This window comes from Pelodiscus sinensis, chromosome 7 (assembly GCF_052426305.1).
Source record: "Pelodiscus sinensis isolate ZL-2025 chromosome 7, ASM5242630v1, whole genome shotgun sequence".
NCBI lineage: Eukaryota > Metazoa > Chordata > Testudines > Trionychidae > Pelodiscus > Pelodiscus sinensis.
Window position 1 is genome coordinate 4,089,881 of NC_143058.1, and position 60,948 is coordinate 4,150,828.

At 54.1% G+C, this 60,948-nt stretch overlaps 1 protein-coding gene across 1 annotated transcript; it reads left to right on the plus strand.

Annotated features, from left to right (window-relative positions):
* Positions 1-19,750: 19,750 nt before the first annotated feature.
* On the plus strand, positions 19,751-55,850 carry IGFBP5 (insulin like growth factor binding protein 5). Its single transcript, XM_075933016.2, has 4 exons — positions 19,751-20,614; positions 47,486-47,712; positions 50,092-50,211; positions 51,068-55,850. Exons 1-4 carry the CDS (start codon positions 20,278-20,280, stop codon positions 51,197-51,199), a joined length of 816 nt encoding a protein of 271 aa, XP_075789131.1. The 5' UTR covers positions 19,751-20,277; the 3' UTR covers positions 51,200-55,850.
* The last annotated feature ends 5,098 nt before the right edge of the window (positions 55,851-60,948 follow it).

Genomic DNA, 60,948 nt, shown 5'->3' on the forward strand with positions numbered 1-60,948 from the left:
GTTGGGTGGAGGTTTTTTTTTTTTTTTTCAACTAAACATTGTTCCATCAAAAATGCTGCTTTGTCAAACTGAATCTTTTTGCAGGAAAGGGTGCTTTGGGCCGATTTCTCATTTGGAAAACCCTTTGGAGAAAAAAGCCAAAATTGTTGAAACAAGATGTTCCATTTCTCCATTTCATGTGGCTTTATGTTTCAAATTTTAATGCATTGGGGGTTTTTTTTTTCAATTGTAAGAGATCGAAAATAAAACATTTCAAAATTAAACAAAATGTGGGGGGGGGGGTTGAATTTTTAATTTACTAAATATTTTCAGATTTTGACTTTTTGTCCCAATTTAAGACTGGAACATTTTTTTTTGAAATCTTGAAAATTTTCCCAAGACAGAAAACCCCATTTCTTTGCCTGTTCTATTCCTGAGTCTCCCATTAGAGAGAAATGATACATAATTGAACAAGTCTAAAACATTTCATTCGGTAGAGGCACACGTTCCCATAAAGGCCTGGAGGAACTCAGGCGTCATCCAGTGATGGAAAGTATCAGAGGGGTAGCCGTGTTAGTCTGAATCTGCAAAAGCGACGAGGAGTCCTGTGGCACCTTATAGACTAACTGAAGTGTAGGAGCATAAGCTTTCGTGGGCAAAGACCCACTTCGTCAGATGCAAGCATAAGCTTTCGTGGGCAAAGACCCACTTCGTCAGATGCATCGCATAAGCTTTCGTGGGCAAAGACCCACTTCGTCAGATGCATCTGACGAAGTGGGTCTTTGCCCACGAAAGCTTATGCTCCTACACTTCTGTTAGTCTATAAGGTGCCACAGGACTCCTCGTCGCTTTTCCAGTGATGGAATGAGCAGATGACAAATGCAGATATATACTGGTCTGTGATTTAATTAGTTTGAGAGGAAAGATCCTAGGTCAGTAGCATGTGATGAAAGAAACAATCTCAATCCAGCAACGCTGCCCAGGGAAAGAAAATGGGTCTGGTAGTGAAGAAATCACATAGCTGAGTGCAAACCTTCAGTAAAATTATGTAAGCATGGTACCAGGTTATGTTGGAAGAAATGCTGAATTCAGAACAAAAAATCAGATTCATATAACTGAAGGAATCTCAAGAGCTCTTCTAGTCCGGTTCCCTGCTCTCATGGCAGGACCAAGCATCATCTAAACCATGCCTGACGAGTGTCTGTCCAACCTGCTCTTAAACATCTCCAATGATGGAGATTCCATCACATGTGGGATACAATTTATTCCAGTGTTTCACCACCCTGACAGACAGGAAGTTTTTCCTAATGTCCAACCTCAACCTCCCTTGCTGAAGTTTAAGCCCTTTGCTTCTTGTCCCGTCCTCAGAGGACAGAGAGAACCATTTTTCCCCCTCCTCCTTGTAACATTCTTTTAGATACCTGAAAAAGGTTATCATGTCGTCTCTCAGTCTTTTCTTTTCCAAACTAAACAAGCCCAGTTCTTTCAGCCTTCCCTCATGGCTCATGTTTTCTAGACCGTAAATCATTTGTGTGGCTCTTCTCTGGACCTTGTCCAATTTTGTCCACATCTTTCCTGAAATGTGGTGCCCAGAACTGGACATAATACTTGAGTTGAGGCCTAATCAGCGCAGAGTAGTGTGAAAGAATTACCTCTTGTGTCTTGCTTAAAACACTCCTGTAACTACACCCCAGAATGATGTTTGCTTTTTTTTGCAACGGTTGACACTTATTTAGCTTGTGGTCTACGATGACCCCTAGATCCCTTTCTGTAGGACTCCTTCCTTTTATTCTGAAGTTATTTCCCATTTTATACATGTGACGCTGATTGTTCCTCCCTAAAAGGAGCACTTTGCATTTGTCCTTATTGAATTTCATCCTATTTACCTCAGACCATTTCTCTGGTTTGTCCAGGTGATCCTGAATTATAATCCGATCTTCCAAATCAGTTGCAACCCCTCCCAGCTTGATCTGATCAGCAAACGTTATAAGAGTACTATCTATGCCAATATCTAAATTGTACATTATTATATTAAACAGAACCGGTCTCAAAACTGATCCTTGCAGAAACCTGCTTGTTGTGCCCTTCCAGCATGACTGTGAACCATTGATAACTACTCTCTGAGAACAGTTATCCAACCAGTTACATGCCCACCTGATAGTATTCCCATCTAATTTGTATTTTCCAAGTTCATTAATGAATAGGTCTTGCGAGATTGTATCAAATGCTTTACTAAAGTCTAGGTGTAGCACATCTACCACTTCCCCCATCCACAAGGCTTGCTGTCCTATCAAAGAAAGCTATCAGTTTGGTTTGATGTGATTTGTTCTTGACAAATCCATGCTGACCAATACTTCCCACTTTATTATCTTCTAGATGTTTGCAAATGGATTCCTTAATTATTTGCTCCATTATCTTTCCTAGCACAGAAGTTAAGCTGACTGGTTTGTAGTTTCCTGGGGTGTCCTTGTTTCCCTTTTTATAGACTACTAGATCTGCAGTCTTCTGAACTCTCTCCCATCTTCCATGAATTTTCTAAGATAATAGCTGATGGTTAAGATAGTTCCTCAATCGGCTCCTTGAGTATTTCATCAGATGAGATGTTGACCCTGTATGGACTTCTGTATGCAGGGCAGGGCACCGTTCCACAGGAAGGAAGTTAGTGATTTATAAAAGGTTCACTGGCAATCAAAACACACAATGCTAGGTGTGAAGAATCTACGTTTTGTGATGTTCAATCAACCACAGACTCATGGGACAGGAAGGGACCATGAGAGGCCATCCATGTTGCAAGACCAAGTATGAGACCGGTCAAGAAGCTTTGCTTGTTGCTCGAGAACATAAGATTTTTCAGATGAAGGCAAAAAACGGAATAAATCAATAGAAGTGTTGTTATCATTGAGGAGACCACATATAAGGAGGCATCACTTAAAAACGGAGACACTAGCAATCCGTGGAAATGTGCGTAGAATTGCGTAACAGGGAGTACTGGCAGGAACCAGTTACTTTGGAGGCCAGTTGCATCCGAATATAAATTAGATCGAGATGCATGAACATGCTGTTTGCCTAAAACTGTGTACGGGCAATGATCAGGAAGAAAGTTTCCTTCTCATGTCTATAAGCCACGGGAAGGCAGCATAATCCTGAAGACCTCCTGGGGCACTTGCTCAGCCTGTAACGTCCCCAGAGCGCAGTTTCACTACAGAGAAAGGGTTTCTCCAGCTTTGTCGTTCTACCAGCCATTTTGTGAGAAAGGGATCCCCTCGTGAACATGCTTCCCCTTCCCAATATCAAAATCTTTCCATACGTGGTTCTCAGCGTGTCTCATTCTGAGGACTCCTGGAGACCCCTGGGTCAGTGTAAGAGTCCTCGGAATGAAAAGCCTTCTGAAAATTCCTTTCCTGGAGAAAGGTGTAATGAATGTTGTATAAACCCTCATCATTCCTCTCTCACCCACCAGATCGGTCAAAGAGACACCTCCAGAGACACGGGGCCCCCTTACCAGTTGAGGAAACTGAAACCTACCATTCATTTTTTTCTAAAAATGCCGTGACTCATAAATCAGGGATAGCCACCTGCTTGGATCTTCTTAGGACGGGACTCACTTTTCACGGGTGAATTGTGAATTCTGCTCGGCTATTTTGCGGGGCATAAAAACAAACCTTGAGTTTGCTTTGCATAGGGCAGAAGAGAGCTCTGCTTTCTTCCCAGCACTGTTGTATGGCATCGCGATGGCTTCTGTGTTGCGGCATTGCTGCTGTTATGTGCTGCAGGCCGTAGCAGGCCTCATAAACCTATTCAGTCAGCGGAAGTGAGAACTCCATTTTTGTCAGATCTTTTGGGGTCCCTTAGCCATTTATATGTATATTAGAGATGTGTGTGTGTCTGTCTGTCTGTCTGTCTGTTCGTCCAAGAGTTCTTCCTAAACGGTCAGATCTAAGACCACTAAGTTCGGGAGGCAGCTTCCTCTTACCCTAACTTAAAGCAAGGTCGGGGTTTGGCTGTGCCAGGAAAATGGGATGTGCCTGGAATTCGATTGTTTTCCATAACATGGAAAGCGAGGGGGCGGAGCGGAGGGATGCGATACTCACAGTCGCCACTGGGGGCAGCCACACCATGAAGAGAGTGGCCAGCTGGGGATGGGACCCGCCATCTTGCCTGCCACTGGCCCAGGTAAGTGACCGCCATGCTCCAAATCCCTCCCTCCTGGCGCCACTGCCCCCCTTCCTGGTGCACCACCAGGGCCAAGCAGAAGCCACACACTGCCCTCCCCCAGCACCGCTGGGCCCCCCAGTGCAGCCAGCTGGCCGGTGTGGCCCTTTCTTTATCCCCCCCCCCCCAGGCTGGGCCAGGGAAGCACTGGCGGGAAACCTATGCAGCCTCCCCTGTCCACAAGCCAAACTTAACAATAATTTAAAAGGCCAAATAAGCGTTCTAGTAACAATATAATAATACATCTTGCATAGCAGTTGTCTTGAGCAGATGTTAAAGCACTTTCCAAAGGAAGGCAATAGCATTAGCCCTGTTTTGCACATAGGGAAACTGAGGCACAGATCGGAGACATGGCACCCAGCAGGTGAATGCACCGGAGGGGGTGGCTTTTAAAAAAACCCAGGACTCCTGAGTTCCATTCCAGTACTCTACCCTTTAGGCAACACCCCCACCTTGAGAAAAACGCACACTGGGAACCGTCCCCTGAAAATAAAGACATCGCCTGTATCGAAGCGCTCTGCCTGTCCGTCACCCTGCAGGACTAGCTTGTAGGAAAGTAAAGAACCCAGACTTACATCCAGACATTGGTACATTGCGTCACGACATGCAGAGTGCTGCGACGGGACCTAGTGCCTGGACTGCCATGCAAATGCACAACGCTGACAGCCCCGATGGAAAACATCACGGGCTCCCTTCACCCCACCTGCAGCTCCAGCAACGTCAGTGCTGTTAACACCAGGCATCAACCCTCTCCTCTCCCCTCCCTGAATTCCTCTCTCGGGGCCCGTCATGGCTCTGACAGCAAAGAGGAAAAGTTGAGAGAGAGAGAGAGAGAGAGAGAGAGAAAGAGAGAGCAATGCGCCTGCCCCCAAGTTGTGAAACTGTTTTCTCCTGGGTCTAGGAGAGAAAAAAAACCACGGCTTGGACCCATTTCAGGCCTTTGATGTGCTCTCTGAGTCTTGGCAGCTAAGAGACGATTGTGTGTTTAATGCCCCACTGTTTCTGTGCTTGGCACAGGCTCCTTCTTCCCGCACTGCCTCTTGGATTGACTTTCAGTCCAATCCTTCCTGGAGGAGCCAGAGGGGTTGGTTCGGTTTGATTTGTCTGAGATATTTTAGGGGCCAGTCTTAATTTTTTTTTCAGACAGGGGTTGCATGGATCGGGGGCGGAGGGTGTACTCTCACAAGCTGGCGCACAGAGGAATAATACAATCTGCAGCAGTGTACGGGGATACCACACTTCACACACACCCACCATAAACAGCTTCACAGAAGAACAGGGCAGCACGCTACAGAGGGAAGCAAGGTTTCTGGGGAGGAGGCAGAGAATTCTAGATACACACAGAAGTAATAATGACTCATGCGGCTCCATGCATGTCCTGCCTCCTTTACCCCACTCCTTACACACACTGGGTACGTCTAAACTACATGGCTCCGTCGACTGAGCCATGTAGATTTGTTTTTTTGGCAAAGGGAAATGAAGCCGCGATTTAAATAATCGCGGTTTCATTTAAATTTACATGGCTACCACGCTGAGCCGACAAACAACTGATCAGCTGTTTGTCGGCTCAGCATGCTAGTCTGGACGCTCCCCTGTCGACATGAAAGCCTTTTATCGACCTCCCCGGTAAACCTCATCCCACGAGGCATAACGGGGAGGTCGATAAAGGGCTTTCAGGTTGGCACGAAAGCGTTCAGACTAGCGCGCTGAGCCGACAAACAGCTGATCAGCTGTTTGTCGGCTCAGCGTGGCAGCCATTTAAATTTAAATGAAGCTGCGATTATTTAAATCGCGGCTTCATTTCCCTTTGCCGATCAGCCTAATCTACATGGCTCCATCGATGGAGCCATGTAGTTTAGACACACCCACTTAGGCTACGTCTAGACTGCAAGCCTCTTTCGAAAAAGAACGTCTAGACTACAACCAGTACTTTCGAAAAAGCAAGCTGCTTTTCGAAAGAGAGCGCCCGGTCATTCTGGATGCTCTTTTTCAAAAAAGCGCAGTTTGCATTACATAGCGCCTTTTTTCGAAAGAGCCTTGCAAAAAAAGGCGTTCTTCCTCGTAAAAAGAGGTTTTCTACGGTCGAAAAAACTGCCGCGTTCTTTCAATGTTCTTTCGAAAGAACGTGGCAGCAGTCTAGACGCAGGGGACGTTTTTTCGAAAAAAGGCGACCCTAAGGGTATGTCTACACTACCACCCTAGTTCGAACTAGGGTGGTTAATGTAGGCAACCGAAGTTGCAAATGAAGCCCGGGATTTGAATTTCCCGGGTGCCGCCATCTTGCCGGGTGCCGCCATTTTTAAATGCCAGCTAGTTCGGACTTCGTGCCCGCGGCTATACGCGGCACGAACTAGGTAGTTCGGATTAGGCTTCCTATTCCGAACTACTGTTACTCCTCGTAACGGCAAGACTTTGGCCGTAGGTATTAATTTGCAGAACAATCCAGTTGTGGCACAAGCTTTGTTAGATGTCTGTCTAACCTCTCATGAGGACTCCACCATTCGATCAGGGATGGTCTAGATGGTGCTTGGTCCTGCCGTGAGGGCAGGGGACTGGACTTGATGACCTCTCGAGGTCCCTTCCACTTCTAGGCTGTGTCTAGACTGGCCAGTTTTTCCGGAAAATCAGCCACTTTTCCGGCAAAACTTGCCAACTGTCTACACTAGCCGCTTGAATTTCCGCAAAAGTACTGACTTCCTACTGTCTGAAATCAGTGCTTCTTGCGGAAATACGATGCTGCTCCTGTTCGGGCAAAAGTCCCTTTTGTGCAAAAGGGCCAGTGTAGACAGCTCAGATTTGTTTTGCGCAAAAAAGCCCCGATGGTGAAAATGGCGATCGGGGCTTTTTTGCGCAAAAGCGCGTCTAGATTGGCCACGGACGCTTTTCCACAAAAAGTGCTTTTGCAGAAAAGCGTCCGTGCCAATCTAGATGCTCTTTTCCGCAAATACTTTTAACGGAAAACTTTTCCGTTAAAAGCATTTCCGGAAAATCATGCCAGTCTAGAAGTAGCCCTAGTGTTCTATGAGAGGCTTACAGGAGAGAAAAACTGGCTGCAAAAGATTGTGCAAGAGGTTGATATGATAAATGTCAGGCTCCCTTATTTAATCTTCCCAAGGCCTATATGAAACTACAGTGTAGTGCAAAGTCACACCAAGCAAGCACAGCATACAAATCAAATCCTGAACCTGCCGTGGGCTCACACCGATCCTTCCGAAGTCTCTGGCGGTGCGACGGCTTGTAACTAAGTTTGTAGCTAGTTGGCAACTCTAAAGTTACCTTGAGCCTATATACAACACGGTTAATACTCACCATGGAAGCCAGAAGAACAAGTTGTCATAGAAATCATCGAATCCCAGGGCTGACAGAGACCTCAAGAGTCATCAAGTCCGGCCCCTGCCCAAAGGAAGGCCAATCCCAATTTAAACATCCCAGCCAGGGCTTGGTGAAACTGGGACTTGAAAATCTCTAGGGATGGAGATTCCACCCTGTCCCTAGGGATCCCATCCCAGTGGCACTAAAGCAATGGGTCTCAAACTTTTTGGCCCCTAGACCACCTGGCTCAATGTAAACCTTTCTGCGGTCTACCAGTTGCTAATGGAAACTCACCGTTAATTACATAATTACGCCCGCGCCCTTTTGCTAGTGCTGCAGCAAGGGAGAATGGTTTAGGATAGTGCAGTCGTCCCTGTGAGCTATGTGCTTGTGCGGCCAATCAGGAGAGATTCCGATGCAACCCAGCCAATTAGCAGAGCTCCCACAGTTAGGTTTTGTTTCTACTGGTGGTGCACATTCGCACATGCCTCGATGCTCATAAAAAATTATTCTGCACATGAAGGGAAAAGATTAGAGGGAAGAGTGGGTAGCAGCTCAGAACACACGATTATAACTATAGTCAAGCAGTGTGGAAGTTGCAGACACACACAAGTGGTCATATAAGGGGAAAAAACGCTGCTGCACATTAATGCAGTTAATAGTGTTTGTTGTAACTAGGTCTGGTGCAGATGTTGTGAACTGGTCCATAAAATGTGGCAGCGCGTGTGACAGACGGGAAAAAGAAAAGGCATGGTTTAGAGTATATGGCTAGGGCCTATTTGGACTTTCTAGTCATGATGCAGATGGCTTGTTAACATTATCCCACCTAGGACGTGTGCATTATCGAGTCCAGCAGGGCTGCGGAAGTCGATGGAGACATGGTCGCAACTCCTCCAAATGTTGAGTCAACTATGCGGTCTGAGATTTTAATCTATGAAACAAAGAATAAGCAGAGATGCAAAGGCAGTTTTCTAGGCACGGATGAACCCTCCAACTTGTCCATGTCCCAGCTGGCTGGAAAACTGTGCCTATTATAAAGGTAATTAATAGTAATCTTGGAAAATTATAACTTTTTTTTTTTGGATTTAGCTTTTTTGGCAACCAAAAAAGGCAGCACAGTAAAAACACTGGCCAGGAATTCAACAGAGCTTAAAATGTTTCAAGTGAGGAGCGGGGGAAAGGGGTGAGGAGTCATTGTTTACCAACTGCACTTGGAAGAAGTCTACAGTCCGATTTTCATTCCTCGCGGGAGGAGGGAAACAAGAAAGAAAGGGACAGGATTGTTGTTCAAAAATAATTGATCTGAATTGTAGAGGTGTGGAGGGCTCTGGAAATGTGTTACGGGACTCACAGCCAGCCCGGGCGAGTATGGGCTGAAAGGAGTAGCTATCTGATCATTTCTCCATGTCCCGTTCAGAATGAGTCGGTAAGTCTCAGTCTAGTTCCAAATGGGCATGAGTTTGTATCATAGGCGCCAACATTCCAGTTGGTGCTAACTGGACCTTTGGTGACCGGGTCAGCAGGCTGGCCAAGATCTGATTGGGCTAGCTGGCTGCCAATGTTGTACTTGAGAGACAAAATGGGTTAGGTAATTTTATTTTATTGGACCAAATTTTGTTAGTAAAATAGACGAGCTTTTGAAATGATACTGAACCTTTCTTAGGACATCCCGGTCTGTGTAGTTCAAACCTCGTCTCTTTCGCCCACAGAAGATGGTCCAATAAAAAATATTATCTCGCCCACTACAATCCCGGGATCAGCCCGGCTAGAACACTGCAGACATGTTGTACCCTGTGGGGCTTGTCCCTGTGGGGCTTTCACACCGTGTAATTCACCAGGACAAACTGCTCTACAAATAAGTAAGCCTCACAAGCTGTCTTTTGAGGCAGGGAAATATTATCCCCACTTTAGAGACAGGAAAACTGAGGTTCTCAAAGGGCATGTCTACACTCAGAAACTAGTCTGAAATACCTAAAACTGATTTAATAACTCCCAAAATAAGAAAATCAAAATGGCGCGTCCTCACTACTGAGAAGCCTCGAAATGAGTCCGAGGCAGGCTCTGTTAATGTGGATGTGCTACTTCGACTTTACTCCCCAGTGCTTCCTGGGGCTCTATTAGTTCAAATACCTCTGGGGAGTCGTTATTTCGAAATAGCAGCACCGGAGCAGCCACACGACCGCTATTTCGAAATACTATTTTGGAACAAGCGTTATTCCTTGAGGAAAGCAGGAGCCCAGATTTTGAAATAAGGCCTGTTGTTTCAAAATAACAGCTTGATCGTATGGAGGCTCCTCTTATTAATTCAACCTAAGGGGGGTTATTTCGAAATAAAGCCCTACTGTCGACCAGAGCAAAGTGGCTCCATGACATAGTACAGAACAGAACACTGGTTTCCCGATTTCCACTGATGTATTTTAACCACTAGACAACATGCTCATCTTTTACATCTTTTAGGACAAGGAGCAAGGCGTAAACTGCAGCAAGGGAGGTTTAGGTTGGACATTAGGAAAAACTTCCTAACTGCAAGGGTGGTGAAACACTGGAATAAGTTGCCTGGGGGGGTTGTGGAATCTCCATCTCTGGAGATATTTAAGAGTAGTTTAGATAGACATCTAGCAGGGATGGTCTACCAGTGGTTCCCAAACTTTTCGGTGTCATGCCCCCTTTTTGATGTTTGAGAAACCCTCATACCCTCCCCCCAAAAATAGTATCAAAACTTGTTAAGCAAAAAAAAAAGAGGGGGTGCCCTTTTAAGGAGGCCATGTTGAAGTCTGCCCAGGATGCCTTGCACCCCCCTGGAATTATTTCATGCCCCCCAGTTTGGAAACCTATGGTCTACACGGTACTGGGTCCTGCCATGAAGGCAGGGGACTGGACTCTATGACCTCTCGAGTTCTAGTGGTCTATGATTCTGTGATACACTTTGTAAAGGAAGGATGAAGGGATGCTGTGAAGCAGCTCCTAGATCCGATGTACTAGAGAAACTTCTAGGAGACGGAGATTAAATCGAGCAATCAATTGGAAAGACAGGAAAGAAGCACATTTGCTTGCAGGACAAAATTGTAACCTAACTTAATGTTTCCTGTGATGGACATTTTTATTTTAAAAAGTCAAATCCACCGTCATGCTGTTGCATGAATATTTCAAAGCCGACTGAGTGCTGATTACCTGCAGTATTTAGGCATTGGTACTGCACTGCTAGGCAGGGGGCTATCAAAGGACACACAACATAATTAGCGAAGTCTGATCCCAAAACTATGCTGACAACACTGAGAACCTCAACAGCCCTGCGGAAGAACTGACTGGCTGAGTTTCAAGCAAAGAGGATCTTTTGCAGTGACATACCTCAATGGCCATGCCTTCTACCTCAATGCAAGATGCATGGTTCTCGTCAGTGCCCACAGATACCTACCCACCTTTCTGCTGTAAGGAAGTAGCTACTCTCGGTGACCAGAATTTCTGCTCCTATATGGTCCAGGGAGTGGAGGCTGGTGGTGGAGTTGCTATTTCGAAGTTGTGCCCAGACAGGTCTTTGAGACGACCAATTGGAATGCTCTCCCCACCCCACCCGCACAACGTCAGTCCACTCCAGTCATGATAGGAGCAAGGAGGAAGTAAGAAAGGCAGAGCCATATCAGCTGATGTGCCATGATAACCCAGCATGGGAGAGGAAGGATCCATGTTTGTTAAATGGTAAACGCCCAAATCAGGAAGGGAAGAGATGCTATCTCTAGACTTATCAGGGCAGCGTTTCTTAAATTTTTAAGACCGAGGAACACCGCACAATTTCTTTTTATAAGGAACACCAAGGATTTTTTGTTGAGAAAAAAAAGGTCAGGGGAAAAACGGGTCGGGAGGAAAGTTATTGAGAAAAAAAGGGTTGAGGGAAAGTTTTGTTTGTTTGTTTTTTTCTCAATAAAAGGTAGCCTGCTCCTTTAAGAGTGGCCATTTTGAATACTGTTGTTCTCCACAGCACACCTCCGACTGCCACAGTTTAAGAAACGCTGTCTCAGGGTTTACAGAATGACACTGCACAGCAGGCTTGGCTTATGGGATGATATGTAAATTCCCGGCCAAAATCAGCAATGGACATAAAAGGCATCCCTCACTTAGAAGGAGTTGGTGGTGTAACTCACATACCTACTGGGTGTGGTGCATTGTGCCCCGGCATCGCACTTAAACCACTTCCAGAGAGAGAGAATGAGTTTGCTCGACAGTCTTAGCTGAGCGCCAGCTGGCTTTTTTGCTGAAGCAGTAGAGGCTCATGCACTAACCTCCGGAGGTCCTTGGTTCAGTTCTGCCTGTCGGCTATTTCAAAATAACATCCTAGTGTAGCTATGGCCTGAGTGAGTGAGATCAACACTCTTTTTCTCTCGTGACTCCTGATGTGCCCTCTCTTGCTTGTGTAACCACCACCAGGCAGATTTAAACTTGAGCCCTCTGAAGTGGAGTATAGATGCCTCTACCTTCTGAGCTGAAAATCAGCTGGCTCCCAGCCCATGCTGTAGAGGTCTCTTGGTCTTAACTGTTGCTGTGGTCTAGGTACCACTTGCATTGCTCAGTAACCACACTAGGGCTGTGTCTACACTGGCATGATTTTGCACAAATACTTTTAATGGAAAAGTTTTTCCCTTAAAAGTATTTGTGCAAGAGAGTGTCTATACTGGCATGTGCCTTTGCGCAAAAGATTTGCTTTTGCACAAAAGCATCCGTGCCAGTGTAGACGCTCTCTTGCGCAAGAAAGCTCCGATGGTCATTTTAGCCATGAGGCTTTCTTGCGCAAGAAATTAACGCTGCTGTCTACACTGGCCCTCTTGAGCAAGAATTCTTGCACAAGAGGGCTTATCCCTGAGCGGGAGTGTCAGAGTATTTGCACAAGAACCACTGATTTTGTACATTACAAAGTCAGTGTTCTTGCGCAAATACTCATGGCCAGTGTAGCCAGGCGGCAAGATTTTGCGCAAAAGCAGCTGCTTTTGCGCAAAATCTTGCCAATGTGGACACAGCCTAGGTGTGTCAGTTACACCTGCATTACCAGCAGGTCTCAGAATCTGTAAGAATGTAAAGGAGTGGCAAGGAAAACTCAGAAGCCACCAAGATCCTTTAAGGAAGTTTCCGTCTCCAGAAGCTGCTCTCTGACTTCACCTACTGTAATGATCCGGCATAGTTTTGCGGCACCTCTCACCATGGTATCTAGCCACTCCGCAAAGCTGCAAAAGCGCCATGCTTTGTAACAGTCGGTACGACAAGCCCTCTGTATTTTATTGCACCACAAGGTAAATAATTGCGTAACACCTCTAGAGCGCAGCAGGCTGGGGCATCTGTTCCCGTTTCCCGGAGACGGCTTGAATGTCTAACTCCTCCTTTTATTTGTACTCATTGCTGGATATTGATGCTGTTTCTCTTTGTTTTTATTAGATGCAGGTGTTTTCTGCACGTCAGCTGGGAGCGCTTTCGCTTTGCAGCCGATGCCGGCGTTAGTTCGGTATCGCATTCAAAAGGTGACCGAGACACAAAGACTGCGACTGGTATTTTTTTAATTGTTTGCTGCCTCACTAGATGTGTGCAAGACCCACCTTTTCACCATTCAACGGTTAACGAGATAACGTGTGTGCCTCTGATTGGGGCCAGAGAGGCATTATCTGATTCTAAAATCAACTGCCATGAAAAGCGAGGCTGCAGGAAAAGAGACGGAAAAAGAGAGAGAATCCAAACTTATTTTAAACTCGCCCTGGGAGGCACAGTGGGCACTTTCGAAGAGCGTGATTCGTTCAGCCTCACGCCTCCCTCTGACGTGGGTCAGTCTCATTAGCCCCGTTTTACAGATCAGGAAACTGACCTGCACAGCAGAGAGGTGGCTGGCCCACAGATGTACAGTGAGAGCAGGTACCTGGGGACGTTGGTTCTCCACCCTGTGACTCCCATTCAAGTCTCACGTCCTACCAAGGGAGAACTGAGTCCTGCTTCCCAGTCCCACGACCTAAGCAAAGGAAAGAAAAATCTCTGTCGCCCTTTAAATTGCGAAATACCTCATTATCCTGTCAATCCAGGAAACTCGGACTAAGTTCTTGATCACTGATCAACTTAGATTGTGGAATGGTGCCTCATAGCAGTTTCTGCCCATGGAAGTGAAGCCAACTTGTTCGACTTAAATTTGGACAAGATTGCCAAGTGGTTAGTGATTTTGTATGTCTCAGGTTTTCCCAGGCTCCATTAGGGACTCCTTACAGAGGCCTGGTTTTCAAAGGCTGGGCACTTGGCATTTTCTGAACAATCATTCCTCTTTAAAGGTGTTTCAGCATGAACATATTAAAACCGCAGCATCCAGAACCACCAGCCACAAAACCTGGGCCAGAGATATTATTACATAATACAAAACTCGGGGTGTGTAGCACCTCTTAGCATTGGAGGACGTTCAGAAGTTTGGAATGGGTCCCATAGGAAGAGAGATTAAAAAGAATGGGACTTTTCCACTTAGAAAAGAGGAGACTAAGAGGGGGATGTGATAGAGGTCTGTAAAATCATGACTGATGTGGAAAAAGTGAATCAGGAAAAGTTATTTAGTTGTTCCCATAAGAACTAGGGGTCACCAAATGAAACTAATAGGTAGCAGGTTTAAAACAAACAAAAGGAAGTACTTCTTCACGCAACACACGGTCAACCTGTGGAACTCCTTGCCAGAGGATGTTGTGAAGGCCAGGTTTTTAACAGGGTTAAAAAAATAGCTAGATAAATATATGGAGAATAGATCCATCCTTCAGGACTAACTGAAGTGTAGGAGCATAAGCTTTCGTGGGCAAAGACCCACTTTGTCAGATGCATGTCATGCATCTGACGAAGTGGGTCTTTGCCCACGAAAGCTTATGCTCCTACACTTCAGTTAGTCTATAAGGTGCCACAGGGCTCCTCGCCGCTTTTGCAGATTCAGACTAACACAGCTACCCCTCTGATACTTGAGATCCATCCTTGGTTATTAGCAGGGCTCGACAAATATGCTTATCTACTTGCCCATGGCAAGTAGATTTCAGCCAGTCGCCCTATTCACCGGCAATCCATGCATGCACAGTGCGGGTCTCGCACATGCGTGGTGTGAGGCTGGCAAGTGGCTTTTGCCGCGATCGTTGAGCCCTGGTTATTAGCCAGGAGGGTGGGAATGGTATCGGAAGCCTCTGTCAGAAGTTGGGTACAGGCAACAGGGGTAGGATCACTTGATTGTTCTATTCTTTCCTTCCGGGGCACCTGTCACTGGCCACTGTTGGAAGACAGGATACTGAGCTAGATGGACCTTTGGTTTTAACCAATATGGCTGTTCTTATGTTCTTCTGCAAATGCCTTGAGGAGGTGTGATTTTAAAATATGCACAAGAATCATGTTTGGAACCAAAACACTGATGCTGTCTTTACTTGAATACTCAGATGGAGGATTGTGTCCAGTTCCGGGCACCACATTTCAAGAAAGATGTGGAGAAATTGGAGGGTCCAGAGAAGAGCAACAAGAATGATTAAAGGTCTAGAAAACATGAGCTATGAGGGAAGGCTGAAAGAATTGGGTTTGTTTAGTTTAGAAAAGAGAAGACTGAGGGGGGACATGAGAGCCGTTTTCAGGTATCTAAAAGGGTGTCATAAGGAGGAGGGAGAAAGCTTGTTCATCTTGAGGATAGAACAAGAAGCAATGGGCTTAAACTGCAGCAAGGATGGTTTAGATTGGACATTAGGAAAAAGTTCCTAACTGTCCGGGTAGTCAAACACTGGAATAAATTGCCCAGGGAGGTTGTGGAATCTCCGTCTCTGGAGATATTTAAGAGCAGGTTGGATAAATGTCTATCAGGGATGGTCTAGACAGTATTTGGTCCTGCCATGAGGGCAGGGGACTGGACTCGATGACCTCTCGAGGTCCCTTCCAGTCCTAGTGTTCTATGATTCTATGAAGCATTGATGTGTTTGGGAGAGGTGGGTTTTTTAATAATGCAGAGAACTGCCTGCAAAGTGATAATTTCATTCACCATTGCCCAGACAGTGTGTGAAAGGATGTCTTCGGAAGTAAACGTCCAATGTATCCACGGTGCCACCTAGCCCTCACCACCGCTACTACACTCGTGGCTCCAAAAACGTTTGGCCATCCCGTTTTGTATATTTCTCTATAGCTGTGCTTAGTCCATGCACAAAACTGCAGCGGTTTCTTAAAGTATTGTTATGCTTACACATCAGGATGCTGTTTAAAGGGACACTGTCAAGAGAAAAGCAATGTACTTGGAAGGGGGAAAGAATGTTTTAAAGAAGATACCAAAAAATACCCTTATAGTAAATGGGAGAATAACTTAGAAATCAAAATCCCCTTTTTTATTACTTGTGCGGGGGGTGCATTTCTCTCTGATTGGCCGTGTCATTTTCACTTCTGTAATTGATCAGTTTTCTGTCTCTGGTTTCAATGCCCTAGCACACCAGAGCATACAGGGGCTCTGGCTAGTAGATTTTGTGTGTTCCAGCCTCACTGGGAGACCCCACGTGTTCCCCAATGCTGAGGGTGAGTCCTGAGTCTGGGGGGGCTGGATCCAGGTAAGCCAGGGGCTACATCTGCCCCCCCCCCCCCCGGAGCCTTAAATTCCCCACCTTAGCACCATGGTTCAATGTCGTGGTCTCTAACCCTGCGAAGGGATGTTGCAATTCCAAAATAGCTGTTGTAACTGGTTTTTCGTGGGTTGCATGAGAACACTTCTCTTCGTGTTTATAAAACCTTACTCGCCTTAACACAGCCTCGATTTTTGGACTGAAACTAATTTGACAGTGTTCCTTGAGGGAAAGAAAAACTCATCCATATTTGTGCGTCAACTCTGAACTCGCTGGATGTTCCAAGTGGCACCAAAGTACACCGAGGAGGCCAGGAGAAAGCATACGCTCCGTCTCTTTTATCACATCCTTGAAAGCCAGCGCTTTTACACATTGCAGAGAGGAGCATAATGAAGTGTAACATAGCTGAGAAGTAAAGAACGGTAACTGTTTCCCGAAGAGAGCTTTGGTAACAAAGAGCCGTGTCTAAACCATGCAGTATATAGAATGGAAGTATATTAGAAAGAGGTTAACAGAAACAGAGATTTCATCTGAATGCTTTCCATTCACTACCCAAATAAGAAACAGTGTTATATAAATTTAAAATATTATCCTGCTAGTCCCTGGAAATGCACAGGAACGGAGAAATCTGATCTTGGCTAGTTACAGATTCTCTTACAGCTGAAAAACAGCCGCATGTAGCTAACTGGCTGCTTTCTTTTCCCCCACTCTTTTAAAGTGAAATGGTTTCTTTAGTGCTGGTGAAAGAGACCAGATTGACAGCCCAGACTCCATGCCCCAATCATTCTGTGGCAACTCCATTAAGATGACAGAAAGGGGGCTGTATAAATACCTTCTGTTGCACTGCAGTGTGCAGTACAGAGGTTGCTCTTATTATTTTGGAGAGTCCTTAGTCAAGAGGGTAAAGACAGGACCAGCTTCTGGCTAAAGGTTTAAGGCCTATTAGCTTATGCCTTAATGCTGCCTCTTGCCATGGGGTTAGAGGACACAACTGAGAGTAAGGAAAGTCCGTGCTGGGCCTTGGGGATGCGAGCACAGCATAGAATTTGCAGCCCAGTACGGAGGAAGCGAGGGTGTCTTTCAGACGGCTTTGCTCCTGCATGGCCTGCAACAGAACTTAAGTCTAGGGTGCTGTCTAAAAAAGTACAGCCTCTCCAGGGCTCTGAACAGTGTTGCTGGAAATCTCCACCCTTGTACACCCTGCCCATCCCACCCCCAAGCCAGCTCCCGCACTGCTATGCGGAGGAACACCTGTCTTCCACAATGTTGAGTCCTTCCATGAGGGGAACTGCAGCTTTATGGGCCACTCTGGCTTTTTTTATGCATTGTGCCGTGGCCAGTGTGGAGCTGAAATCTTACCCCTGTATTGCATTGCTGTTTCTGCCCCTGTCTTGCTGTATGCAGGCCACTTAGCTTCTGCATGCCTCAGCTTCCCTGGCTTTCACAATGAGTGGGGAGGGCCGCTCACCCACCTTCGCTACTCTTGCGAAGTACATGGCGATCTTCCAGTGATAAGTGCTATGGAACGGCACAGCGCTGCAAAATGCCCTCTGACCTCAATGGGAGAGTGTCACAAAAATCCAAGGCAGGATATTTGCCGGGTTGCTGTAGCCATGTGGGTCCCAGGACATTACAGAGACAAAGTGGGTGAGGTGACCTGAAGAAAAGCTGTGTGGAGCGCCACAGTTTGTCTCTCTCGCCAACAGAAGTTGATCCAAGAAAAGATATTCCCTCCCCCACCTTATCTCTCTAAAGCCAGGATATGACTAATATTCCAGAAAACTTATCAGTGTCCAGTGTAGAATTTATATTTAAAAGTCTTTCTACCTCTATCTATCTATCCCCACACACCCTATCTATCTATCTATCTATCTATCTATCTATCTATCTATCTATCTATCTATCTATCTATCTATCTATCTATCTATCTATCTATCTATCGATCGTAATAGGGACAGCCACTTAGAAATAGCTAAGCATGATCTAAACAAATACTTTACACGAAAACCTATGACAACCCTGCTTGTCGAAAAACAGCTTTCAACATTTGCAAACTTGGGCATCTTTGTTAGAAAAGAATCTCACACTGAATGCAGAATCCATGCATATGGTGAAAATATGAACAATGCATTAGAATAATGAACCCCCGAGATGACCAGCAAAGGTTTAAGGCTAGTCAATGTTGGCAGAAAAAGAGTTAACCTTTTTAAGTCAAGGGATCCGACTTCTTATCATAGATAAGGGTGCATTCTAGTGGCAAAATCCATGCAATGCAGGCAGCCACATTCATGCAGGAACGGAGAAGAAACAAGGAATATGGAACTAGGAAAAGGTGCAAGGGGAGCTCTGGTATTTCATTTAAGTGGCTGCACCCCTTCAATTTTTCCCTTTGTCTGAAGGCAGCACCACAGCTGACATATTTGAGAATACACCACCACGACCCTAAACCCGGGTTTTGCTGCTGCTCCTGTTACTCAAGGTGTGTTGTGTCTGCTAACAGCTGTTTTAGAGCGTCAGGGGATTGGGCGATGTATTAGTGGAGATTTTGCACTACCAAAGTTAATCTTTGCAAATCATTAATAAGCGCAAAAGGCTTTGTTGCATGGTGGTGTGAAGGGTTGTGCCCGGAACATCTGTGCTTAGGAAGGCCATTTGAGATCCCGGTGACACCTCCGCTGGCGTCCTGGCTCTTTTCACACAAGAGGGATTTATGGGGCAGAACCGGATTGAGATAAAATGTCCACACTGTGCTTCGCGTGGCCAAATTCCCCTGGTCGCCCGGTGGCCTGCAAGACACGGCTCACTTTTCCAGGATGGAATCCAACACAGGTCTTGTAGCCGGCCTACCCCTGCTCAGCCTTCAGTTGTATTAACTCTGTGTTTTCCAGGCAAGGAGCTCGTGTGGTAGCACAGGCGTGCACGCAAAGGAGAACAGACTTGTATCAGGTGTACACCAATGCCAGGGGACACATTTTTCTCTGCTCCCCGACAGGCCTGAATGAGCCACCCTGTGAACAGGTGGGCCATCCTTGTTGTGTTGTAACTGATAGCCTCCCATGATTAGCTCCCTGCTCCAAGCAGGGCCTGATCCTGGGGGTTCGTGACCTCTTAGGGATAAGAAGCACGCTGCCACAGCGGTGAAAGTAACTTACGATGTCGTAGGGGTAGTGTCCTCTTTGCAACCCGGGTCCCTGCCAGCTCTTGTAAATAGCTCCCTGCTGGCAAAGCCAGCTCTTGGCGGAGCTGCGCACCAGGGCAAACCCGCTTCCTATCCCTTCTGCCTGAGAGCCGCTGTATGCGGGATTGGGCCTGGCCGTGATAAAAAAAAAGTCACTGCCAGTCCCGTGGGAACTCCAAAAGAGCTCCAGGATCTCCTCCAGCGTCCCAGCCAAATCCTCTCCCTGTGTCTCTCTCCAACCCAGGCTAGGAGGAGGGGGGCAGACAGGCCAGTATTTTGTAGGGACCCTGCCTCCTTCTCCACCCCACCCTCCTTGATCGCTGCCGGGGGTTGCAAACCTAGAAGTCACAAGCTGCAAGCAGCCCCCGCCCGTGTGTGCACTGACAATGCCCTGGCTCTGGCACCCGCTCCAGCTGAGGTGTCACCGGGATCTCAAATTGCAGCGAAGGGCTGGCAGGCAGCCAGGCCAGGCTATTTAAAAGCCAGGCAGCTCCACAAGTCATTCAGTCTCTTTAGCAACTTCTCCGGGGGGAAAGTGTTGGGAGAGCTACCAAGTGGATTTTTTTTCCCTTTTTTTCTTTTTTCTTTTTTAACTCCCCTTCTCTGCAGCCTTTGCCCCCCCACAAACATTTCCAAACTTTTGCAGAAAACTTTTTTTTTTTTTTTCCTGGAAGAGGAGGGGAAGGCGGAGAGACCCGATCCACCCCCCCCCCCCAGTGTGCTTCCAACCCCCCTCTCTCCAGCCGCCCAGCGCTACCTGCGCTGCTCCCCCCCCCCCTTCTGCAACGCACCGCGCTCCCCCCTTGGCCCAGCCTTTGGAAACTGCAGCCTGGGGCGGGGGGGCGCCGCTTGCACCGAAGTCAACCCGCATTTTTGTGCTTCGCTTCGGAGCCCCCCCCCCCCGCACCTGCTGCAGCGCGGTGCAATTCGGGGGCGCCGGAGGCCGAGCCCGCAGGACCCCGGGGGGGACTCTTGGGTGCTGCGTTTTTGCATTCGGGAGGGGGCTGCTCCCCCCCCGCCGGGAAGATGCTGCCGCTGCCGCCCCTCTGCCTGCTGCTGGGCGCGTGCCTGGGCGGCGCGCGGGCGCTGGGCTCCTTCGTGCACTGCGAGCCCTGCGACGACAAGGCGCTGTCCCTGTGCCCGCCCCGCCCGGCCGGCTGCGAGCTGGTGAAGGAGCCGGGCTGCGGCTGCTGCCTGACCTGCGCCCTGGCCGAGGGGCAGCCCTGCGGCGTGTACACCGAGCGCTGCGCCCAGGGGCTGCGCTGCCTGCCGCGCCCGGCCGAGGACAAGCCGCTGCACGCCCTGCTGCACGGCCGGGGGCTCTGCCGCAGCGAGAGGAGCTACCGCGAGCAAGCCCGCCTGGGTGAGTGGCCGCCGCGCCCCCCCCGCTGCACCCCGGGGCGCCTCTGCCCCCCCCCCCGGCTGCACCCCGGGGTGCCTCTGCCCCCCCACGGCTGCACCCCGGGTGCCTCTGCCCCCCCCCCCGGCTGCACCCCGGGGCGCCTCTGCCCCCCCCCGGCTGTACCCCGGGGTGCCTCTGCCCCCCTGTCCCTCGCTGCCTCTGCTTCCCCCCCGCCTCTGCTCCCCTCTCCCCTGCCCCCCTCCCGCTGCCTCTGCCCCCCTGTCCCTCGCTGCCTCTGCTTCCCCCCCGCCTCTGCTCCCCTCTCCCCTGCTCCCCCCCCCGCTGCCTCTGCCCCCCTCCGGCTGCACCCCGGGGTGCCTCTGCCCCCCTGTCCCTCGCTGCCTCTGCTTCCCCCCCGCCTCTGCTCCCCTCTCCCCTGCCCCCCTCCCGCTGCCTCTGCCCCCCCCGGGGTGCCTCTGCCCCCCTGCCCCCCCCCGCCTCTGCTCCCCTCTCCCCTGCCCCCCCCCCCCGCTGCCTCTGCCCCCCCCCGGCTGCACCCCGGGGTGCCTCTGCCCCCCTGTCCCTCGCTGCCTCTGCTTCCCCCCCCCGCCTCTGCTCCCCTCTCCCCTGCCCCCCTCCCGCTGCCTCTGCCCCCCCCCGGGGTGCCTCTGCCCCCCTGTCCCCCCCGCCTCTGCTCCCCTCTCCCCTGCTCCCCCCCCCCGCTGCCTCTGCCCCCCCCCCGGGGTGCCTCTGCCCCCCCCCGGCTGCACCCCGGGGTGCCTCTGCCCCCCTGTCCCTCGCTGCCTCTGCTTCCCCCCCGCCTCTGCTCCCCTCTCCCCTGCGCCCCCCCCGCTGCCTCTGCCCCCCCCCGGCTGCACCCCGGGGTGCCTCTGCCCTCCCCCCAGCTGCACCCCGGGGTGCCCCTGCCCCCCTGTCCCCCGCTGCCTCTGCTTCCCCCCCCGCTGCCTCTGCTCCCCTCTCCCCTGCTCCCCCCAGCTCTGCGCCCCGGGATGCCTCTTCCCCCTCTTTCTGCCCACTGCCTCTTCTCCCCTGCTCCTCCCCGCTGCCTCTGCTCCCCCCACCGCTGCCTCCGCACCCCCCCGCCTCTGCCCCCCCCCCACTGCCTCTGCTTCCCCCGGCTGCACCCCGGGCTACCTCTTCCCCCCCCCTCCCCCGCTGCACCCCGGGCTGCCTCTGCTCTCCCCTCCCCGGCTGCACCCCGGGCTGCCTCTGCTCCCCCCCCCACTGCCTCTACCCCCCGGGCTGCCTCTGCTCCCCCCTCCCCACTGTCCCCGTCCCTCTCGGGTGCCTCTGGTGCCCCTCGCCCGTGGCTGCCTCTGCCCCTCTGGCTTCTCCCCGGCTCTCGTTGGCTTCTCCCCCAGCTTTGACTCTGCCCCTTTGGCTTCTCCCCCTAGGTCTCCTCTGCCTTAGCCCTGCCTCTCCCCCCCCCCTTGGCTTCTCCCCCCCCCCCCTTGGCTTCTCCCCCTGGCTCTGCTTCTGCCCCTCTGGTGCCCCCCACCCGCCCCACTTGGCTTCTCCCCATGGGCCTCCTCTGCCCCACTGGTTTCCTCCCCCTCCCTCCCATTTGGCTTCTGCCCTTGGCCCTGCCTCTGCCCCTCTGGCTGCCCCCCCGCTTGGCTTCTCCCCCTGGGCCTCCTCTGCCTCAGACCTGCCTCTAATCGCCACGGGATTCCTGCTCCAGCCCCGTCAAAACCCCCCACTCTCATGGCCTTTCTCAGTCCCTGCACCTCTTTCCGCATGGACCCTTCCCACCCTCTCTCCCTTGGGGGGCACCACCAGCCAGAGCCTTGAATGCCAAGACGGGCCAGCGCCTTGGGTGGCACCCCCACCCGTTTCCCCCCTTCAGGTCAGCCCATAGCGCCTGCAAAGGCAACCCCCTTCCCCTCCAAGCCCTGCCACTTCAGACCAGCTTTTCCAGCTCTGCAGCAGCTGGAGGCCTTCGCAGGAGCAGGTGCACGGGGGAAAGGAAACCCCCCATGCAAAAAGAAGGCAAAGTAAACACACGCAAAAGAAAGGCGGGGGGGGGGGTTCCACCTTTGTGCGCTGCAGATTGCCAAGGCAAAAGGGAAGGGACATTTCTCTCGTGGTCTGCAACTTCAGGATCCTCTTTGGGGTGGCCACCGGGCATTGACCCCTCAGTTTCAAATATATTGAAATGTATTAACACTGAACCTTGAAACTTTGCATTGTGTACCCGTGGGCAGCAGCAAGGCACACTTGAGAGAAAAAAAATACTTGGCATGCTATAGGAAATGGTACTTCCCTAAAATATTCCTTAAAATAAAGCCTCGCCCCTTATTGGTTTTCCTGTATTTCCATTCACCCTGTCTACTTCTATTATTTCCCCACTTCTGCTGCTGCAGGTGTCCAGTGCTTTTTATTTGTCTTCCTTCAAAGCAAAGCCAAATATATATATTGCAAAAAAAAAAAAAAGCAATTTAAAGGCACAGGCCACTTGCTTGCATAGTGCCGAAATGCGGAGTAGGTCTGTTAAGAGAAGAAGATGGTAAAAGAGGAGTTAATTTCCTGTCTTGGAACCCAATACACTGGGTAGTAATCCTTGTCCAGTAATGCTGAAACGCTGTGAGCTGCGCCATGCATGTCACCCATTGCATTATTTATTCTGCGTGTGTGTGTGTGTGTGCATGCGCGCACACACACAAGTCCTGTGCAAGAAGCAGGTGATGTGGTCAAGGCAAAAAGTAATGTGGCTAAAATGCAATAGACAACCTCCAGCTCAGTGTAACAACAGTGCCCCTCGCTGTCCGACGGCACACGTAGCACTTGGCTTTCCGTTTCATTCTCAGCAAGTCTGGTTATTCTTTCACGTTCCTCGCCCTGCCCAAGGAATCCAGTCCGGTAGCAGGTGCATGGATATGAACCACTTGGCCAGGCTTCCTTTAATCGGCTTGCTTTTCTTCCTGGAAGAACAACCAGGAGTCCTGTGGCACCTCAGAGGCTAAAAGATTTATGAGGGCATCAGCTTTCGTGACTAAAACCCATTTCGTCAGATGAACTAAAACAAGTAGCACAAGCAACGTCTGTCATTTGTTGTTCTTATATATCCCTGCCTCTGTAACTCCCCCTCCAATTCATCTGATGAAGTGGGTTTTACCTGCAGAAGCTTGTGCCCTAATAAATCTACTAGTCTATAAGGTGCCACAGGACTCCTCCTGGTTTTTGCAGATTCAGACTAACACGGCAACCCCTCTGAGACACTTCCTATACGGCTTTATGCCTCTGTCTCAGTCAGGAACCCAGCCGATGAATGATATGAGAGAGAGATTGGGTTGAAGAGTTATCGGGCCTTCCACCCAAATCTTGCAGGTGGTCCCTTTGGGAGCAATGTTGCTTCTTCCAATTAAGTGAATAATTCTGAATGACTGAACTGAACTTTGGAATAAAAAAGATCCCCTTCTTGAGACAAGAAATGTCTGGATTGTCTTGGAAGAGAGCAGCAGTTAGCGTTAGACTGGGGAGGTTGTAGAAACCAGGAATTTCTGAAGACAAGGAGAAACAAAACAAAAAAAACCCTCTTGGCTTTTGAGTGGCAGAGGGTGAGGACAGAGAAGTATATTTTCATAGGCACGTTACTAAGCAACTAGTGAGGAAAGAAAATGATGTTTGACTTGCACTTGCTGGCCTCTGCCAGGTTGGCCAGAAATCCAGGGACAATATGTCAGGGAAGCTGGCCTGGATTACAGTCTATCGATGTGCCAAAGTTGGCCCCAAGCAGAGAACTGCTGCGAAAGAATCTAATACTAGCTCTGCTACGGACTAACGCTTTTACTGTGCCTCAGTTTCCCCAACTGTCAGTTGGGAATAATGATATTAGGGACATTAATCTACCTTTGTACAGCCAATATTCATTAATATGTATAGGGAGCTCTAAGTGTCTTGAATGAAAACAGCTGCAAAATTTTAAAGGAATATTATTTTGTTCATTATTAATATCACTGATGCATGATGAGTAGCCTGTAAAAATACTCTGTTGTCAGGGGGGTAGTGTCCTTAACTTCAAAACTGTACCTTACCCCAGTAACATTTACATAACTGTAAAAACACAAGCAGGATCATGGATGTAGATCGGTTCTTAAATTGTGCCTGCTCTTTCCATTTTTGTTTCACGGTTTGCCACATCACACTGCTGCCTGGTGACCTCGGAGACAGGGAGGTCAGAGACGAGAACCGGAATGGAGTTTACTGGCCAAATACAAGTCTACTGACTTGAAAAAGTCCATGGAAAAACAAATGCAGCCCAAAATTTCTCTCTCTCATTCCTTCTTTCTTTCAAGAAAGAAAAAAGAATCTTCTGGCCCGTTTCCCTGTGAAACTCCGAGCCAATGATAACTGTAGCTGGAAGGAGACGTCTGGAGCCAGCTTTAAGAAAAGGAGTTTTGCTGTGTCAGCTTAAATAAGACAGGAGAAGTAGTGGGAGTACCTCAATTCCCTGCAGCTAGCACCAGGTTTAATTCTTTATCATTCCCCTGACATGTTTTGCTCTCCCTCTTTCAGGCTCTCCGTTTAAATGTGCTTTAGCATGGGGCTGGGTTTAACAGACACACAACAGCTGTAAATGAGTGACTGATAGATAAGAAGGACAGGTGTCCAGCTATAGAGTGGTGGGCTGGGGTGAACTGGGGTTAGAGCCAAGGGTCAGGGTTAGGGCAAAGGTCATGGGAGCAGGGAACTATGTACACACTACAGTCCCGAACATGTGCTGTTTGGGGGAAAAGCAGTGTGGCACGCTGTGCTGGGGGGTGGCTTCTTTGTGTGAAGCTGAAACCATTAAAACACAGAAGCTGGGAAAGCTAAAGCTAGTAGCAACAGGCCTGCAGCCCTCCGAGCAGAAACAGGAAAAACTCCATTTTTCTTTGTGATCTAAAGTTAAAAAAAAAAATTGTGAAATCTATCAGGTGCAAGCAAGAAAGTTGCTTTTTTGGGAGGCGGGGGTGGATCAGAGGAGACGGCATAGGGGCCTCTTGAGGGACGGATTCTGCAGCCGTCTTACTTGTTAGAGCAGGAACAAGTTGATTGAGTTGTGGATCCAAACCAAAAAAAAAAAAAAAAGCCTGCTTAATCCCAGGAGAGCTCACCAGAAAAGATGCGCACTTGCATGCATATTATAGAGATCAAATTCTCATCTACCTTGTGAGGCCCTCAATCTGGAGTAACTGCACTGAAGTCAGTGGAGTTACTCCAGACTTATGTGTCTGTAACGGAGAGCAGAATTGAGCCCTGTATAAGTGAGACTTAACAAGTTTGAGGGACTGTAGAGGAAAGTCAAGGGCCCAGATCCTGCAAAGACCTAACCGTGTGCATGCTTTGTTTACATGATTGACATGTCAGAGAGACGACTCACGTGGTTAAAGTCTGTCGTATGTTTTAAGTGTTTGTAGGATCAGGCTGTAAGTAAACATACATGGGAACCGAAAGGAATAACAGATGCTGTTGTAGGTTCTTTGCAGACCTGCATGCCTATTATATAGCACTAATTCTGATCTGCTTTGTTCTTTGCAGACTTAGACTCACCTCTCGTCCTTTTCCTAATTGTACCTACAACAGCGATGGGCAACCTAGGCTAGATTCCGGAGGCTCCTTCTTCTGTTGGGGAGTAAAGAGGAAGGAAGGAGTCACAGGAGTGAGGCTTCCTCTGGGAATGGGCGACAGGGGAGGGGTCACTTGATGATTCCCTGATCTGTTCACTCCCTCTGGGGCACCTGGTGCTGGCCACTGTCGGCAGACAGGACACTGGGCCGTTCTTATGTGTGCACACCTGCACCCATAGATGAATAGCTATTCTGATATGTATAGGACCATATAGAGAACTATAGGCAGATGCACATATATACTCACTCATACATGCACTAAGAAGTAAATACACTCTGTGCGCAATAGTATTCATGTTTAATGCTATTTAAATTAGTAGCTCCTGTTGGATTGGAGCCACATGGTGCTAGGAGCCAAGCGTCATGCAAATGCAGTGGAACAGCCCTCAGCCCAGTGAGTTTATAGTCTAGTTCAAGAGAAGCCAGAAAGAAATGGGGGGGAGGCTAAAGGCAGCAGCAAGACCTTGTGGTTTTATGCCATCCAGCTGGGTGCACAACTGGACAGAGCTGAGGATTTTTTTTCATATAAGATTTTTTCCAAATCCATCTCACTGTTCCTCTGTTGGCATCTCTCTCTGGCTGTCGGGAACTTGGAGGCTGGACAGGAAAAGGGGTGGTTCTAGGAAAGGGATTAGTGAAAATGGGTGGGGGTAGCCGGGGAAGTTGTCCCACCCAGAAGGGGTGGCGGCAGCCAAAACACATGGAGGCAGCTGCAGCGAGGGAGTGGAGGAGGCAGCGTGCTGCAGCAACAGACAAGTGTGGAGAAAGAAGGCTCTCGAGATCCTAGGAGGTGCCAAGTTCGGCCTGGGAAAGCCAGTGGAGAGATTCAGTGACCACGGCTGATGCACCGTTGTACGGGCCAGAGGGCAGTGCTACGGGGCGGAGGAGAGGAGGGAAGATGTCACCCTCGGGGCAGGACATGATGAGGGCCTGGCTGAGTCTTTTAGAGGTGAGACCAGAGAGCTCCGGGATGCTGAGGAGGACGATGGGTTGGGGGCATCCACGAGGCATTTGCCAGCCAGAGGAACACACGGCTAGGTGTGCAGCAATAGTCTAGGTGGACAGAATGCAGGCAGAAGAGGTCACCTAGAGATGGACACTGTCTCCGTTTCCTCAGGCCAGGGTCTATATGGCAGGCACCTCCCCTCAGCTACAGAGACTACTTCTAGCTGGGACACGGGTCTAAGCCAGGCCTCTGTGTCAGACTGCCAGCCAGGGGGGCCGGGGATGTCAAGACTAGGGATGTAAACATCCCGTTTAGTTGGTTAAATGGTTAAACGTAGTGCGGACACTGCATTTAGCCGCTTAACCAGTTAAAAGGGGGTGGGCAGGGGTCAGGCTAGAGGGGTCCCTGCCACATGCAGAGGCTTCTCCGGCCTAGCTGCACCTGGCCCCCTGCGGGGGCTTTCACGGCTGTCCCTGCCAGCCCCCGCATGTGTGCTTTTGCTGGCTCCGAGCCCATGCGGGCTGGGAAGCAGCAGACCTGTGTAGGGGACCCATTGGGGCTAGAGCAGCCTCCGCCCATAGGGGCTGCTCCCGGGTACCAGTGAACCGTTACCCGGTAAACATCACCCATCCACCCATTAATGTGCATAGTCAGTACGTGTCCTTTGAGACCACCGCACTCGTGGAACAGTGGGTATGCGACGGAAGGGGCTTCCAGTCTCTGTTGCCATGCTTTCCGTTCTCTCCAGCCACGTGGAGGTGAAACGCATCGATCCCTGGACCCAGGCGGCACGCTAGACCTTCGGTAGGTGTCAGCACCCAGGGCAGATCTCAGTCAGATGTTACTTTTTAAGTGGCTCTTTGAGGTTAGCGCGCGAAAGGGGGTGCCAGTGTTTATTTCGCGTCAGCAGCTCGTCGGTGGCAGGATCACATGCTCACTGTCATCCAGAGTTCTGATCGTATTCACCCGCAGGGAGGCTGATCTTTTCGAAAACGTCTCTGGGTTCCGAGCCGCTGTGTGATTGCACCCAGGCCTGCTGCAGACTCGTTCTGTCTCTTGCGCAGGCCCCAGCTGCCCGCGGGGACAGCTCTGCTCACTCCAGCTGAAGCCAATAGGGAGGTGTTAACCTCGACTGCACAGACGGGGGGAATCTCGCCACCAGGTGACAGATGCCAGTGAAGGGTTAAGTTCACACCAGGCCGTCAAAATTTGCCTGGGTTTGTTCATGCAACGCTTTTGCAATGTATTAAATTGAGACAAGGTGTTTTCCTGGAAGATCTGCTCTAGGAATCAGCAGAGGAGGTTCTGTGGAGTGAGGCTGGCTCTGCTTTGGCCAGGGGTTGGACTCGATGACCTCCTGAGGTCTCTTCCAGCCCTAGGATTTTACCGTCTCTGAATAAGGGGAGGTGACAATTTGTATTCCCTGCCTATGGTGCCCCCTATAGGCGACTCCTGGGGAAGCCGATGAGAATTCCACACACACAGGGCTTAAACTCGGCTCTACTCTGCGCTGGTTAGGCCTCAGTTGGAGGATTGTGTCCAGTTCTGGGCACCGCATTTCCAGAAGGATGTGGAGAAATTGGAGAGGGACCAGAGAAGAGCAACAAGAATGATGAAAGGTCTAGAGAACATGAGCTATGAGGGAAGGCTGAAAGAATTGAGCTTGTTTAGTTTGGAAAAGAGAAGACTGAGGGGGGACATGAGAGCCGTTTTCAGGTATCTAAAAGGGTGTCACAGGAGGAGGGAGAAAACTTATTCATCTTGGCCTCTGAGGACAGAACAAGAAGCAATGGGCTTAAACTGCAGCAAGGAAGGGTTAGGTTGGACATTTGGAAAAACTTCCTAACTGTCAGGGTGGTCAAACACTGGAATAAATTGCCCAGGGAGGTTGTGGAATCCCCATCTCTGGAGATATTTAAGAGTAGGTTAGATAAATGTCTACCAGGGATGGTCTAGACAGTATTGGGTCCTGCCATGAGGGCAGGGGACTGGACTCGATGACCTCTCGAGGTCCCTTCCAGTCCTAGTATTCGATGATTCTATGAAAAGCCTGCTTTCAAACTATACTCTAATCATGATAAACTTAAAAAACAACAAATAGTTGAGTAGCACTGTTAAGACTAACAAAACATGTAGATGGTATCATGAGCTTTTGTGGGCACTTCCCACTTATCTGAAGAAGTGAGTTGTGCCCACGAAAGCTCATGATACCATCTACATGTTTTGTTTAGTCTTTAAGGTGCTACTAGACTATTTGTTTTTTAAGTTTTTCCTGTTACAGACTAACTCGGCTACCCCTCTGAAGCTAATCATGCTAGGCTTTTTCCTAACACTTTTGTTCTTCCAAGAATTTCAACTGGCTGGTCGAACCTTAATTAATTAAGGCTCACAGCACCCTTGTGGGGGTGAAAACCCCCAAAAGAACTGGGCCTAGTGTGTTTGTTTCAGCTCTGCTGATGGAGATAACCAATGTGAGTGTTATATAAGGAGAAGGCCTGTCTAAGAGTTATTTGAGGCGGTATTTACGGAGCTAAAATCCTAGTCTGAGCATAAAGGAGCACTTTTTGTTTACATTCGGTCCAAAAAATTGATTTTATAAAAGGAGTCCTAGTGTTTCTGTTTGGTTTGGTTTTGATCATTTGTTTGTTTAATTCAAGTGACATCTGTTTTATTAAGCAATTGTTCTGCTCCCTCTTAATAACCCAAACACAGCTGCCTTGCCTTAGAACATAAGAACCAGAGGGGAAACTGACACTGTCTAGAAGCAAAAGCGAAATTGACTAGGTTGGTTTTAACATTTTAAGCTGCAGGAAATGCAAAAAGGAAACGAGAATCTTAGTGAAAAGTAACTTTTGTTTTTAAGTTTCTGTAAGTGGTTTTAACAAGTTTAGGTGTTTCTGGTAAATCTGGCAGAGTCCTATGATTTTTTTATCTCATTTTTATCTCATTCAGTGCATGCGGCTAGACTTTCTGTACATAGGGTAGCAGCAATGCAGTCATGCAAACTGCTTTGTGACCCCTCAGCTTGAACATAAAACACTTTGTTAATTCCAAGAAGTTATGCACAGTTTTCTTCAGGAGCAGCATAGAAAAAGAAGTGCCCTTGCCAAAAATGCCATTGGATAATTTTATGACCAGTGAAGGCTTGGTAATAAGATATGGGTGTTCCGTTCTCAGGAGTCAGGGTATAAGATGTTCATCTCTGGATATGAAGAAAGAGTTTGATTTCGTACTGTGCAGCCTGGTACAATTAGCTCAGTGCATTATGGACTGTTGGGGTACTGGGGGGACAGGGGTTGTCTTGATGGGAAGTATCGAGTATGAGTCATTTACTCTAGGCAGGAAGTTGTCGGCTCAATCTCACCTAGTATTACGTCTCCTTTGTTCTAATTGGCCAAATAATCTGTTATACGTTGGTAGTCTAGTAAGACGTCTTCCTACTAGGGTAGCAGATGACTGCATGTGCTTAAGCACAAATTATGGTTCTCCTGGTGTGGGTTTTCTAGGCAGGGGTCCAGAGCGGTATTTGATATCCCAGAGAAAGGATGGGAAAGGGGGCAGGACAATGCTACACTCCAGCCTCCACGGAATCAGTCTGGAAGCAGGCTGTTCTACCAAATATGGGATTATTCCCACCGTCAGCTTTGGCAGGCGTCACAGCCTGTCCCAGCCCCCCTCCCTCCCCCCCGCAGTCCCTCCCCTTCCACCAACACACCCCCAACCAGTGGGAGTTTGTGGGGAGTGGAAAGTTAGTATTTCCCTTTGGCTCTAGCTTTCATCCTGCCCTGCATAGTGTAACCAGCATCCAGAATGGCAAGGAGGACACATTTTGCTGAAAGGTGATGAAAATGATTCTGTGGCCAGTAAAGGACAAATCAACACGCTGGGGAGTTTTTTCCCTTCCCTTTCAACTCTGGGGGTCTACACCAAGCTGGCCGCCAGCCTGTGTCCACGTGACCTCTGCAGTTGCACAGCCGCACAGTGGGTCAATGAGCGGGGTTGGGTCAATGTGGAAAAGAGAGACATCTGTGGTGGCTGGATGATGGGTGACTCCCCTCCTTGTGAGTCCGTGCTGACCCTGGTGCCAGGTTGGAAGTGGCAGGGAGTTAGCACTAGGCTCGTTCCCCAGTGCAGGGCTAGGGGGCGCTGTGGTGTGAGAAATGGTGCAGGTGATTCGTGCGCTAGGGGGCGCTATGGTGTGAGAAATGGTGCAGGTGATTCGTGCGCTGGGGGGGCGCTATGGTGTGAGAAATGGTGCAGGTGATTCGTGCACGAGGGGGCGCTATGGTGTGAGAAATGGTGCAGGTGATTCGTGCACTGGGGGTGCGCTATGGTGTGAGAAATGGTGCAGGTGATTCGTGCGCTGGGGGTGCGCTATGGTGTGAGAAATGGTGCAGGTGATTCATGCGCTGGGGGCGCTATGGTGTGAGAAATGGTGCAGGTGATTCGTGCACGAGGGGGCACTATGATGTGAGAAATGGTGCAGGTGATTCGTGCACGAAAGGGCGCTGTGGTGTGAGAAATGGTGCTGGTGATTCATGCACTGGGGCGCTGTGTTGTGATAAATGGTGCTGGTGATTCGCGAGGCGGGCAAGCGTTGATATGGTGTTTTCTATGTTGTGCTGTAGGAAGAGCCCTCAATTTTCCTTCTGGCCACATCCATTAAACATCCAAAGGTACTTTGTAGAAGAGCTAGGGCATTGGCCCTGGAACGTGGCCTGCGTACTGGGGTTACCTACTGTTCATGGCCCCTCTTACCATCATCTGGGGGCCCCCCACAATCTGTGGTCTCATGGGGGAAGTCTCCATCGCTGGCAGCTTTTTAATCAAGGTTGGATGTTTTCCTAAAAGATCTGCTCCTTGAAATCCTTTGAACTGGAAGGCCTGTGGCCTTTGCTACCTGGTTGTAGGACAGAGAAAGAGCAAGTGCCACACAGCTGCCATCAGAATCAAGCTGGGAGAGGACTTGCCTAGGGTGGCAGCCGGGCCTGTGGTGGGTAGTAAAAGGATGACATTGGCGGAGAGATTTCCTGCTGCTGAGGTCTATTCGTGAGCAGAATCGTTTCCCAAAGGAAGTGGCACAAAGTCTATTGCTCTGAGGTGCACTCAGACCTGTAGGGCACAGTCTCCCCCTAGTGCAGATGATCCACCCGATCTTTTCCACCCGACTCCAGGCACTCTCTGAAAATCAGGCCGAAGTCCTAGAGTTGAGTCTTAAGTAATTTAGCTGCTGAAGGTGCATGTCACTAGGATACGTTTCCCCTTGGGTTTTACTTGGTCTCTTCCAGCACGTGCATGCACCCGTTGCTTCTGTGGGGTGATAACAATTGTGCTGTCCTTTCTGTTTTCCTGAGGTTATTGACGGCGCTGCTCCCTCTCCCCCCTTTCCCTGCTTATTTCTATTAAGCCACTGAACAGCTGTCAGGGGATAGTAGCTTTCACTCACTATTACCTGCCCTCAAGTACGAGGAGATGAAAGGCCCCCTAGCCCGTTACCAAGCCCCAGTGCTTGTTCTAAACCATGCAGATGCCTTTAAAAGAGAGGGCCGCATCTGTAAAGGGGACGATCCCCATGCTCTAGAGTAGGGATGTTAAAATGCGTCGATTTAGGTACAAGTGTAACTGCTGAAAATGTCAGCGGTGGGAAGGAAGCTACCCCTCCGAGTCCGTACATGCCGGGAACCGGCTTAAAAGCACCTGCCCCTGATACAGCCTGATACATGGCTGCCCACGTGTAACAGTTAAGGTTAACCGAAGAGTCCGGGATCATCAGTTACCCGTGTACATGTTTACGCTTTCACATCCCTATTCTAGAGCCGATAAGTTGAGCACTTGGGCGGCCAGGAGAGATTCAGGTTCTGCCTGGCTGATTAGCAGAGCACCCATGTGTTTCTATTGATGGTGCGCAGCCACACATCCCTTGGTGCACATTACAAAATTTATTCCACCCATGGATGGAAAAATTAGCGGGAACACTGCTCTAGAGTCCCCTATTCTATGCACTCAGCCAATACCAAAGATTCCCTTTATCTGAACATTGGGCAAAAAACTTTCCAGTCTTTTACAATAGCCCCGACTTCTGCAATATCACCCCTGTAATCTTTAGTGGCTGGGCTCCTCGTGCCTAAATACTGGTGTGTTTTCTGGTAAAGGGCTCTTCGTCCCCAGCTTCTGGGCCTGTCCTTTGTGAGGCTTGGTTAGGCCTGGCAGGGTTTTGTGTAGTTCACTCTGATTTATGTTTGAACACTGCTGTCATTTCAGGAGAACGTACGCGCACGTTTCTTGCAGGCTGCAGTGAAGGGAGCTGGGTTGCAGCAGGGCTTTGGGGAAGGCGGGAGCGAGCCAGAGAGAGCAAAGCTACTCGCAGTCTCCCAGACTGTCAGCTCCTCTGCCATTGAGTCATCTGGCCCCCGGGCCTTAGGAATGATTTCTGACCTGGCTGTGGGGTGTTTGCTGGGATCCTGCTTAGGGATGAAAAATCCCGTTTCATCGGTTAACCCGTTAAACATAACGATTATCTGATCAAAGGGGGTGGGTGGAGGGGCTGCTCCAGCCCCCCACCATTAACCAGAACCAGTAAGCCTCACCCGTTAAGGGGGATGCTGACCGGTTCACCAGTTAACTATTTATATCCCTACTCCTGTTCCAATCCCCCCATGTCTCCTTCATAGCATAAGGTTTTGCAGTCATTGTGGTACCAATAAACACGGCCGGGGCGCGATGCTGACCCTCCGATGCTGGCCATCTGGCGCCCCGTTGCCATCAATCAATTACCATAGACTCCTAGGGCTGGAAGAGACTTTTGCAATATCATAGAATTCCTGGGACTGGTTGCCGATTATTGTCCAGAAGGGGGTTTCTCTCTCTCCCTCTCCCCCCTTGCTGCTTGGAATTCCTTGGGGCGGATTGGATGAGGGAGGGATTTGCTGATTTCTCCACCTGTGGAAGCTAGTGGTCTGTGTCTGGTGGAAAGGGGTGTAGAGAGATTTAACCATTTTAACCTCTGGTCATGGAAACAAAACCCTAGGTCTCTGCACTATTGAATTCAGCTGCCTCTCTCCTCGTCCTCTGTTTATCCCTCAGCGTCTTGTGTAGTTCCAGGGGTCATGGGGAAACCCCCAGCTTCTGGAGAAATGCTAATCTCTCCACCATCAAGACTGAAGCTTCTGCCGCGGCCCATTGTAAGCCTGATTTTTGAAACCGCTCCTCCCCCCCCAGCCCACTCTGGCCTCACCGAATCCAATCCAGTCCACCTGCCATTCCCTTTGTGGGCTGGTGCCAGGGTAGAATTGCTTTTAGAAAGCACAGGGCCAACGAGCGAAGGCAATTCAGAGAGAAGAGTGTTTACATGAGAGGCCAGATCCTCAACCGACGTGAATCCGCATTGTGCTGTGGAAGTCAGTGGATCTTCGTTAAATTTCAGCCGGGGGAATTTCTTGCCCTCGGTGTTTTCACTCGGAAAGTTTCCTAATTGTTTCATCTGTTCGATATTTGTGGCTCATCCTACCTCAAAAAGGGTTTGCACTAGGTACGCCACACAGATTTTATTTTCTTGGCCTCACTGAGGGCTAGCGCCTGTGTTGGCTTCAAGAGTGTTCGGTGTCCAATGCTGCAGACAATTCCTCATGACATCCAGGGCACTTGTGGGACACCTGAGTTACACAGGCACTTACAACACATGTGGCAGAATAAGGGGATTGCTACACTCTGCTACATCACTCTGCCTCCTAGGCTACGTCTACCCTATGAGTTTTCTTGGGAAAAAATATGCTGATGAGGGACTCATTTGCATGAGTTGCAATCTCATTTCAATATTTTCTGCCAGTCTCTTTTTGCACTAGTGGGTTTTTGTGCAAAAACAAGCAGTGTGGATGTTTTCTTTTTGCGCAAAAACCCCTTTTTCCGCAAGATGCTTATGCCCCAGAAAAGGAGGTATACCGATCTTGTGCAAAAAAAGGGGTTTTGCGCAAAAAGAAAACATCCGCACGGCTTGTTTTTGCACTCAAACCGATCGGCAGAAAATATGCAAATGAGAGTGTGACTCATGCAAATGCGTCCCTCATTAGCATATTTTTGCTGACAAAACTTGTAGTGTAGACGTAGCCCTAGAGCCATTATATGCTGCTGGGTCTGTTTTACCTCTCCCAGTGATGGAAACACATCGGCATCGCAGACAGATTGTGCGAAGCTAGCGAGCCAACCTTCCACCTGCACTAGTCGGGCCTCTTCTCTGTAGTGCAGTCAGAAAAAAGCAGGTCTGAATGAAATCATTCCCCAGGGTCTGCCTTTCCCAGGCACTACACTAAGCTTCTTTCTTCCCCAGCTGAGCCAGGCCAGGGGGTGAATGCACGCTCAGGCCTCAGTTTCAAACCAATCCCGTCGGAGCCTGGTTTTGTACTCGCACAGCCCAGGTAGCCGCATGGGCATAAAACATCTTGGCTACATCTAGACTGGCATGAATTTCCGGAAATGCTTTTAACGGAAAAGTTTTCCATTAAAAGCATTTTCAGAAAAGAGCGTCTAGATTGGCACGGACGCTTTTCCGCAAAAGCACTTTTTGTGGAAAAGTGTCCCTGGCCAATCTAGACGCGCTTTTGTGCAAAAAAGCCCCGATCGCCATTTTTGCAATCGGGGCTTTTTTGTGCAAAACAAATCTGAGCTGTCTACACTGGCCCTTTTGCGCAAATGGGACTTTTGCCCGAACGGGAGCAGCATAGTATTTCCGCAAGAAGCACTGATTTCTTACAGTAGGAAGTCAGTGCTTTTGCGGAAATTCAAGCGGCCAGTGTAGACAGCTGGCAAGTTTTTCCGGAAAAGCGGCTGATTTTCCGGAAAAACTGGCCAGTCTAGACACAGCCCTTGTGATTGTGGGATCTCCATCGCTGGAGAGATTTCAGAGCGGGTTAGACAGACACCTGTCAGGTGCTGGGTCCTTCCGTGAGGGCAGGGGACGGGACTCCATGACACGCGAGGTCCCTTCCTGTGCTCGTGTCCTATGACTCTGTGATTCTCTCTGTCCCTTATCCCATCTAGCTATCTGCTGAGAAGGCCCCCAGCGCTTCACTGGCCCACGTAGCATTTCTAGATGAGCTCGGCGGCTCCGCCCAATGAGGTGGAGACGAGCTAATAGACCCTCCAGCCAATCTCCGGACATTCCCTACAGTGCCCGCTCCAGCCCGTTATTCGAATCTAGTTCCAAGTGCCTAACGCGATGACTCGAGACACGGCCATACCGCTCCTCGCCCGCTAAGCGTCTCTGCTATCGACTTGAAACATTGCCTCTTCCGGCACATGTAGTTAGAACCCCGTGAGCCCCCCGTAATAATCCGCCGGCTCTTTGCACGGCGGAGATTTGTGCGCTGCTTCCATGGGTCCCGTTGATTCCCCTCTTGGCTAAGCTAGGCAGAGCGTTGGCCCATCGGATAGGTGGTCCAGCCCCCGAACCACTTTCGCTGCTCTTCTCTGAACATCATCGACTCGTAGAACACTAGAAAGGGCAGGGACCTCGAGAGGCATCGAATCCAGTCCCCTGCCCTCCCGGCAGGACCAAGCACCGTCTAGATCATCCCTGACAGGTGTCTGTCCAACCTGCTCTTACGTATCTCCAGTGATGGAGATTCCACCACCTCCCTTGGCCATTTATTCCAGTGCATCGATACCTTTCGCTTCAGGAGCTACCCCAAACAAAGCCAAGCGGCGCTGGGGCAGGGCCACCAAGGCGGGGGGAGGAAGGAAGGAAATGAGGTGACGCCGTTGCAGGTGCAGCCTCAGAGGGACTCGGCCTGTTCGACAGCCCTATCGCTTTTCAGACGTGCCTCAGAGGCGCGCTCCCTCATGGCCCAGGGCGCATTCGGCGTCAGGATTTCTCTGCTGCCCCCCTCGCGGCGAGGGCTGATGTTTCCGGCAGTATTCCCTCGGCGGCTTTGCTTCCATCGCACCAGCCCATGTATCTAATCCACACCCCCCTCCCCCGGCGGGGGGTTCCTGTCCCCACGGTTGTGGGCGCCACTCCTCCCGATTTAGTCTCGCCGGCAAACAAACGTCTCTACACACCGGGCAACGGATCCTGCCCCTTAGCAACTCCCCCCCAGACCCCTTCCAGCCCAGAACTCTGCCCCCCCTCCTAGCAGGGCACAAAAGTTTGAGCGGAGCCTTAAGCAGCGGGCAGCCGAAGCGCCGCTCAGGCTGAGAAAGGCGAGGGCCTCGGGAGCTGGCTGGAGCTTGGGGCCTGGCCGCGCCCGCTCCTGCAGGTGCCAAAGGACGCGGCCGCTGAGGTCAGTGTGCCTGGCTGGAGGCGGCTCCCCCCACCCTGTCTGTGGCGGGCGGGAGAGGGGGCGAGGAACTGAGCTCACCGCTGACTTCACCAGGGCGTCGGGCCTGAGTGGGAGCCCTGAGCCGCGAGGCCTCGTGCCAGCCACCTGCCCGCCTCTCCCCTCCAGGCCAGGGCGTCCTCAGGGCCCCTCTCGCCTGCCAGCGTTTTCCTAGCAGCCCTTCTCTGGCGGCCTCCTCTCCAGCCCGCGCCCAGCCACCGCCAGCAGGCTCTGGCTTCGGAGAATCCCAGGGGCGGCAGAGACCTCAGGAGTCACCGAGTCCAGCCCCTGCCCAAGGCAGGACCAACCCAAGTCAATCGTCCCAGCCAGGGCTCTGTCAAGCTGGGACTGAAACATCTCTAGAGATGGAGATTCCACCCCCTCCCTAGGGAACCCAGCCCAGCGCTTCCCCACCCGCCTAGGGAAATAGTTTTTCCTAATCTCCAACCTAGACCTCCCCCACTGCAACTTGAGCCCATTGCTCCTTGTTCTGCCATCTGCCCCCACTGAGAACAGCCTCTCTCCAGCCTCTTTGGAACCCCCTTTACGAAGTTGAAGGCTGCTCTCGAATCCCCCCTCACTCTTCTCTTCTGCAGACTAAGCCCAAATCCCTCAGCCGCTCCTCATAGGCCGTGTGCTCCAGCCCCCGAATCATTTTGGTTGCCCCCCGCTGGACCCTCTCCAGCGTGGCCACATCCTTTCTCCAGTGCGGGGCCCAGAACTGGGCGCAATACTCCCGACGTGGCCTCAGGGCATAAGGAAAAACCCGGTCAGGCGACTGCACTGAGGCAGGGCCTGCTGCCTGGGGACCTCGGGGTCAGCTGCTGGGTTAGGGCAGATGGTTCAGGGACGGGGCACTGGGCTCCCAAACCTCTCCCCTCCCCCATCTAGAGTACGGGTTGAGATCCAGCCTGGGATTGGAGTGCCCGACCGTTTGACAGGGGTGAGGTGGCAGCTGCCTTTCTCCGTGTGTGAGGGCAGGGGCCGGGGGCATGCACTGGGCCAGGCCGCAACCCCCAAAGCAGTAAATGTAGAGGAGGGTGGGGGAGCGGCTCCGTCACCGTCACCCCGACGCTGGATGGGACCCAGAAAATAGTCATGGTTAGCGAGGGAGGCGTTGGGGCAGGACCGACCCAAACCCGCCGGCGGCCGGGAATCGGTCGGCCTCTCTGGGCGGCGCACCGGGTGCCCCGCAGACGTGCGGCAGCAGGGGCTGTCTGAGGCAAGGTGGTGCTGCCTTGCGCGTGGCCGTTCCTGGGACAAAGGAGCCCCCAGGTGCGGTTGGTGGGGGCGGGGGCCGGGCTGTGACGGGGTTGGGGGTTCAAGGCCGGGTTTGGCCGGTTTACAAGGCCGGAGACTCCTTCCCTTGCTGCTGTAAGGGGGGTGTGGGAGCCGGCATCCCTGCCCCATGGCGCTTGCAGGGGGTGCTCAGCACCTCGCCAGCGCCGAAGCAAACCGCCCGGACACACGGCCCGGGCAGGGCACGGCCCCCGGAGCTGTCGGAGGGAGAGGGAAGGCGACTGAGGCCGTTCCGTGTAAACACCGAAAGCCCCGCCGCTCTGGCTCTCCGTGGCCCTGCCTTGGCCCCCCCTCCCTTTCAGCGTGACACACGAGTCTATTTCACGTCCAGCCTTCATGTGTAACACAGGATTGCTGTGTGCTGGGAAACAGCTGCCACGCTCCAGGCCAGAGCTGGCTGCTTTTCAGGGCTGGGTAAGGACAGCCCTGCCTCGGTCCATGCCTGATGGGCTGGCTGGGAGGCTGCATTGAGCAAACCGGTCTGTTCCCCTCCAGCGTCTCCCAGGTAGTGTAAATGGGCGGGTGAAAAGGGCCTTGTGAAGAGACTTTACCCAGCACCACGTTCCAGTCCTGCCTCCGGCCCTGCTTGGCGGCCTCAGGCAAGTCACTTCCTCCCCTGGGCCTTAGTTTCCACATCTGTAAAATGGGAACAGCAATCCTGACCTCCTTTATCAAGGGCTTTGAGACCGACTGGGTCAAAGTGCAATCGGAGAGCTAAGGGTTGTTATTAAACTGGCTCTGCTGTCAGCCTGCGGCGCAGGGGGCAGGGTGGCGGAGGGCAGGAGAGCCTGACCCTCTGGCTATTTCTGCTTCCCAGGGGGGTTATTGGCAGCAGAGTACAGTTTAGAGCGGCCCCGAGGCTGCTGCAACTTATGTCACTCACGGGGCAGCCCCAGAATGCACAGAGCACGCAGGCTGCTTTAAAGCAACTTTTGCCCCTCTCTTGCCTGTCCCACGGAGTAACTAAGCACGGGGCCCACTGGCCGTATTGGGGATCCAGTGCAGACAGGCATAGTAGGTTATGCCCCCTAGTCAGGCTCCACCCACCATCCCGAGCCCCACCCACATTTCAGAAGAATTGCTGCTCTCCGTGGGCGTCCGGGATGTTTGTATTTAATCCGGGTACCGCCCTGCATGGGAAGGAGTAACAACTAGGAACACGTTGCTTGTCTCTAGCAGCGTTTCTTCCACCCCTGGGTCTCGACGGCCCCCCGCAAGGGTGAGCTAGTGGGGAGGGTTAGCAGTTCCTGCGCTGGTGAATCCTCCAGCGGGGCAGAGGCTGCTGTGCTGGAGGTGGGGGCAGGCGGTGGGCCTGGATCCTGCTGGAGAAGCCAAAACTTCAGTCTCTTCCCAGCGCCACGAGGGCCCTGCATGCCCTGTGAGAGCCCTTCCCCCCCGTCTGTATTCAGGGAGCAGAATAGCCAACCCCTGGCCGCCAGCACCCGCCCTGCCAGGGGGCTACCGTGGGCTTGGGACCGGAGGCGATCACGTGCCGCTGACGTGGGCGTCTGATCCCGATTGCATCAAGCGGGTTCTCTGGGCCGGGCGAGCAGCGGGATCGGGTGACAGCGAGAGGCGGTATCGGTAACAGCCTGGCCGGGAGTGTGTGCGCCGCCGGATGCGAGTCGCTCCCTCGTGTTCCAGCCAAGGAACGCAGCATTCCTGGCAGGAGCTCACCCGGCTCCCGTTTGGGGGGGAAGGGCTCTGACAGGTCCCCCAGCCCCAGGCACCGCTTGGCTCTGCCTTCCCACCCGGAACGCAGCGCTGCCCCGAGCCGGGGCTGGGTGTGTGGCGCGCCGGAGCCCCCTGCCGTAGGCCCGGAGAGGAGGCGCCGCAGATTGAAAACAGAACCGGCTCTCTCACGCAGCCGCCTCCCTCTCCCTCGGCGGCGAGGGCTCTGTTCCAGGGACACCCGGCGTCTCGCACAGACACACCCGGCTGCTGAAGCTCTTACAGAACAAATCCCCCCCCTTCCTCTCACGTGGTGGAGGGAATCGGAGAGTCCCTGGGCTGGCGGAGACCTCCCAGAGCAGGACCAACCCCGACTCAGTCATCCCAGCCAGGGCTTGGTGAAGCCGGGACTTACACACCTCTAGGGATGGAGATTCCACCCCCTCCCTAGGGAACCCAGCCCAGCGCTTCCCACCCTCCTAGGGAAATAGTTTTTCCTAATCTCCAACCTAGATCTCCCCCACTGCAACTTGAGCCCATTGCTCCTCGTTCTGCCATCTGCCCCCACTGAGAACAGCCTCTCTCCAGCCTCTTTGGAACCTCCCTTCAGGTAGCTGAAGGCTGCTCTCAAATCCCCCCTCACTCGTCCCTTCTAGAGACTCAGCCAGGCCCAATCCCCCAGCCTCTCCGGTACGTCATGCGCTCCTGTCCCCGAATCAGAATCCTTGCTGCTGTCACTGGCGGTGTCCGTTTGAGACCCAGCTCCGGGCGCAGCAAGACCAGAGAACGCCCCGGGGACGATGCTCTGGCAAACAAGGATGGACCTCTCTAGGGGGCAGGGAGCGCGGCGGGCGTACATGAGTCCAGGGTATACCGGCCTCCCATCCACCCCCCCCCCCTCGAATCATAGAATCATAGAATAATAGGACTGGAAGGGACCTCGAGAGGTCATCGAGTCCAGCCCCCCGCCCTCAAGGCAGGACCAAGCTCCGTCTACACCATCCCTGACAGATGTCTATCTAACCTGTTCTTAAATATCTCCAGAGAGGGAGATTCCACCACCTCCCTTGGCAATTTATTCCAATATTTGACCACCCTGACAGTTAGGAATTTTTTCCTAATGTCCAATCTAAACCTCCCCTGCTGCACTTTAAGCCCATTACTCCTTGTCCTGTCCTCAGAAACCAAGAGGAACAAATTTTCGCCTTCCTCCTTGTGACACCCTTTTAGATATTTGAAAACCGCTATCATGTCCCCCCTTAATCTTCTTTTTTCCAAACTAAACAAGCCCAGTTCATGAAGCCTGGCTTCATAGGTCATGTTCTCTAAACCTTTAATCATTCTTGTCGCTCTTCTCTGTACCCTTTCCAATTTCTCCACATCTTTCTTGAAATGTGGCGCCCAGAACTGGACACAGTATTCCAGTTGAGGCCTAACTAGTGCAGAGTAGAGCGGCAGAATGACTTCACGAGTTTTGCTTACAACACACCTGTTGATACAACCTAGAATCATATTTGCTTTTTTTGCAACAGCATCACACTGTTGACTCATATTCAACTTGTGGTCCACTATGACCCCTAGATCCCTTTCCGCCATGCTCCTTCCTAGACAGTCGCTTCCCATCTTGTATGTATGGAACTGATTGTTCCTTCCTAAGTGGAGCACTCTGCATTTCTCCTTATTAAACCTCATCCTGTTTACCTCTGACCATTTCTCTAACTTGCTAAGGTCATTTTGAATTATGTCCCTATCCTCCAAAGAAGTTGCAACCCCACCCAGTTTGGTATCATCTGCAAACTTAATAAGAGTACTCTCTATCCCAATATCTACATCATTGATGAAGATATTGAATAGTACGGGTCCCAAAACAGACCCTTGAGGAACTCCACTTGTTATCCCTTTCCAGCAGGATTTAGAACCGTTAACAACAACTCTCTGACTACGGTTATCCAGCCAATTATGCACCCACCTTATCGTGGCCCTATCTAAGTTATATTTGCCTAGTTTATCAATAAGAATATCATGCGAGACCGTATCAAATGCCTTACTAAAGTCTAGGTATATGACATCCACCGCTTCTCCCTTATCCACAAGGCTCGTTATCTTTTCAAAGAAAGCTATCAGATTAGTTTGGCATGACTTGTTCTTCACAAACCCATGCTGGCTATTCCCTATCACTTTATTACTTTCCAAGTGTTTGCATACGATTTCCTTAATTACCTGCTCCATTATCTTCCCTGGGACAGACGTTAAACTGACCGGTCTATAATTTCCTGGGTTGTTCTTATTCCCCTTTTTATAGATGGGCACAATATTTGCCCTTTTCCAGTCTTCTGGAATCTCCCCTGTCTGCCATGATTTTTCAAAGATCATAGCTAAAGGCTCAGATACCTCCTCTATCAGCTCCTTGAGTATCCTGGGATGCATTTCATCAGGACCTGGTGACTTGCTGACATCTAACTTTCCTAAGTGATTTTTAACTTGTTCTTTGTGTATCCTATCTTCTAAACTTACCCTCTCTCTGCTTGTATTCACTACGTTAGGCACACCTCCAGACTTCTCGGTGAAGACCGAAACAAAGAAGTCATTGAGCATCTCCGCCATTTCCAAGTTCCCTGTTACTGCTTCTCCCTCCTCGCTAAGCAGTGGGCCTACCCTGTCCTTGGTCTTCCTCTTGCTTTTAATGTATTTATAAAAGGTCTTCTTGTTTCCCTTTATGCCTGTAGCTAGTTTGATCTCATTTTGTGCCTTTGCCTTTCTAATCTTGCCCCTGCATTCCCGTGTTGCTTGCCTATATTCCTCCTTTGTTAGTTGTCCTAGTTTCCATTTTTTATATGACTCCTTTTTTATTTTGAGATCATGCAAGATCTCCTTGTTAAGCCAAGCTGGTCTTTTGCCATATTTTCTATCTTTCCTACACAGCGGAATTGTTTGCTTTTGGGCCCTTAACAACGTCCCTTTGAAATACTTCCAACTATCCTCAGTTGTTTTTCCCTTCAGTCTTGCTTCCCATGGGACCTTACCTACAAGTTCTCTGAGCTTATCAAAATCTGCCTTCCTGAAATCCATAACCTCAATTGTGCTGGTCTCCCTTCTACCTTTCCTTAAGATCATGAACTCTATTATTTCGTGATCACTGTCCCCTATACTGTCTTCCACTTTCAAGTTCTCAACTAGTTCCTCCCTATTTGTTAAAACCAAATCCAGAACAGCTTCTCCTCTGGTAGCTTTTTCAACCTTCTGAAACAGAAAGTTGTCTCCAATGCAGTCCAGAAACTTATTGGATAGCCTGTGCCTCGCTGTGTTAGTTTCCCAACATATGTCTGGATAGTTGAAGTCCCCCATCACCACCAAATCTTGGGCTTTGGATAGTTTTGTTAATTGTTTAAAAAAGGCCTCATCCACCTCTTCCACCTGGCTAGGTGGCCTGTAGTAGACTCCTAGCATGATATCACCCTCGTTTTTTACCCCTTTTAGCTTAACCCAGAGACTCTCTACACAGCTATCTCCTACGTTCATCTCCACTTCAGTCCAAGTGTGTACATTTTTAATATACAAGGCAACCCCTCCTCCCTTTTTTCCCTGTCTGTCCTTCCTGAGCAAGCCGTACCCTTCCATACCAATATTCCAATCATGCGTCCCATCCCACCAGGTTTCTGTAAACCTCTTTACGGAGATCTCCGCTCACGCTCCTCCCATCTCACGCCTGCCTCCCAAAAGGAGTCCGACCTGCGCCATCCGCTCGCTCATTGTGCCGTCTGGCTCGCGGGTCAATTCCAGGTTCGCGCTATTGTTTCTGCTTGCCATGTGCAGCTCCCCGGGCCGCTGGCAGCCCCTTTGCACTCAAGACGGACCAGCTCATTTTGGGGGTGCCCACCGGCCCGCCCTCTGGGACCCAGGCTTCCAGGGCATGGTGATCCGTGAGGCCGGCACTGTACTGACGGAGGGGTGGCGGGCTGCACGCCTTGCTTTGTTTTTGAGTAGGGCGACAGGTTTTCAAAGGCAAAATTCAGTCGAAAGGATTCATCCTACAAACAGCTGCGTCCCAGCTAGGGGAGAGAAGTTTGTTCTCAGCCGCCCCCAAGAACTTCTCCCCATATAGGTAGAGCTGGGGATCTCGGTGCTAGCACCCAGGCCGAATGCACAACGCAAGGGTTGAAAGTCGGCGGTGCTGATGCAGGCGGGGACGGACAGACGGAGACTAGAGACGCAGCAGCGCTTGGTGGGAGATGTAATGAGAACTGCGGCGCTCACACCTCTTCCATCAGAGAAAGGGGAGCTCTTTCCTCGGCAGTGTCGGCGCATGGCCACGGCCGTGGTCGGGGGCTGCACCGAATGGATCTGCTGTCGTACCCCCTTGCTTCTTACGCTGAGGCTCTGTGGGCCTGGTCCAACCCCGAATGCAGCCAGCGGGGGTGGCTAGAGCTGAAGACGGGAGCAGGATGCTGTGGCACAAGCTGCTTTTCGATCGGTCTTTTCAGCTGGCCTGGCGCAGGCTCCAGGGAAGCCGAGCTGCCAGGGAGCGAGGCTGGCTCCGGGGCTAGATTGCAAATCTGGGATTTGGAAGACTTGGCTTCCCTGTCCTGCCAGAGGCTTCTTGTGGGCGCAGGAGGGCTGGACTGATCTGTGGATGCCACTCTCCATGACACCCGTCCCGAGACCCTCCCGGCTTTCGGGGCCCTGGTGTCAGTAGAAACTAAAGGCACGTGCTGCCACCTGCCGATCGACAGGCAAATCGCTTCCTTTCTGGACCTGCAAGTACCTAGCTCCATCTGATCACTGGGCTCTTCTTTATTGCTATCTGCCTGACAGCCTCCCGAGGGCCTGTGAATAACACTGACAGATCCTGGCGGTCCCATTGTCTCCACCTCTTGCAAACGTCCCCCGGGGTTCCATGGTCTTCGTCTCCTCGGGCTGGCGCTGCGTTGCTGTGTGCTGTTGAACACAGCGCTTCGCCCCAGAGGTGGCTGCAGTAGGGGGGGCCTGTTTGCCGTTCCGCAGCCTGCCCCCGGGCTGTGTCAGCAAATCATTCTCTGTGCGTCTCTGCGCGGCACCCAGTCGTCTTCTGAGGGGCTGGCGTTGCGTCTGCCCCAGCAGCCGCTGCCGCCGTGTGTTCTGGGAGACTCCGCCGTCGCGGCTCGGGGTTCTTTGTGGCCAAATTCAAGTCAGATTCTCTACCATGAGAAAGTGTGTGGGGGGTGTAAATAGGGGGTTGTGTTTGGATTCCTGTCGGTGTGCGGCTCAGGGACTCTGTTCCACTCCTCCCTCGCTCCCGGGTGCTACGTCTCCCACCCTCTTTCCATTTTCTCTGCCGGGGGGGCCCTTCAACCGAACAGGCCTGGTGGGAACAGGGCCCTTGGTTCCCTGCCCCTGGAGGGGAGAGCTATATTCACATCTCCAACCCAAAATAGCGCTCTGGCCCTCTGGGGGCTGTAGTAAAGGTCACAAGTCAGCTAAGTATAGGCTGTCATCGACTCGCCCCTATATATAAGCACTGGGGCACTGGTGAGAGCCCAGCTGTTAAAATCATATTGGCTGGGATCAAAGTGTTCCCAAGGTGTCCCAGTGTGTGTACACACACTCACACTCACACTCTCACTCACACTCTCACTCTCTCCCTCCCCAGTGTGTGTACACATACACACACACACAGACACACACACACACAGACTCTCGCTCCCTCCCCCAGTGTTTACGTACACACACACACACACACTCAGTCTCTCTCTCCCTCCTCCAGTGTGTGTACACACACGCGCGCACGCACACACAGGCTCTCTCTCCCTCCCCCAGTGTGAATACACACACACACACAGTCTCTCTCTCCCTCCCCCAGTGTGTGTACACTTACACACACACACACACACTCACACAGTCTCTCGCTCCCTCCACCAGTGTGTACGTACACACACACACACACACACTCAGTCTCTCTCTCCCTCCTCCAGTGTGTGTACACACACACGCGCGCACGCACACACAGGCTCTCTCTCCCTCCCCCAGTGTGAATACACACACACACACACAGTCTCTTTCTCCCTCCCCCAGTGTGTGTACACACACACACACATTCCCCCAGCAGGAGTGTATCAGTATACGCATAGGCTGTGTCTACACTGGGCCACTTATTCCGGAAAATCAGCTGCTTTTCCGGACTAAGCTGCGAGCTGTCTACACTGGCCCTTGAATTTCCGGAATAGCAACGATGCTCTACTGTACAAAATCAGCCGCTATTCCGGAAAAGCTACGCTGCTCCCGCTCGGGCATAAGTCCTTATTCCGGAACACTGTTCCGGAAAAGGGCCAGTGTAGACAGCCCAGTAGTCTTTTCCGGAAAAAAGCCCCGATCGCGAAAATGACGATCAGGGCTCTTTTCCAGAAAAGCGCGTCTACCTTGGCCACAGATGCTTTTCCGGAAAAAGGACTTTTCCGGAAAAGCAGCCTGCCAATGTAGATGCTCCTTTTCCGGAAATACTTATAACGAAAACTATTCTGTGTTAAGCATTTCCGGAAATTCATGCCAGTGTAGACACAGCCACAAGGTTTTAGGAAAGGACCCCTTCCTCAGGGGTGGCCCCCCTGCATTCAGCTACCTAAAAGCTCTGCCAAAGCCCCCACCCCCTCCAGGCCTGCTGCGAACGTCTCCTCCTCTTCCCCACACACCCCTGGCAGCTGCCCCCAGGCCTGACCTGCTGCCGCATGGTCTCTCCGCACTGGGCCTGCCAAATGCTTTTGCCCTAAGGGCCAATGAAGCCCAGCTGCAGAGAAGCAGCCGGTTCCTCCCCCCCTCTCTCCTGCAGAGGGATGGGCCCATGCCCCCCAAAAAAGCAGGAGGCTTCTGTGTCCATATCCCCCCCTCTTCTCCCAGCCAATGCGACTTAGTCTTGGGAGAGGCCCCGGGAGATGGCACCCGCGGTGCTGCTGTACTTGGCACGGCTCTCGTTAGGTTAGTCAGCTCCCCGACCCCCCAGGGCCTGCCGGGGAGGGGCCGGGCAGCTCCAGGAGAACTCACTCCGCTTTGTCCCTCCCCCCTGCAGAGCGGGAGTCCCGCGAACACGAAGAGCCGACCACCTCGGAGATGGCGGAGGAGACCTTCTCGCCCAAGGTGTACCGGCCCAAGCACGGCCGCCTCTCCGAGCTCAAGGCCGAGGCCCTGAAGAAGGACCGCCGGAAGAAGCTGACCCTGTCCAAGTTCGTCGGCGGGGCGGAGAACACGGCGCATCCCCGGGTCGCCGTCCCCGAGCTGAGGCAAGAGTTCGAGCTGGTGAGTGCTGGGTCCCGCCCCGGCTGCCCAGCGGCCGGTGCCCAGAGAGGACACGGGTGCCCAGGAAGGGCCATAGGGCCGTGCAGGAGAAGAGGTTTTGCCCTGCTCTCTCCTTCCCTGTGCCGTGGAAATCCAGCCCTTCGGTGGCTCTTGGGGCGTGCGGGTTCCCAGCCCTTGGCTGGCCGAGGGCAGTGGGGAGCCTGATGCTCCAGCCCTGTCCCCCCCGAGGCTGGAGCACCGGTGCCAGCTTCCCAGTGCGGGAGGGTTCTGGCTGGAGGAACAGCAGCACGAGAAACTGCTTATCCGGGGAGGGGGCGGGGCTTTCCCCGCTGTTCCCATTGGTTGGAACCATGGCCAATGGGAGCAGCGGGGGGCGGTGCCTGGGAGCAGCAGGGGGCGGTGCCTGGGAGCAGCTGGGGGCGTGAAGCCAGGTAAGTGCCGCCCCATCCCCGTCATGCCCAGACCCCACCCCCCATCACCCTCACACACACCAACTCCCACCGAGACCCTGCACCCCCACCTGCTCTTGCACCCTCCTTCCTGCCCAGCCCTCCCACCCCCAGCCCGTTCCTGCACCCAACTCTGCCCAGACCCCTTACTCTCAGCCTGCTCCTGCACCCCACGCCCCACCCAGAACCCCCCGATCCCAGGCTGCTCCTGCACCCCACGCCCCACCCAGAACCCCCCGATCCCAGGCTGTTCCTGCACCCCACGCCCCACCCAGAACCCCCCGATCCCCAGGCTGCTCCTGCACCCCACGCCCCACCCAGAACCCCCCGATCCCCAGGCTGCTCCTGCACCCCACGCCCCACCCAGAACCCCCCGGCTGCTCCTGCACCCCACGCCCCACCCAGAACCCCCCAATCCCTAGGCTGCTCCTGCACCCCACGCCCCACCCAGAACCCCCCAATCCCTAGGCTGCTCCTGCACCCCACGCCCCACCCAGAACCCCCCGATCCCTACACTGCTCCTGCACCCCACGCCCCACCCAGAACCCCCCGATCCCAGGCTGCTCCTGCACCCCACGCCCCACCCAGAACCCCCCGATTCCAGGCTGCTCCTGCACCCCACGCCCCACCCAGAACCCCCCGGCTGCTCCTGCACCTCACGCCCCACCCAGAACCCCCCGATCCCCAGGCTGCTCCTGCACTCCACGCCCCACCCAGAACCCCCCGATCCCAGGCTGCTCCTGCACCCCACGCCCCGCCCAGAACCCCCCGATCCCCAGGCTGCTCCTGCACCCCACGCCCCACCCAGAACCCCCCGATACCCAGGCTGCTCCTGCCCCCCAAGCCCCACCCAGAACCCCCCGATCCCCAGGCTGCTCCTGCACCCCACGCCCCACCCAGAACCCCCTGATCCCAGGCTACTCCTGCACCCCACGCCCCACCCAGAACCCCCCGATCCCAGGCTACTCCTGCACCCCACGCCCCACCCAGAACCCCCCGATCCCAGGCTGCTCCTGCACCCCATGCCCCACCCAGAACCCCCTGATCCCAGGCTGCTCCTGCACCCCACTCCCCACCCAGAACCCCCCGATTCCAGGCTGCTCCTGCACCCCACGCCCCACCCAGAACCCCCCGGCTGCTCCTGCACCTCACGCCCCACCCAGAACCCCCCGATCCCCAGGCTGCTCCTGCACTCCACGCCCCACCCAGAACCCCCCAATCCCAGGCTGCTCCTGCACCCCACGCCCCACCCAGAACCCCCCGATCCCCAGGCTGCTCCTGCACTCCACGCCCCACCCAGAACCCCCCGATTCCAGGCTGCTCCTGCACCCCACGCCCCACCCAGAACCCCCCGGCTGCTCCTGCACCCCACGCCCCACCCAGAACCCCCCGATTCCAGGCTGCTCCTGCACCCCACGCCCCACCCAGAACCCCCCGATCCCAGGCTGGTCCTGCACTCCACGCCCCACCCAGAACCCCCCGATCCCCAGTCTGCTCCTGCACCCCACGCCCCACCCAGAACCCCCTGATCCCCAGGCTGCTCCTGCACCCCACGCCCCACCCAGAACCCCCCGATCCCAGGCTGCTCCTGCACCCCAAGCCCCACCCAGAACCCCCCGATCCCAGGCTACTCCTGCACCCCACGCCCCACCCAGAACCCCCCGATCCCCAGGCTGCTCCTGCACCCCACGCCCCACCCAGAACCCCCCCATCCCAGGCTGCTCCTGCCCCTACCTCCCACGCCGACCCTGCGCCGCCACCCCCTCCTGCACCCGTTTGGACACGGTGGCTGGCTGGCTGGCGGTCTGCGGAAAGGGGTGCTTGAGTCGGGTGAGCCGTGGGCCCCAACACTTGCGAACCCCTGAGCTGGGGCTTGCTGGGCCCGGCCTCCCCGTGGCGCCTCTCCCCGACCCTCTCGCTCTGCTGGCAGGGCCCTTGCCGCAGGCAGATGGAGGCCTCGCTGCAGGAGATCAAGACCAGCGAGCGGATGATCCCACGAGCTGTTCACCTCCCCAACTGCGACCGGAAGGGATTCTACAAGAGGAAACAGGTACCCGGGAGATGCACGTGGCCGGTCCCAGGGCAAGGGAGTGATTGTGTCGGAGCCGTGGGGAGCTGGTCTGGTGCTCGGGGACGATGTCCCCTGGCTCCTACAGAGCACGTCCCGACCTTAGCTCCCAAAGCGCTTGACCGAGCAGAGCGCTAGCATCCTGCCTCAGTTTCCCCATCTGTCAAAGGAGGATGGAGCGGTGACGTGACCTGTCTGAGGTCACTCACAGAGCCAGGACCAGAACCTGACGCAGAGCCCCGGCCTGGCACGCTAACTGCTAGGCGACACTGCCGTCCGGCCCGGGGACTGCCCTCTTTCAGCTAAGATGCAACACTGCTACCGTGAGTGCCACAAGTCAGGGTGTGGGCTCCATGGCGCACGAGCCAGGCCCCGGCAGGGACCCTCTGGCCGGGTTAGGGGAGGGCTCTCTTATCACCCAGCCTCCTTGGAGGTCAGCCAGGTCGCACGGCATGAGGCCCCCGTGCAGCAGCTAAAAGAGCATCTGCCCAGCATCGTGTGTTGGCATCAGGGCCTGGGGTGCTTTGCCAGGCTTCTCCAGATGGGCTGTGAGTGCTCCCAGTGTGCTGCAGGCCCTGCACAAATGGGGCGGGGGGGAGGGAGAGGAGGAAGGATTACTGCTCCCATTTCACAGACGGAAACTGAGGCCCAGGCAGTGGGAGTCACACAGAGCCAGGAACCGTCTTGTGCAGCCCTGGTGCCAGCAGTCTGGCTGTGGCCAGGTTTCACCCCGTGAGACGTGGCGGCTGCGTCTCCTTCGTGGCTTAGAGCCGCGTGGGCCCGTCTCCGCGACGCACCCGCCACTGACGGCCCTTTGTGTCTCTCCTCGCCTCCCCAGTGCAAGCCGTCCCGGGGGCGGAAGCGTGGGCTGTGCTGGTGCGTGGACAAGTACGGACTGAAGCTGCCGGGGACCAGTTACGTGGCTGGCGACCTGCAGTGCCACACCTTCGACAGCAGCATCGCGGAGTGAAGGGCCCGCGCCGTCCCCTGCCCCCGCCCCCACGCCGCCCCACGCCCCGGGACTCCGAACCCTTTCATCTCATTTAGAAACACGGACGAAACCGAGGCCCTCGGAATCTGCGGCCCGTCCTCGCCTGCTCGTCGCCCCCGCCGGCCACGAAAGGTGAAGAGGGACGTGGGCGCCCCCCCGGCGCCACCTCCCCAGGACGGACTCCCCCGCAACGCCCCCAAACCGTTCTTGACAGCCCGTGCCGGGACGCAGCCAGCGCCGCCGTAGGACCCGACGGGGGGGCTTGGCGTGGTCGAGTACGATCTTTTTCTTTGCGCGTTTGGGTTTTTAGACTCGCCCGCAGTTTTCCAAACAGTCGCCAGCGAAACCGGACGCAGCCCTGGCCTCTGAGTGGCGCTCCTGGAGCGAGTCACCCTTTGACTTGTAACTCCAGAGGCGGAACCAGAGGACGGATGCAGATTTCTGGGTGCGCGCTGGCTGGAACGTGGGTGTCGAGGCTTTGCAGTTCGTCAGGAAACCAGTCGGGGACTAGCAGCTCCTGCCGGCAAAAGAACAGTTGTGGCTCCTTCAAAAAACAGCAAAAGGGAGAAAAAAACCAAACCCTCTTTTCTGTTCCATGGGGGATCTCGGTCCCTGAGCGGAGTCAAGCGGCTTGTTCCCCTGCAAGGGTGATTATTTTGTAACCGTTACACACACACACAAAACCACACACTGGTGGCTACTTCCCCTGTGCACAGCCGGCCCCTCTCTGCCCGTGGCGTGTGCTGAACTTTGCTCCCAGGAGCAGTTCCGTAGACACGGATGGACGTTTTCCCTGGACTTTACAATCCCGCCAGGGTGTGGAAAATCAGCCGTCGGCCCAGGCACGCAGGCAGAAAGACGGCCGCAAGCCCCCCCATCCTGCCGGCAATGTCGCACATGCATAACGCTTCTCCCGGGTGCGGTTTCACTGACAGGTGTGCTGACGTGGCGGTGGGATTGGACTTGAACATCTGCGCCAGCCTGCGCCCCTCGGCCCCACTGGGAAAGGAGAGCTCTTGCCCTGACCCACCCAAGGAATCGCTTGCACGGGGGGTGAGACGCACGCACGCGCGTGCAAACCGCTCTCTGTGCATGGCCGCGCACGGGCGATGGTTAAGTCCCGGACAGCCAGTCTCGCGCCCTGTAACCATGCCAACCAGGCCCTTTGGCCAACTCGTCTGCTGTTGACTGACGCCCCCACGGCCGAATCCAGGGACCGCCTGCGGCGTGGCCGGACCGCTGGGCTTCTGCGTTTTTAACTCCTGGGCTCGTTCCCTCCCTCGTTTTCCCCACGACCAGCGTCTCGGAGGCAGGGTCTCACTGGCAGCCCCCTTAACAAAGAGGACGGGGCGACCCCCCCCCGGCATGGACGGTCTCACCGAGCGTGCAGGCGCCCGCCACAGGAACTCGCGGCTGCGGCTGCGCGGCGCACCCGGGGGACTCCGAGAGCGCGCTGCTCCCTTCCCTGTGCCCGCCGGCACGGGCCCTGCTGCGGGCTGATCCGCAGGGACGTCCGCCAGCCGCGCCGAGGGAACCAAGGGATCCCCCCCAGCTAGAATGGCTGCTGCACGGCTGGGACTGGCGGGGCTTCGTCCTCTGCCCTCGTAGAGGCGTTGGCATTGCGGGGGCTGGGCAAAGCCACCCCCCCTCCCGTGTGTGGGGCAGCGGTGGGGAGGTGGAGGCCCCACTGGTTTTCCTGACCGGGGCAGAGGTTTTGCCCAGTGGGAGATCTGCAGGGAGTTTGTGGGGGCCAGCATCCCCCCCCCCCCGTCTGCGCTATGACGCCATGCTCCCCACACCCGAGCGTTCCCGGATTCTCCCAGGCCTATGCGAGGGGCCTTCTGGGCTTGGGCAGCCCCCAGGGTCAGGCGGAGCAGCCTCGGGGCCGCTCTGGTTTACACGCGGCCTCCAGCTCCGCGGGCTGCGACCACGAGCCGCTGCACCCGGCTGTGGCCAGAGGGGCCGCAGTGACACCGGGCCGCAGGGCCACGCCCCGGGCCCTGGCAAGGGAAGCGGAGGCTGCGGCAGAGAAACGGGCAGCGATTTCCGAGAGGAAACGGCCCCATGGGCCCTTCGCGCCCTGGCCGCCGGGGCCCATTTCCCAGGGCAAGGCTATGGCCAAGGGCGTCTGTGCTGTGGGCCCCGCCAGCTGCGATGGGTCCCCTCTGCCCACCCCAGCCTGCTTCTCGGGGCGGCCCATGGACCTCCCCTCCCTCCTACACCCCCGGCCCGTTCCCCAGGCTGCCGCGGGGGAGGCTGGGCCCAGCCCTAGCTGAGGTGCAGAAAGCAGCCCCCTTCCCTTGCCCGGTGTGGGTCTGTAGGCCGGGGAGGCAGGGCCACCCCCGCGGGACTCCGTGGGTCACACAAGGCTTGGCTTAACCCCGCCGCGGAGCCAGAACAGGCGCAGGGGGGCTGCGTCAGGCCATCATACAGCCCCTCTTCTGTCCAGGGCCGATGGAGTCAGCTGTTTCCTGCCCCGGCCCGAGGGACGGACCCCCCCTTTCCGCAGCGGTCACTGGGTCCACCCCGGCCTTGAAAGGGCTAACAGAGCAGAGCTAACTGGGGGACGCGTAGGCCTTGCGACCCCGGTCTCTATCCCACTTTACCGAATGCCCCCCAGGGGAAAGCGCCGTTGTGGGGGCAGTGCCCGGCTCAGCCAGCCCTGGCCCTCCCCGAGACACCCCCCCGGACTCTAGGCCGCTGCCCGCCCGCCCGCCCGCCCTCCCGCGTGGCGGTTTGGGGGTCTTTGTCTCCGGGCCGTGAAAGTTGCGCAGAGAAGGCCTGGGGGTGAGCCGTGGGCCGGGGTCTTGCCGGGTCTGCAGCCAGCTAGGAATGGCAGCTACTGGCGGGGGGACAGGACCCGGGGGGGACATTTAGGGGGCAGCAGTGAGTCTCGGCTCCCCAGGGTCCAGCCCAGAGCGGGGGCCATGCTTGTACCCGGCGCTACGTGGGGACGGGGGCGAGAGAACAGGCCTGGGCCTGGGCCTGACTCCGCAGCCTAGGAACTTCCCTGGCTCCCCAGGTTGAAGACGCTTGGCTGAGCATCCTCTGCAGCCCCGTTGGCTGCTGCCCCAACCACGACTGGCAGCCCCCCACCACCTTTGTGCTGGGCAGACGCTGCAGATCCTCTGAGAGGAGCCATCCCCTGCCACCACGTGCCTGTTCCCCCAGGCTGCGTTAGCCAGGAGCGCTACAGCCAGCCCTAGGCTGCCTCAGTTTCCCCACTTCACAGGCATGATCCCTTCTGAGTTCCGCCCCGGTGGGAGGTACAGCCAGGCACGGCCCCGTGTTACGGCTGCTCCTGGGACCCCCGCTCCCCACTGGCCTGCGTTCTGCGGCCTGCCGCCACTCGGGGAAGGCCCGGAAGGGGATCGGTGCCATCTGCCCCCAGGCCTTTTGCTCCCTAGGGCCCTGCCCCACACACTCGGGATCGGCTCCACGCGCCGCGGGCACCCGAGTGGGCCAGCCCAAGAAGGGTGCAGCTCCGCCCAAGCAGCTGTTTGCACTTCAGACTGGCCCTAAATGCAAGCAAGAGCCCAGGGGAGGCCCAGCCCCTGAATTGCTCGGGTGCTGTGGGGCTCCACCATGATATTCTCTGCTCAGAGCTCCTCCCAAGGGCGCTTGGGGCCCTGAGCAAAGGGGTTCGCTCGCCAGCCGGCGCGGCGAGCTAGCTGGCGTTTAGCGCCTGCAGCAGAGGCTCCTGCACTGAGCTCCAGCGCTCCCAGGCGCGGTGCCGCCCGCGGACGACCGGGGCCGGGCCGCCTTCCGTTTCGATCGCGGATCACGCAGATTTCAAAAGACGACCCCCTGCAGTAGCGGCTCCCTGCCCTGGGAGGCACCGGTGAGCTCCGAGGCAGGTGTGCCGGCCCGAGTCTGTGCCAGTGAAAGCGACGGGGGGAGGCGCTAGCAGGGGTCAGAGCGAAAGGGGCTTTTTTCCCGGCCCAGCCAGGGCAGCGGGGCGAGCAAACCGACCTCTCCGGCGGGGTTATTCCTTGTCTGTACTGCAGTGGACAGTCTGATTTGAAAACCACTAGTACAAGAGCATTTTGCACTATTTCTCCACTCTCGCCTCTCTCTCTCGCTCTCGTTTTTCCCCCCCAATGGAGAGTGTCTGTTTAAACAAGCAACAATTCACCTTGACTCCAGCCTCCCCGTTGCCGCACCTTCACTCCGCCTCCGCGCCGGCCTGGGTACCGCCTGGCCGCCGTGCATTCTCGCCCATTACAACACGGCTGTTCACGCACCAGATTCCGAGATCCCTGCCTGGGTTGTTTTGTTTTTAATCTTTAAGCAATACTCACTACACATTTTGCGGTTGCTTTTTATAGCGCGACATACATACAGTAGCTCTGTTGTTGGATTTGTTTTGTTTTGTTATTGTTGTTTTTCCAGTAAACAAGACATATACATAATCGTACTGGTGGGGGGGAAAAAAAAGCAGTTTGTGAAAAACTGACATCGGATGAGGAGCGTAAAAGCTCTGTTTTGTACTTAAAAAACGAATCTCACGTTTTATTAAAAAGTGAAGATTGCTGTATACTATTTATTCAACCTATAATTTATGTTACTCTTCGATCTTTGTCTTTTCTCATGGCAAAGCATTTATTTAATAAAGTTATGCATTCAGTTAGCGCGGCGCCGCGCCCTTCGGGAGTGGGCTGTTACTAGAGCACGCCAGGATGGTTGGGCAGACACGACACGCTGGGGAAGGATGAGAAGAGCTGAGAATGGCTAAATGCTGACGCATGAACCTTTCTCATTACTGGCGGGGGTCCAGCCACGTGGTTCCACCCATCTGTCCTGCGTCTTGCCCTGAAACATGGGTTAGCCACCACTGTCGGAGACAGGCCACTGACCGCCTCGGCTGCGTCTACACCGGCATGAATTTCCGGAAATGCTTAAAATGGAATACTATTCCGTTTTCAGTTTTACCGGAAAAGGAGCGTCTACATTGGCAGGCTGCTTTTCCGGAAAAGCCCTTTTTCCGGAAAAGCGTCTGTGGCCAATGTAGGCGCGTTTTTCCGGAAAAGAGCCCCGATCACCATTTTCGCGATCGGGGCTTTTTTCCGGAAAAGACTACTGGGCTGTCTACACTGGCCCTTTTCCGGAACAGTGTTCCGGAATAAGGACTTATGCCCGAGCGGGAGCAGAATAGTTTTTCCGGAATAGCGGCTGATTTTGTACAGTAGAGCATCGTTGCTTTTCCGGAAATTCAAGGGCCAGTGTAGACAGCTCGCAGCTTATTCCGGAAAAGCGACTGATTTTCCGGAATAAGTGGCCCAGTGTAGACACAGCCCCTTGGGTCTGCCCCACGCTGGTGGGGCAGCGCCGGATGCTGCGAAAAGCCCTCGTCCTGCAGCCTCCTGGCTGGTTTGGAGGCCGGGCCGTTTCCCCATCAGCTGAAGGCCGGCCTGCCGCGGAGATGAGGCTGGCTGCTTACTAGAGCAAGTGCACACATCCAAACCACAGGCCTCTCTGCCTGGCAGCGCGCCCTGGCAGTCCACGGCAGGGCGGTAGCAGGTGCGATAGCCTTTCGCTAGAAGGCAGCCCCGCTTCATACCACAGCGGTGGCCAGGGTAGGGGTAGGGTAGGGCCTGACTCTCCCGCTGCCTTGCCGGGCACCTCCCACAAGCCAAAATGGCACCTAAGTTGGGGAAAAGTCCATCTTTAAGCACCTCAGTACGTGGCCACTGCATTAGGCGCCTACCTTCAAGCAGCCACAGTTGGCCTTTGATGGCCCACCCCATCTCTAAAGCAGGCTGGAAATCCTGACCGCCCGCCTTGGGGGCTGGACGTCTGCGTGCGCCTGCTTTATAATGGCCCCTGCACCTTGAAATCTCCACAGCCCGTCACACACGGCAATGGAGGGTGGGCAGAACGACACGACCTCCCTCCCCCCAAAGGAGACCCGGCTAGCTCCTCTTTAGGTCTGTGTCGGGGCCTAGCCTGGGGTGCGGGGGCCTGTGGCTGGCGTTAGCCCCTCAGGCGCGGGAGTGAAAACTAGCCAGGCCCACGCACCGACGCTCAAGCCCGTGCGAAGAGACGGCGCCTTATCCGAGCGGGCTGAACGCCGGGGGCTCGCAGCGGGCGCGTCGCCAAAGGCGCCTGCATCTGGCCGCGTATGGAAGGGACTACACGGCCCTGTGGCTTTCCGCACAGGACGCCTGCCCGGCACGAACAAGCAGCCCCGCGCCACACATGCAGAGGGGCGCCGGCTGCCCGGTTAGCCCTACACGTGCAGCACAGGGACTAGGGCTTAGGGACGCAGGCCCCAAAAGCCTGTCAGGGCACCCGTGCTAAAGCCCTGATGCCAGCAGCCGGGCCTGAACAGCTGGGCCCAGAGGATACGGGACACAAAGGCCAACACCGGGGAGCGTTTTTTTCCCCCACCCTGCCAATGGGAGGCTGCAGTGCTCAATCGCCGCCACCAGGTGGTGGTGTGGCCCTGTGAGTCAGGCAGGCCCCCATGGGGATGCGGGCGGCACTAGGATGGAGGGGACCAGGCTGCAGGGAGAGAGAAACCCAGGTGCACAAACCAAGGCGGGATGGGGCCGGCTTAGAGGTGCTGACGGTGACCCTCACAGCCACCTTTCGTCTGGGCCTGCCTAGCTGGCCCCAGCTTTTCGGGTCCTCAGAGAGCTTCAGGCTTCCAAAACTGCACCCCTCCCCCTTTGGCTTTCTAACAGCCTGGGACCCACATGGCTACCACAACCCGCCCGACAGTTCCAGCAGCTTGCTACTTGGGGTGCCGCCTGCCCTATAATCGCCCGGCCAATGTGGGCAGCTGCCCCCCCCCCCCCCGACGCCCATCCACCTGCTGGCTGGCATTTGCCCAGCAAGCGACTTTGGAAGCACTGAGGCGCCGCCGTCGCGCCAGCAAGCTGCTTTAGCGCTGTAAGCTAAGCTCAGGCTTGGCATCCGCCTACTAAGGGGCTCGTAGTGATGGTTTGTGGGGGGGGGGAAGGAGGGGTGGCTAGTGATCCCATTTTACAGATGGGCAAACTGAGGCACAGCGCGGCCGTGACTGGGCAGTGTGTGGCAGAGCAGAGATTAGGCCCTTCGCCAGCGGCCTAACCCCAGACCCTCTCTGCTGAAAGCCAGCGCGCAGGCAGGCACAAAACACCAGGTGACGCCTCGTTTAGGTAGCGCGTCAGCCCACCCCCAGGAACTGACCCGGGGCTGACAGCACCGCGAAGGCCCCAGCGGTGCCCTGGCAGGCCTGGGGTTGAGCTGGGAAAAAATGTGTAGTCGGGCCCCAGTGAATAAAAGGGCGTAGGCCACCCACTGCGGTGTGGCCTCTCTGCCAGGCTTCATTCGCCTGGCACAAGAAAAAAGCCAGGGCCTGCCCCCACTCAGGTCAATGGGAGAGGGAACAGCATCAGGGTCTTTAAGAGCGACGTGTTCTGGCTTAAACCTGCCCTCCCCACATTGCAGCGCTCTGCCTTGGCTAGAAACCAGCCGCTCACCTGCTCTGCCAGCCAGGGCAGATTTACAAGTGGGGATCAACTGTCCCTGATCCTCTTCTAGCTCGTGCCCCTGCCACGCCTGGGACACAGTGAAAACCCCCCGTCAGCATGTCCAGTCGAGGTGTAACCACCACCAGGCAGAATTGAACCGGGGACCTCTGGAGCAATAATGCCAGCTGACTCCCTGCTCGGCTGTAGAGCTCCCTTGTTCTTACCTCGTGCCGTACACGGTCTAAGTGCCACCCTGCTGGGACCGTGACCTGCACCCGCTAGGTATGTGGGTTACACCGGCAGGACTAAATACAGTAGCGGGCCTTTCCTGCCGGGCCTGGCGCGATCAGGCGAAACCCTGCTGAACCGGGACTGTTTCAGTGTCGGCTTTACTCTGGCAACTCTCCAGCACGGTGCATGGGACTCGCGTGAGCAGCACAGGCCAGCCACAACGAGGTGACCCACCTGCTCCTTCGTTAGCTGCAAAGGCGCTGCCGCAAGCCTGCGCTACCCTATGAGATGGATGCTTGTTCTCAAGGTTTGACGCCTTCCCACCCCCCCCCCCCCGTTGCGGATGACTCTGGAGTGCGGCTACAGCGCCTCATATAAGCAGAACGGGGGCGCTCGGCAAAGACTAGCACCACAGGGTCCGGGACACGAGATTAACACCCCGTTGAAGACAACCAGCGAAGACCCAGTTCCGGAGGCAACGTTCTTTTAAGCAGGGTCCTGCCTTGAAAGCAGCAGGAGACGACACGGCTCCCCTTCCTGAAGACGCGGGACGGGGTTAGGCCTCCGCGAAGGGCGGCACAGAGCCCGCGGAGGTTCAGCAGGAGTGTGACGACGTGTCGGGGTTCCCCCGACCCTGCACCCCCGTAGCAGCAAGGACGGACTCCGCCAGCCGGTAGAATAGAGGTTTATGGCTTCTCCAGGGTGCAGCACAGCCTAGACGGGATGTGGCTACAGGAGTCGGGGCCAGGATGCCACAGCCCCCTTGAGATGGGGTCCCGGGGCCCCTAGATTCCAGCCCCCTCCTTAGACTGGTTCCTTCATGATTCCAGCCCAAGACTGACCCCTCCGTGGGAATCACACCTCACAGCGCAGGGGGATCCCGGGGTACAGAGCAGACAGCCCCCCACTACGCCACAGGGAGGCCAGCACACAGCAACCTAGGGGCGCGGGAGGGCTTCAAACAAACTTCCCTGTGTTAGGGCGATTGGTTCTGCAGCGCGCAGCTTGCCACACCCTTCACTGGCCAGCCTGGCTCTGGCCAGCCCTGGGGGGCAGACAACGCCCTCCCTCTGCAGCGTGTGCTCGCGGTGCTGGTCCCAGGACACTGGAGAGATGAGCCGGGGGAGGCGAGCCCCTTTCTTGGCCCGATTACGGCTGGTGAGAGCGCGCGAGGCGCTTTCCAGCTCACAGAGCTCCCCCCCGCCCCGCCCCGGTCGGTAACGTGCTGCCCAAACCTTGGGGAAGGAAGGGCCACGTACCGGACCCCCCGTCAATCGCTCCGGGGGAGCGTTGCCTTAAAAATGCAATTGGGGCCTGGCACGTGTAGCGCTTCCAGTCCCAGCCTTTTCGACCCCACCCCTGGAGAGGGGCGGAGGCGAGTCTGCACTGGCGTCCCCAGGGACCAGCCGCCACAGATGTTGGACAAATAGCCTGGCTCGGGGCCTCCCTGCTGCTCCAGCTACTGGACAAGACGAGCCCCCGTCCCATGGAGGTAGGGGTGCCAGAGGGTCTCCCCAAAAATACCCAACACGCGGGCTAAACACAAAACCCAGCCACACCGCACACACCCTGTGCGGCAGGGGCAGGTGACCATTTTGCAGGGCCCAGGGCAACCCAATTTCGCGGGGGCCCCCCTTTGCCACAGCGCATGCACAGGGCTTCTTGAAGTGCGGGGCCCAGGGCGGCCGCCCCGCTCGCTCTGCCCTACATCTGCCCCTGCTGGGTGGCTACGACCAAGAGCCACCGAGCTGGGAGCAGAGCCAGCCCTGCAAAGCAGCCGCCTGCTACCCAAAGCAGAGAGGCAGAGCCCGCGGCACAGCGGCGGCGGGAGGGGGTGCCCATGGGTGGGAAGGGGGCTCCCCCATAGCCAGGTCTTTGGGTGTCCCCGTGGGTTTGGCTGAGAGCCCATGGAAGGCGCCTAAACAACCGCAAAGCACCCGCGGGCCTCTCTCCTGGACCCCGGCGCCACAACGCGCTGGGCCAGCGCTCGGGAGCCGGGACGCGGCTTCTCCTCCGCCCCAAAGCGTCACCCCTCTGCCG

Excerpts from the sequence above, each read along its gene's own strand:
- IGFBP5 (XM_075933016.2), top strand. The coding sequence starts at position 20,278 with ATGCTGCCGCTGCCGCCCCTCTGCCTGCTGCTGGGCGCGTGCCTGGGC. Across the intron at positions 47,713-50,091 it reads TGAGGCAAGAGTTCGAGCTG|GGCCCTTGCCGCAGGCAGAT; the intron begins GTGAGTGCTGGG and ends CTCTGCTGGCAG. Across the intron at positions 50,212-51,067 it reads GATTCTACAAGAGGAAACAG|TGCAAGCCGTCCCGGGGGCG; the intron begins GTACCCGGGAGA and ends TCGCCTCCCCAG.